General features: G+C 37.4%; 1 pseudogene; it reads right to left on the bottom strand.

Moving 5' to 3' along the window:
• Positions 1-33985: 33985 nt before the first annotated feature.
• LOC122121122 lies at positions 33986-34082 on the bottom strand (annotated as a pseudogene).
• Between the last annotated feature and the right edge of the window lie 38007 nt (positions 34083-72089).

Below are 72089 nucleotides of genomic sequence, written 5' to 3'. Positions count from 1 at the left end.
AGTGGTAGAGCACTAGTCTTGAGCTGAAGAGCTGAGTGACAGTGTTCAGGCCCAGATTTCAAGCCCCACGACCAACAAAAAATAAACAGTTAGAAATAAACAAATATTTTGACATAAATGTTAAAAACTATACTCTAAAAATTTTTAAATCCTTACTTGGTATACTAGTTTATATAAATATAGAGAATTGCTTTCTGGATTAGTTGTCATTGAATGAATTTTGTAAATCACACATTTGTCACTCAATTCGTTTTTGTATATTTCTATACTTATATACCTTAAGTATAATTAAATGATACATGAAAGCCAATACTGTTTTAGGAATCTTCCTTGGCTTTCTATATTTAACCCTCCTACCCTAAAATCAATATGCCCTCCAACATAGTCAGACCTTTCATCTCATTGGAGCAGAAAAGTATAAGCCATAATCATTGTTGGAACAAGTAACGTTTCACTTAGTTTAAGAACCAAATTATTCAAATCACCTTAACAATGCCAGTAATAGCAAAATGTCTTCTGAGCTTTTCAGTCTTTAAGAAGATGAAAATCTTTAATTATACATCTAATTTTTTCTACCTAACATCCTATATCTTAGAAGATATTTTTGGGTAACTTTCTGTTCCTGATTAGAAGACCGGAACAAAGGCAATAATGAAAACAGCCAAGGAAAATACTTGAAAACTATTAAAAAAGCAATCACAGACACTCCTGTTTTCATCAATTTCGATGAGAATGTACGTTAAAGTATCACTTTTTGTTGCATTTAAAGAGCAATAGTTAAACTTTAATTAGCAGTGAAGAAGGGAACATAAAACTTTGTTTGAAGACAGCTTGACTTTGAACAATTCAACACAAGCATAATGGATTTATCTTGTTTTTCTATGCAGTTGCCAAAATAATAGAGAGCAACACCCAAAGGCAGGAAAAAACCTAAGTCAAAGCAGTAAACTTTTGTCTATAAAATAATTTTGAGGGGCTGACTCTTTTAAAGTCAGGCTTGCAAAGAGGAAAGTGTATTTGCTTTGGTGTGAACAATAAAAAATATAAAAATCCTCTATTAATGTTTATCACATTTTGACTAGGACTTCTCGTGTTGGAGAAGAGAATGGTATGAAAATGTTCAAGATTATTGGACTATTCCCCAATATCATTCTTATTTATCAGTTATAGCTATGGAAGTAGCCTTGATTACTCTTAATATCATTCTTCTTTACATTTAGAAGCATTGTTTGTTTCTGGGTTATAAGCTGCAAACACTTGAGTATTAATAATGGGTCATTTCCTAAGAGTAGAAAGATGCTGTGTAAACAAACCTAAAATATCAAAGACTTAGAATAGTGGAAACTATTTTCTAGCTATATCACACTTTGTAGATGTAGATTTTGTTTCCCATTGTTTCAGGGGAACCATTTTTGTTATCTTCTTTTTCACCGTCTAGTGATCCTATACCATCCTATACCATCCTGGGATGGCTGGACATTTACTGGATTCTCTAATTGCTGTTGGAAAGTTAGGAAGGATAGAAAAGTGAGTTTTGAATCTGTTTTATCTTATTTTTATTACTTTAGAAACTGTAACTCAAAATGACATATATTATCTCTATAATATTAGGAGACATTTCATTTCCACATTCTTACCCTAGCCTTCTTCATAATTTTGGTATTTAGTGATCTCTAAATGAGAAAATAAAGATAGGAAACTTCTTATTTAAATATTATTTAGAATTTCAAGACTTCTCTATGTAAGGCCCGTAAGTATTATGCACATCATACATGTGTACATAGACAGTGGCAACATTTTCTTATTCTCAAAAACTAGGAAATGTTGTGTCCCTGTAGTTTCTTCAGGAAAAGGCTGTAGTTGAATTAGTTTACTAAGCTAAATCTGCTGTTAGTTGGCTTGAATAATCTGTATTTATCATTTTTCAGTTCTAAAGGACAGAAATTGAAAAGAAGTCTCACTAGATAAAATCGAGCCACCTACAGAACTAAAATATTTTTCAAATAATTTTAGTGGAAAGAGCATTTACTTGCTGTTCTTCATTCCAGAAATTCAGAATCTGGGTTGTTGTTGTTTTATTTTCTAATGTAGCATCTTTACATGTCTTTGATGGTTCTAACCTCATTATGTCCTTTCGAACTACACCTGGGACTTTAAAGTACCCATTTGAGTATATTTCCCCCATCTGATAATTCTTCATATTTGTGTTCCTTGGATTATGAAAGGTGATTATTTTACAAACTAATATACATATAATGCAAATGTACATATTATGGAAAGGTATTTTGATATGTAAAATGAGTGTGTAGCATTCTTTCTACTATAAACTGTTACCCTTTCATTAATTTTGAATAATATATTTCTTCAATGAAATATAACTAAACAAAAAAAAAATTAGTCCTGGAAAGCAATTAATCCTGATTAAAACATTGTCATGTACTAGAAATCTTAAATGCCAGAGAGCAACACCTGAAGTAGTTGTGGCACTATCACTTTTTGTATATTCTGCTTACAGTCTTCTCGTTTGAAGAGCATTGGATTGTTATTATTTTGGAATTATGGTTAATATTTATTTGACTGCTATTTTTAAAGAATGCATTACCCAATACTGGTTCTCTTTTTCTAACTTTTTTGGATCTATTCTATTTCTGAAAGAAACACAGCCATTTGCATTACATTGACTGCTTATTGAAGTTGAATCAGCATGGAGAGGAAAAGAAGAAAAAAAATATATCTCTCTGGGTATGTCAAAGTAAAAATGTATCTACTAGCTATTTATCTTAAAATCATCTATTTTTCATTATGTTTACATTCTGATAAAATTTAGCCTCTCAACTCAAATAATGTTAATGCAGTCTTATTTCATGCCTCCCCAAAGCAAACAACAAATTACTATTTATTTTTAAATTATTTTTAATTTTTTAATTATCATTTATTTTAGAAACTATATTTTTATAAAGTTAGCAAAGGCAAATGGTTCACTAGCTGTTTAGAGTCATGTTCAGAGTATATGGTGAAATCCAGAAAGGGAAAAATAATCATGCTTTTATTCTTCGTTGAGCCACTCTGATTTACTTCATCTGTTTCTGAAAGAATAAAATTCTGGTTTTGAAGCCTTTTGCTTCATATCCACAATGTGTCATTCTTCCTTTATTAAAAGGAGAATTTGGAGAAAAGATGAGAATCCACACTAGAAAAAGGAGAAGAGGAAAAGAGAAAGAGAAATCTAGATATTATTTTCTTCCTCATGTCAATCACAAGGTCTGGATAATGATTGTGGATATTAGATACTGTGCTCTAGAGTGATTACACACATCTATAGAAATAGATAATCCCACAAGTTATCACATGGAGAATGCTTATTTATTAAAAATTGTAATATCATCCAATAAGAAATGTTATCAATTTGTTTAGTTCTTGTTTAGGATTTGTCAAATTCTAGTGTACTATAGTCAACTATCATAAAGGTATAAAAGAATGGTAAGAAACTAGCATCTTAATATCATATTCTAATATTAGCTTAGTTCTGCCTGTGTTATATGTATGAGGTTGTATTTGAGTTTTGCCTCAATTTCACATGCTATACTCTTCCAACATATAAGTTGAAAGAAGACTCCCTCTGGAAATATGCTACTTTGATAGCTAAGGGGAAAAAAGACACAGATAATGACATAGATATCTTCCCCTAGAAATAGCCTTTCACCACTTCTGGTTCACTTCTGTAAGCTGAAGTAAGTCACATGACCAACCTTGACATTGCAGAGTAGAGGTAAATCTCACCTACAGGAAGCTGATTCAGGACATAGAGTCATATGCCAAGATATGTAACACTTGAGATAAACAGGAAAAAAAAAGAGAACCATAATACAATCAATCATACTTGCCATCACATGTGTCTGCAGGAAGGATGCTATTACGTTCCTTATTTTCTGAAACTACTAAGATCTTCAAATCATGTCTTTTATGTTTGGATGTTACAGAAATTAGAGAACATTTTGATACTGAGACAGCATAAAATCTCAAAGAAAGTTGGAGTAATCATTTCAATACTACCTTTTGTACTCCAAGAAAAGACACCTTTTTATAGACAATAATTTATAATTTCTTACCTAGTATCTTATTTTTCCAGAAATGGATTTTGTTAATATATGTGACTATCCACCAGAATAAATGTCTTCATTATCTGCATCTTGTGCAAACAGCAAGTCAATTAGATGTAAGTGGGAGTTCATCAGTAGCACTTTTTAAAAATGCAAAAAATGTGGACAGAGAGCCAATATACATATTTTTCCACCATCACATACTACATCCTCCTTCTTCCTTCCTAGGAAACACACCCAATCAATAAAAAGGCGTAGATAATTGGTTCTTCACAAGGAAAGTGGAAGCAGAATGTTATGGATGTCGGGGATGACAGTTAATAGTGTTCTACATAATAATATCACATACAACAGCCCTAAGAGTCCTGCAGGTCTTGACACTACTTCCTTAGTGATGTGATAGGAATGTCAGCCTTACTGGACTTAGTATTGTTTTCCACTTCCTTTTCTACCACCTGGCCTAAATTGTAATACATATTAACGGAATGAAAAAGCAATGCCATCTTAAGAAATTTCCATTGCAACAAAACATTATGTCAAAAAAAAGAACTTTACAACTTTGGCAGTATGAGGGGATCGGTGGGCAGGGATGGTAAGGGGAAACAAAGAAGGAGGCAAAAATGTTTGATAAGAAATGTAGTCATTACCTTGCTCATGTAATTATAACCCCTCTGTATTGTATTTTAACACAAAAAATTATTAATATAAAAAAAGAAAGTCATTTAAGGATCTGGGAATGTAGTTTCATGGAACCGTTATTGCTTAGCATACATGAAACCCTGGGTTCAATTACTCAGTACCACATAAAGAGAAAAAGAAACACTGGAAGTGGTGTTTTGCCTCAGGTGGTAGAGTTCTAGCCTTGATCAAAAACAAAAACAAAAACAAAACAAGAAGCTCAGGAACAGTTCCCTGGCCCTGAGTTCAAGCCCTAGTACTGGCAAAAGAGTCATTTAACTAGGAAAAGCAAAATAAAGAACCCATGCTTGGAATATATAATTGCTCCTTCCAAATGATACCTATCAATAGTCCTTAATTCATGTACTTTACCTATATTAGAATACTGTGCTGAACAAAAAAAAAAAAAACGTTGTGTTAATAGGTCATGGCAATTAATACCAGGACTGTGCTTAGATATCAGTGAAGATTAATCCTGGAAATTCAAAGATTCCAGGCTCCTGAGTGGCCACTGCAAATCACAATCAGAAGGGTAGTATAAGTGAGATTTGAAAATCTTTTTGGTAAGCTAAGGCACCAAAAAGGCAGAGGTTAATTAATAGTTTTGACAGAAGGAATAACTCCAGATGGAAGGAATAAATGATAATAATAACTAAGTTATACAATAAACTATTGTAGAGAACCATTTTTGGTTATTGAAGAACAAGTTATCAACTAGGCTTATTCCTCATTGCCTTTAGCATTCTAACAACTTAGACTAGTTCATAATCTCTGTGTGATAAGTTGTATATCCTTCTATGCTGCTCTTTCATACCTGATCTCCTTTGCTTTCTACAAATCTGTCTTTCTCTATTTCTCTATGAACAATTTGTGATACTAAGTCCACATACGCAAACAACAGAGGATGCTAATGTAAGAGTCCCATAGCTCATGAGTCATTAATGTAAGAACATGGAAAAGGAGGACATATTTATTGCTACCTCCATTTTATTGAAAGCTGCAATGTCACACAATTTGATTCAAATTTCCATTCTTTGTTAACATAGTGCCATTAAGTGCACATAAATGCAAATACGAGCTGGGTGCTGGTGACTCACACTTGTAACACTAGCTACTCAGTAGGTTGAAACCAGAGGATTGTGGTTCAAAGCCAGCCTGGTCAGGAAAATCCATGAGAAACTTATCTTAAATTACCATCAGAAATCCGGAAGTAGTGCTGTAGCTAAAGTGGTAGAGCACTCATCTTCAGCTGAAGTGCTGAGGGACAGCACCCAAGATCAGAGTTCAAGCCCCACGACCAACAGAAAAAGTTCCTCAAAAACAACGAGGAAGTCAATAGTAATCTTCCCAAGCAGAGAACATAATTCCAAAATAATTCAGTGAACCTACGTTTGCTGAGTTAAATTATGGTTTCTTTGCTGAACATATTCTCTTCTTTTAAAAAATTGTTGAATACTAGATTTATAATAAACTTCATCTAACATGTCTTGGTTCAAAAGAGAAGTCCATACAGTTGATGTCTCTTGGATTTATTGCAATCTCAAAGCCAACAGGCAGGAGAGTCTGTCAAACTCTTATCTGTAATTAAATACCAAAAAAGCAAGAAGTGGAGTTGTTGCTCAAGCAGTGGAGTACTAGCTATGGTGGCAGGAGGACAGGAAAGACAACTGTTTAGGGACAGGGTCCAGACTGAGTTCAAGCCCCAGAAGCAGCACAAACTAAACAAACAAGCACGGAAAAAAACCCACATATTTCTTTGGGACCATCCTTAAAGCACTGGTTTGAAAAGAGGCTCCTTTTGCTAATCATACTCACGGATCCTGCTTTTTGGAATCCTTATTGCTATGGTGAACTCAGGACCAGATTAAAGAAATGGATAACTGACTCCTGCAACAAGACAATCATGTCAGGAGTGAAATATCTAGGCATAAGGTACATTTAAACCTACATATCTTTGCTTCTTTGCAGTAGAACACTTTTAAAACAACGTTATTTCCATTTTATCTATTTTGGCCTTCAAATGGCATATTGTTTCCTTTTGTAATACTCTCAACTAGAAATTTGCAGACAAGTTTTATGTGAGTAAAGAACACACTCGAAAAAGTCAGGGACAGAGTTTCCTTCCAGCTTTGAATTCTTTTCTTGTACAGTAAAACGAGAGCACAAATTAAGTTGAACTTGTCATTTCTCTATGTTCAATTCCTCTCTTGGAATCAGTTTCCACTTCCAGTAACAGTTCCTTCCAATTACTTCAAGTAACAATCTATGGTGCTGCTCCAGGTAAAATGAACGTTTTGTGGCTTCATTGAAATAGCACAAGTAAATCGTTGTACATGAGGTAACATGTGTTTCAGAAACAACGTAGTAATGAGAAAATACGGGATTTAAATCGTTTATAAAACATTATAAATGTACATATGGCCATATAAAATGGTGTTAAGTGAAATGGACTCCAAGATAGGACACAACTTGATTTTTCTTTATTGTCACCTAACAGGTACTATGTGATATTTTTGTTTCTCTTCTATTTTCTACCTCCACGGTATAACCCCTGTTCTTACTGTATTTGATGTCGGTGATCCTCATCTTGCATATACCTTTTTCTAATGTGGGGAAGGGAAGGGAAATAACAAAATGCTGAAACAAGGATACAGTATGACCCATTTTAACAATGAGTTCTACAAGACACTATGTAGAAAATGAACTCTACAACTTGAGGAGGGCAGTGGGGATTTGGGGCGACGAGGAGGGAAAGGAAGGCAGGGGAAAAACAAAAGAAGAGGTAACAATGCTTGATAGATTATGTACTAATTAACTTACGTACATAACTCTAACCCCTCTGTACAACATTTTTACAATAAAAAAAAACATGAAAAATCCATTACCTTGGAGTACATTAAGTTCAAATTTCCTAAATGCTCTATAAATTAAGACCAGTTTTAAGTGAGAAGAAGGATCTCAGAAATATTTGTGTATGTGTTGTGCATTATTTCACAAGTGTACATAAGTTAACAGTAGGAGAAACAATATGAATAATAGGAGAAAAAGAAGTTCTGTGTTTAAGTATGGTTGTTCAATACAGTATAGAAGACTCTGCAAATAAGACAAATTTGAAACAATAAAGCCAAGGCCAGTATGTAAATCTACGGGAGTGATATAGAGAAAGCATTACTACTAAGTGGAACATGAAGGATGAGGCCACTCTGTTTCTTCTACTAACACTAAATCATGGCAACTAATCATACAAATTTGTAAAAAGTAGAATGGAAGAACAATTCTAGTTTCAAAGCAAGTCAGATATAAGAGCATGGAGTTAACTGGAAAAAAGCCATGTTGAGAGACAAGAAATTATATTAGCAATGAACTGTTTGCTAAGTTCATATATCTTTTTATTTCTTTCCTTTTCTTTTCTTTTTTCTTTGGTATTTGTGGGGCTTGAAGTCTGGGCCTGGGCACTCTTTCTCTACTCTTCAGCTCAAGGCTAGCAGTCTACCACTTGATCCACAGTGCCACTTCCAGTTTTCTGGTTGTTAATTGGAGAAAATTGCTTCAGAAACTTTCCTACTTGTGCTGGATTTGAACTGCAATCCTCAGATCTCAGCCACCTGAGTAGCTAGGATTATAGACGTGAGCCACTGTCACCAGGCTTAAGATCACATTTCTAACAGTGTACACTCAATATATGTAATGTGTATGTTCATCTATCTTTTTATGAATTCTTAAGTTAAAAATCTGGGTTAGACTTTACATTCACAAAACTGTTTCAATTTTAAAAGTTGATACTCCTGGAAAGATAAAACCTAAGAATGTAAAGGATTCTGGGAAGTTCAGTTTGCATTCAGCCTGGGGGAAAAAAAGTATTTGCGACAATACCTATAATTAACCACCCTAAACCTGCATTGTAAGAATGGCTGAAGTGATGGAATATTAGGTATAAACAAGACTGCTGAATAATAGCTTGAGATTTTGGCATATATACATGCAAGCATGCACATACACAGAGGCACTTAGATGTGTAAACACACATATGAAACAACTCTCAGAATGTGTAGAAAAAGTTGGAAAATAATAGAACATATGTCCTGAGTAAGAATAGAACAATGATAATTTTTAATATTAGAAAATCCTCAAGTGAACTTTCCTAAAAAGAGCTTGAGAATATGACAAAGGTAAGGACCGGAGACATTAAGAAAGTCAAGTAATCATTAATAAAGGGATCATATCAATGGAGGAATGAATCAGAGAACCCTGCAGGTACATCTAAAAATGTTCATATCCTGTGTCAAATGTTAGAACGTCTTTGAAAATTGTACATAAACAGTCAGAGCTGTTTATGTAGCTGTCAGTCTAGTGTATAAGATCATTAGAGAAGTTCAGAGTTGTTAGTCTGTTTCTAGATTAAATAAACCAACAAACTATGGCAGGGCAATGTGATACAAGCCTGGAATTCTAGCACTCAGACTAAGATAGGAGATTAGAGAGTGGAATTACATAGTGATACCTTCCCTGGACCAGGTAGTATAATTTTGTCTCAATAAAACAAGCCAAACAACAAGAAAGCAATACACAGTTGGAAGTTTGGGCTAATTTTTTCACTATGTTTTGATAAGTCAAGTTTCCTATTGAAATGCAACTCATATAGAATCCTCACTTGTGTTTTACATGCTCTCTTCATTACAGAACATTGCTAGATGCAAAATAGCTCATGATTACCAATCAAAAATTTGAAAAAGTAAGCATCATTCTGTTGGATTCCAAAGAAATGATGAAGAATTACAAAAGCTTAAGCCTGGAGAAATAGCAAAGTTCATCTAATGTAGGACTTTGGAGACTTGCCTAAATTAGAATTTAGATTTGGAATGAATGTTCTTTGTTTATAATTTCATATTCTCTAGGATACTACAAAATTGTTTTCAAGTAGAAGATTTAATTTAGAAATTCACAAATGATTCTGGCATTCTATTTGCCTAGAATATTCTTTCCAATGAGGTATAATTAGAAATTCGTTAATAGATTATTGCAACAGTTCATGTATAACATGATAATCTGAATAATCTAGACAAAGTTTCCAACAAATGGATGCTATTAATTTATAAATTTAGAAAAAGAGCAATTTTTGAGACTTTGGTGTAATATGGTATGAAGAGAGTAATTGTATGACATCTTTTTTCTTCTACGTATACATAACACAAGAAGAAATTTCCTTACGTACCTCTTAATTACTCATACAATGAGGGAAAAAAAGCTAGGTTTAATGTTTGTTTTTATTTTGTTTTTGTTGTTTAGTTTATGCTAGGGCTTGACCTCTGCGTCTGGGTACTGTCCCTGAGCCTGTTTTTGCTCAAGGCTAGTGCTCTACCACTTGAACCTCAGTGCCACTTTTGTCTGGCTATTCCTTATGAGTTTATTGGAAATAAGAATCTAAGGAACCTTGCTACCTGGGTGGGTTTGAACCATAATCTTCAGATCTTAATATTCAGATATTCAGATATCCTGAATATCTATGATTAGATAAAAATATATAATAAAATTAATATAAAATAATAATATAAATACTATTTGCAAGTGTTCTGATCTCAAGAATACCACTGGAGGGAAAATGATGCAGAAAAGTTTAGTGTAGTGTTCTTCGCACAATTGGGAGGGCATCACAGCAGAAGTGTAGTATTTTTTTTTTCACAATACTGATAAGCTAGTCATGATGAGAATTCAGGCAATTTTTAGGTGCACCTTACAAGTTGCAAACTGTTGGGCTAGGATGACTTTACAGCATAAAACTTGGGATTGATTGTCATAGAAATAATAGATTACTCTGATGAACAAATGTTTACTCTTCAGAAATTAATTATTATTGATAGGTCATAGTTTTATCTTTTACCAGAATGTGGCTATTTTTTCTATTGACTTTTAAATATGTAACCTCACATTCGAAATTTCATCTACTGCAGAATTAATTAAATTGCAAACAGATACTGTTTTAAATGTCTCTGGTATGACATGATCAGAATTTGAAAACGATTAGTTAGTAGTCATCTTAATCTTGATGAATACATATATTCTGTCGACTGAACAATTATTCAGTTTTAAAAGTTAGGAGTTTCCATAGAATTAAACTATTTTCTGTTTTAGTATGATATAATGGTTTTTCAACATGAAAGCACGTATATTGTGAAGATATTGTATAGTTTGTTAACATTCAAGTTGATGACCCTCTGATAAAGAAAGGGGGAATAGAATGGTATTTACTATATCAATACAATGAAATTATATTTTATGTAAGTTATTTTTTTATTTAATTTTATTGTCAAGGTGATATATAGAAGGGGTTGCCGTAATTATAAGATGGTGAATATATAACATGTCGAACTTTTTACACACTACCTCACTTTTCTCACAGTTTTCCTTCACCCCAATACCCTTCACAAGTTGTAATGTAAATTTCCATAATGTTGTCTTGTGAGCATTGCTATTACATTGGTTTGTTCTTTGTACTTTGTCACAACATGTTGTTCCTCTTCCCCTTCCCTAATTAAGATAAATATATAAACAATGACACATGATACTGAAATCAAATACAGCAGGGGACAAACCATATGGGAAAACACAAAAGAAAAAAGAATCACAGAGTACATTAAAAACAACAACCACAAAGAACACCTTTGTTTCCATATGTAGGAGTTCATTTTGCTCATCATCATCTTACACATAGCTACTGAGCCATTCTGCTCATCTGCTAGGACTATCCTAGATATTTCCTACTTGTTACAAATTAGGGAAACCATGGAATCTCTTTGTTTGTGCCTTGATTATTTTACTTAGTAAGATTTTTCCATTTCCGTATGAATTGGAAGCATAGAATTGCACAGTGGATATATATATATATATATATATATATATATATATATATATATATATATATATATATATCACATTTTGTCAATTCGTTCATCTACTGAGAGGCATATTGATTTAAAACATGACAGATGCCACCTCTCCAGATATTATAAAATCATGGTTTTTATGAAGATAGGATTTCATGTTGGTACAGGTGTTGGGATATGTGGATGAGTCTAATGTATATCTTGCACTGAATTAGGCAGGAAGATATCCAATATCGAATGGGTTAAAATGGTAGTGACAAAATATTCCCTTGAGAAAGATATAGGAGGCTGCCAGAAGTATGAATTAGTTCAGATAATTTTGAAGGATTTAGAAATGCAAGCTCAAGTATGTCTCTTTAAATAAAAATTATATAATTGGAAGGACAAAAGATGGGAGTGGGAAGAAAATGACTGACAGCAGATCATTGTCCCAAGTTAGAGTATAAAATGCCATAATGTACAACTTCCCAGTTAAAAAGAGAGTAATATACTATGTCCCACTTAATTTAGGTACATGCAAAATATTTACTTGGGTTTTTCCTACTTTAACCCTCCAAAATAAGTGAAGTCTTATAAGAAAAATTATGTTATTTCCATTACTTCAACCTGAACACTAACTGTGATGAGCCCTCTTTTTCTCACTTTGCACTTTGAAAATAGTCCCTAAGTTGATGATGACGTGGCTGATTAGAGTCAGAGTTAGGGACTTCTACTTGTACAATTATCCCAGAAGAGTTTAAAGCAGTTTTTCCCCAAGATAAACAACTACTTTTTCTTAAGCTGAAATTATACTTCAGCATTTCCTTGGCACATTCTACTTTGTACCTCTCGCTTTTTTGCACATTCCTTTTGAGTTCATAGTTGCTCTATTTCCATTTCGTCTATATAAACTGCTAAGAACATTGTTCAACTACCACTTCTTGCTTGCACAAGACCAGTCTATGTATGAAAGTACTTTGTCCCCAATAAGCAATAGGGTAGTTCTCACTCTTTAAGGAGAAAAGTTCCAATTTGTAAACCTATGCCCACATTAGAGGATGTAGAATTTAAAGCATTTTGAGACAAACTGATATTAGAATTGAAAGTCTCCTTAGGTCAATTTCCTTGGAACTCATTAGTTTTCCCATGAGAAATATAAATAGACACAAAATCTAGAGCTAATTAGTAAGTATCTGAATTAACACTAGATCCTAGATGTTGTGTTAGTACAAGTCACCATTGTATTATTGTTACATCAGAATCCTTTCCTACTTGCCAATGGGTATGAGAAAATGAAAGAAAGGCATTAAAGCAAAATGTCTTATCTTTTTAGGCATTCAGTCATACTGCTGAGGGTAAAGTCTGAACTCGTCCATTCAATAAAAGATTGAAGTTTATAAAAGAATTCTCTACATATAAGAATTTGTGGCAGGTTGATTGACAGGGTTATTTCACCATGGAGATATCCCTAACAAGAATTAGAGTGAAATAGAGTATATGGCAGTTATGATGTGTCAATGGCTAGTGAGGAATTTTCTATTCTAAAGAAGAATCTATTCGAGGAGTCTTCAGTTGCCACGCCTACTCCGGTGGAGTCTGCTTAGCATGGGAAACCTGCTTTCAGACCTGAGAATGGGGCTTCACAGAGACCTATCTCTGAGAATGGGACTTCACTGAAGTCTACCTCAGAGAATGGGGCTTCACAGAGACCTATCTCTGAGAATGGGACTTACACCGAAGTCTACCTCAGAGAATGGGGCTTCAGAGAGGCCAACCTCCTGGAATGGCTGGCAAGCCCCTGGGAAAGATGTGTTTCTGTTCTTGCTTTTCTTTTCTTCACTGTATAGGAGTGCCTATTAATCTTTTACTCTTCCTGGTGCTCATTGTACTTACTCATGCTCAACGTTCCCTTATTCAAGGATCTTTCTTAAGAGTGTTGACGACTCCAACATCTGATGAGTGTCTTAAAAAAATGACTAACTCACCAGAGTTAAATGCTATCCTGAAAGCCCCTCTTGTGGAGGCTAATAGACAAGTCATAAGTAAATATAAAAGTATTGGGGTTTCATGATGCCATTTCAGCAGAAGGAATTGTTTGTAAGAGATTTACAAGAAGCTTTAGGCACGGCTAGAACAGGAAGAATGTATGGCAATTGCTGGGATAACTTCTTAGGAGAAAGAACTTCCTGTTACTCTCTTTCATTTACTAAGAGACTTGCTAGATCTAGGCCTCTGTGGTGCTTACTATTAAAGAAGGAACAGGAAAGATCTTATGGGATAGTTAAGGCCTCTATAGAAAAAAGTAATGGTTAATTGATGATAAACATCGAAACCCATTGTATTTCTTAAAAATATATATAAGCTGGAAACAAGTGCCTATCAGGCGACCAGCTGGTGACCACCCAAGAATGAAGATTGTGTAACCTTTTGCCCTTTCTCATGGAGACTTTTGCTATAAAAGTTTGTTATCCTCTGCATTAAATCGCACTCAGCATCCACTCCTCTTGTGTGTGAGTTGTCTGTTTGCCATCTCCCCACCTATTCCAGTTCCTCCACTAGGTGTCCTCCGTTGTCCCGACAGAGCCGGTCCCCGGCATTCAGTCACATCAGTAATGATGTATGCTCAACCTAATACTTAGTGTTACTTGCCCTACATTTATAATGAATAGGCTAATAAGACATCCAAACATATCTAAAGATATTTCAATAAAATCCCAATCTGATGTGGATAGATGGGCCACACATTGGAACTGTAGGACAAATTAGGCTTCTCTGTGTGTAGTTCAATGTATAAATTCCTGAATAAACAAAGTCTTCAAAAATATTCACACAATACGTATAAGTAAAGTTTATGACAGTTATATATGTATAATTCTTCTAAGGTCAGGATAAAAGCATTGGTTCCCAACATTTAAAATCAACAGGATCTGTTGAATTTATGGATCCATAATAATATTTCTTCATATTCCTATCCCAAAATTTTATCAATATGACTTTGACCAAAACAATGTTCTTATTGAACTTGTCTATGTCCTTTTAATTTTCAAATCCAAATAGCATATTTCTTTCAATATCTTCTTGCAAATTCCTTCCTTTACTTCTGTAAATTTGTGTTTATTAGTTTTTTATTTCCTTATTTATCTCTTTCTCCCAATCTTGTCTACAGTGGTGCCCACATTGCTCACACTTGTGTCAGAATTTCCTTTTCCTTTTCCCTTCAATAGTATCCCCAATTTTATTATTCTTTTTCATATTCATGGTCATGGATATTTTGATGATGTCTAAACAGACCCATCTTTGCATCTAAACTTTAGAACTATCAGATTTTTTACCCTAAATCTATCATTTCCACTTGTGGTCCTTATAACTAAGAGTAGCACTAACACAGTTGCCAGCCAAACGTGTGGAAGCACATTGGATTTTTAGATTTCTTCTTACCCTTCTACTCCTTCCCATTAGATAAGTTGATCAAGATTTTCTCTTTCTGTAACACAAATGATTTCTATTTTTTGGGTGGGTCGGGTGGTGGGGCCTGAACTCTGGGCCTGGGCGCTTTCCCTCAGTTCTTCATCTCAAGACTAGCACTCTACCACTCGAGCCACATCACTACTTCCGGCTTTTTTTTCTCTGCTTATGTGGTGCTGAGAAATCGAACCCAGGGCCTCATGCATGCAAGGCAAGCGCTCTACCACTGAGCCACCTTCCCAGCCCCTACTCAAATGATTTCTATATACTCCTTTTTATGCACCTGACACCATCCTGTTTCATTTAATCAACACTGTCAACTAGTCCTTAAACAACCATTTCCAAATTATGCTTTTTCCCCATAGTCTTTTCGTATTGGTCCTTTCCATCACCAAATTACTCTCTTTGTAAGCACAGAGAGTGAAGAACACAGATACAAATTCTAGTATCATTTACTCACTACATTGACTGTTGGCCTTACATTTCTCATCTATAAATGGATGTAATATACCAGAAATAATGAACAATATATGTGTTGATTTCTAGAGCAAGAAAAAAGAAAAGTGAAGAGTCCTTACATTTTCCAGCTTACCTTACAAATAAGGAAAGAGTCAAATTCAGTTTGTTGGTATAAAGTCACAAATTGTTTCCTGCAGAAATAAAAATAAATTTCACCTCCTGTCTCTAAGGTCTATTTCCTTTTAAGGTAACTACAGATATGTAAGTAGTACTGTGTAAAGAGTGTCATGTTTTTTCAGATGTATTGAAAACATACCCTTAATATATCATTGGAAACATTTATTATTGAATAGTATCTATATGAGAATATTTTTGAACTAATCACACTAAGCTAAAAACTACATCTTATCCCATCAAAATGTGGAAATAATTAAGTTTGTTTTTAAGAAATTAATACCACCAAGAAAAGTGTGTATACATTTGAGAGACTTGCAGGAATAACATTAGGGTTTTTACTGTCTCTACCTGTTTATGTGATAGTATTTCTTGATATTTAAACTCTCCTCTTGTTATTCTTATTGTATGTAATCCAACGCTATTTATTACTATATATTCAATGTGGGAAATACAGCTTCAAAATGTGTAAAGTTTTTTTTTTCCTTTTCAATCACAATATTGTCATTATCAGGGTATACTGTGGTCATCATTATCCTCATCAAAATTATTAGCATCATAAGTGATAACTATTGAAACTCTGATATGTATCTGTGATTTTCCGATTATTTGTCTTTTGATTAATAATTTTAATGTTACCACTGTGCATGCATCCATATTAAAATTTTGAACAAAGAAACAAAAAATAACTAAACCATAACAGGTAGCTTGACTATGTGCTTATAACAAATTATAGAATAGATTTTTGAAGTTTTGCAATTTCCTAAGCAGTATGAATTAACTTCCTCTCTCCCCACCACTACACACAAATATTTAAAAGTTTGAACAGAATTATTTCAAGTAATATACTATAAATATTACTACAATATTATGTGTATATCTAAAATTCCCTTAAAAGTAATAAACGCTACATTCCATTCAAATATTACTTATTTTATTCTAGGAAACTTTTGGAAAAATACACTGTATATCTTTGAAATAAAAAGGTAAAAAAATAGTAGCATAAAAAGTTTTAGAGGGAGTCTGTCTTCAGAAATATATTTGTATATATATAGATAGATAGATATACATATATATATTATGTGTAGAAAGACATACATTTTTAGAGATTATTTGTCATCAGAAATATGTACATATATCTAAATGTATGTGTAGAACGATGCACATTATAGAGAAAAAAAATCTTGAAGCATAATTAAAATTAAAAAATACATTAAACCAAGTGCCAGTGACTCACACCTATAATTCGAGCTATTCTGGGAAATGAGGTCTTAGAATTGTGTTCGAATCTAGCCCAGACAGAAAAGTACTTGTTAGATCCTTATCTCCAATTAACCACTAAAAACAGGAATTAGCTCTATGCCTCAAGATGTAGAGTGCTGGCTTTGAGCACAAAATGGCTTAGGGACAATGCCTAACCTTGCAATCAACATCAAGAACAACAACAAAATATATCACATTAATTTCACAGAAGCATGTTTTACCTGCTGTGAGCATTTCTTAGAAACACGAACACATGCCCATGAAAAATGTTAGGTAAAAAAGTATAGAATATTTATGTCTAGGTTAAAGACATGACTATTTAGATTATTTAAGATATTTAGGTAATGACTCGAAAATAAAAAAAATGATAATATATTGGGACTGGTCTTTTATTCTATTTTCTGATAGCAATAAAATGATATTTGTAATTATTCTGTAAAATTACTCTTGCTTGGTATTTTAATTATAATAAATGATAAAATTTTAAATGATTTCCATAGGAAAGGATAATTTTAATGGTATTAATTCTTTTGTAATTCTAAACAATTAGGAAAATTATTCCAAGGCTGGTTTGCTCTAAGACTATATTTGTTTTCTTATTCTAATTTTCATATGCTCGTAGAAATTAAAATTCTAAAAATTCAATGGATGTTGGCATTCAGGATCATCGTCATAGATACTACTAATAATAATAAGTGGAATTGTTTTATTTCATTTGTTTTTGTCACAAATAAATCAAGATGATTATGTCTTTTCACTTTATTGGCTCTTATCCTGAGAATACTTTTTTCTAGCAAAGTAGAGAAAAGCAAATGTATTGCGCAAGTAACATATGGCTATCATAAAATGCAGATGCACAGATTTGTGTTTTCTATCATTTGCTAAAAGTTTCTTCCAGAAAAGGTTATCAATTACATACAAGTGATGTATAATTCCTAGATATTCCAGTTATCACATACATTTTTTGATTGGGTTATCTCTGCATAAACTCAAAAAACAGACAAAAAAAACTCAAAAAAAAAAAAAACCCAGAAATCACATCTTTTTTTTAGAAGCTGTAGTTTACAAAGAATTTTTAGCCAACACCAAAAACATCTTTTTAAGTATTTTGGATTTTGTGTGAAGAATTTTTAACTATAGTTTTATTTTTTTGCTGATATGAAATTCGCATGCATTATATTATCTCCTTTCATTGTATACATTTTAGTGCTTTGGAAGTGAATTGTACAATCATAGCTTTTCCAAGCCTAATTTTTACAAATAGAAATGCTATATATTTTAGAACAGATATTAAAATAGATATAAAATTGAGTTACCGGAATTTGTCCTGCATACATCTTCTATAGGGTGTCTTTTCAAAATTTGTTTTGGAGAATTATTTCCAGGTTCTCACTCATACTGTTGAAGTGCACTGTCAATGAACTACATACTTGATCCATACAATTTTTTTACTTCTCTGTAATACATACGTAGAATTGTAATGGCTAGAACATATACAATTCTCTTTGACCTTTTGAAGACTTGAAAATGTGCTTGCTAAAATGACTGCAGTATTACACAAACCATTCTGCTATGCGGAGCATATCAATTTCTCCACAAATGCATTACTATATTTTGTGTCATCTTTTTATATTATGGTTATACTAGTGAGTTTTCTTTTTCTTTTTTCTTAGATACTAAATAGGAGCTTAATTCATATGCACCTCCTATTGACTATTAATTTACATATGTTCTTTATAGGAATATCCTGTTCAGGAAAAATTTATACAGAATGAGAAGATATAAAAGTACTTAAGATTCAGGATCATTGTAGCATTAACATTGTAGCATTAACAATTATGTGCCTTCTATCTGTTGGATATGTTCTCACTACTTTCATGGAATTAAGAAAGGTTATCCCTTGATATTAGTTTATTCTTGCTTTTCTTTAACCACTAGTCCTTTCGTGTCAAATTTTTGGAAACCTTTACTGATCCATTGTCATGAATTTTTACATTTATGTATTGTAGGTTTTTACAACTAACATTTAGTTTGATAATCATTTTTTTTATTTTAAATTTTGTATAAGTTTTGAGGTAGTAGTCTAAGTTCATTCTTTAAAACTAGAGAGGCAGTAGTACCAATACACCCATTTAAGATTCTATTTTTATTTCATTAAGTTATGGCATCCTTTTCAAAATCTATTGACAATAAAACTAAGAATTTATTTTTGATAAATCTGTTACATTCTTCTATGTGTCGGTTCTTTCACTAAAAAACATGGTAATAAGATTCAAATCTAGTATGAGTGCTCAAGCTACACCATTTTACAATATTGTTCTGACTGACCTGTCTTCCTTGAATTTATATACAAGTTTATTGAGCAGGTGGACCAACATTCTACAAATATCTGGATGTTTGATAGTCACTTATATTTTGCACCTTGGGAAAACACAAGACCCAAGATATTATATAGGGAAAAATGTCTTTAGAAAATGCTTAAAACAACTAAAATTAATTTAGGAATGAGTTAAGATTTAGTTAACACTATAGCATAATAAAGTTGAATGATAACGACTTGAGCTGTACTACAGAGGAGAGTGAGAGGGGATAGAATGAGGGTCCACCTAGGAGCTGTATGTCATTGTTATTGTTTTTTAAAAACAGAAAGACTTCAGAGAAGAGAAGGAGGAAAATAATCAGTGTCCTTAATCAAGTTTCTTTTTAATCCACCTAATAGTTTGGACTGAGAGTCAGAGAAGATGGGAAAAATAAAATAGAAAGTAAAGCATTGTATAGACCTCTTACAATGTAAATAAACTGTAATAGGAATATGATAATTAATTTCCAAAGAAATAAAGGAAACAATAGGTAAACTCTAAAGGCAAACAGAATGAAGAGAGAAAAGAAGCAAAGTAAAGCCTTTATCAATAACAAACACAAGAATTTGGAAGTGAAAAAGCAGTGGAAATATTCTAAATACCAATAAAATAACAATAAAAATTGCTAACTTGGATAGAAAATGGATCACATTTTATCATATATAATTTTGAAAAACATACTAGGAATGAAAATTTAAAAGTCATAATTTAAAACACTGTTTACATTATAACTACACAGTATAGTTCAGTGGTGAAATCTTGACATAGCATATGTGAAATAATGGTGTGATCTCCCAAGCATTACAAAGTACACACAAAGCATACCCACACAAAAACCACAAAAACATACACACACACATACACACACACCACATACACACATTTGGAATATTGATATTATAATATTAAATATTGGAAATTATCACAAATAATAAAAATAGGTTAATATATGTAATCATAATATTGCTCATACTATTTAAACGTTTACTAGAAATCAAATAGTCACAGTATACTTGGATTCTTAAGATTAAGTAAATTGAAAATTAAGAAAAAGAAGACATGAGAACCTTTGCAAATAAGTTTTAAATAATAAACATGTTGAAACATGTATCCTTTAATTTTGACAAACGATTACTCTTACTGGTGTTTTAACCTCAAGATTTAGAATATGATACCCAGGTGCTCTATATCTCACTATGGGTGGCTATATCTCTAATCATTTCACTCTGGATATTTTTATGATAAGGTCTCATAGTTTCTCAGGCTCTCCCGAATTACAAACCCTATTTGCAGTTCCTACCATAGGTAGAAAATTGAAGCCACAAATCACCATGCCCAGCTCAAACTTTTCTTTAATTCAAGTACAAATATTTCCAAAAAAGTGACCAGGAAATGAAGGCTTTCTTAATATAGTATGTGCTTCTTGAAAATACAGTAATTATTTGTTACCTGGAAAATTATGTTTAGAACTATAAGAAAATCAATTTATTTAAATTCACTAACCATATAAAAATTAAGAAAATAATTTTAAATATTCACATGTTAAATATGTTAAAAGCAACATATATGTGTCTGAATAATTTACATGTGTAAAAATCATGCAAAATTAAATTAACTAACCCTACACCTCTGAGAAAAGAATTATCCTAAAGAAACAAGAAAATGAGTAATTAAGATCAAAATTTGAAATATAGAAAATAAAATGAAGTGTACTCTTTAGTTGACTTAAGTAACTGTAATCCCTTTTTACATCAATTTTATAATAAAAAATGCATGAACAAAGAAAGCAAAAGTACATTTGATCAATAGCAACAACAAAAGCATCAGTAATTTTTTCAGTGTACAAAAAAATCGATGGAGGGGATAACAATGTTCCTTCCAAAGGAAATGTACTCATTACATTATTTATGTAACTGTAACCCCTCTGTACATTACCTTTACAATAAAATTATACTGAAATTAAAATAAAACAAATATTATAGCAATTAAGAATTCTTAGAAGCCATTAGTTAAAAACTTTATAAAAAACTGCCCCAAGTACCCAAGGAATATACTTTGATGATACCATTTAAATACTTAAACTTCAGCAGAAAAGCAAAATATTTAAAAACTGTATAGAATAGTTTGAAATATGGTATTGCTTTTCCTCCAGCACTGTTCTTTCTGTTAAGGATCGTTTTTGCTATTCGGGGTCTTTTATTGTTCCATGTGAATTTTTGGATTGCTTTTTCTATTTCCTTGAAGAATAAGGTTGGAATATTGATAAGTATCACATTCAATTTGTAGATAGCGTTGGGAAGTATTGCCATTTTCACGATGTTGATCTTTCCAATCTAGGAACATGGGAGTTTTTGCCACTTTCTAAATCTGTTTTTTCTTTTCCAGGTATTTAAAGTTTTCATCATAGAGGTTCTTCTCGCCTTTGGTTAAGTTAATTCTTAGGTATTTTTATTTATGGGGCTATTACGAATGGAGATACTTTCCTAATTTCAGACACAATTTTCTCAATGTTGGCATACAGAAAAGCCATTGATTTTTGATGGTTAATTTCATACCCTGCTACTTTGCCCAAGTTTTGAGTCACCTTGAGTAACTTGGGAGTGGAGTCTTTAAATACAAGATCATGTCATCTGCAAAGACGGAGAGTTTTACTTTTTCTTTCCCTATTTGAATCCCCTTTATGTTTGCATCTTGTCTTATTGCTGTAGATAGGCATTCTAATACTAGATTGAAGAGCAATAGAGAGAGTGGGCATCCTTGTCTCGTTCCTGAGTTTATCGGAAATAGCTTTAGTTTTTCACCATTGAGTATAATGCTTTCTGTAGTTTCGTTCCATCTACTGGATTGGGGTTTATCTTGATGCTCTTTTTCAAGGAGTGTCAGATCTCATTAAATTGTTGGTTTCAGATCTCTCCAATTTTTTGATGTAGGAACTCAGATCTATAAAGTTGCCTCTGAATCATGCCTTTGCTGTGTCCCAGAGGAGCAGATAATCACTGTGACAGTTTTTGTTGAATATCATGAACATTTGAATTTCGTTTCTCAGCTCTTCCATGACCCACTGAGGTTTCAAAAGTGTGTTTTTCAACCTCCATGTATTACTGGATTTTCTTTGGTGACTTTTTGTGTTGAGATCTAATTTTATTCCCTTTTGGTCTGAGAGAATGCAAGATATGAATTCAATGTTTCTGAATTTTGACAAGTTTGTTTGTGACCTAAAATGTGGTGTATTTTGGAAAATGTTCCATGTGCTGCTGAGTAAAAAGTGTACTCTGATGCTGCTGGATGAATATTCGCTAGATGTCTGCTAATCAGTTGATGTATGCACTTGTTTAGATCGGCGGTTTCTATGTTGATTTTTTGTCGAGTTGATCTATTTAGTGGGGATAGTGGTGTGTTAAAGTCCCCAACAATTAATTTCTTTGGATCTATGTGAGATTTAAAGTAGTATTTCTTGGATAAATTTGGGTGCACTATTGTTTGGCAAATATTTAGAATTTTAATATGCTCCTGTAGGAGAGATCCCTTAATTAGTGCATAGTAACCTTCTTTATCGCTTCTCAATAATTTTAATTTGAAGTCTTTTTATCTGATATTAGGATTGCAACTCATGCCTGTTCATGGGGTCCGTTTGCTTGGTAGATTTTGTTCCAGCCTTTCACTTTCAAAATGTGTTTTTTTGGGGGGCAAGTTGTGATTCCTGAAGGTAGCAGATAGAACATTCTTGCATTTTAAAAAAAACTAGACAGTCTATGTCGCTTAATTGGAGAGTTACATCCATTAATATTGAGAGATAGGACTGAAAGGTATTTGGGTGTTCCTGCCATTTTATCCACCTTCTTGGGAGCTACGCCTACTGGGTTCTTCCTATGGTACTTGGATTCGGTTTGCGTGTGGTTTCTTGGCCTTTATTGTGGTCTTGTTGGTTTTCTATGTGTAGGACATCTTTAAGTATCTTTTGTAGAGCTGATTTGGTGGAGATATATTGTTTGATTTTCTTTACTATGGAAGATTTTTATTTTACCTTCAGTTATGAAGGAGAGTTTAGCTGGTTACACTATTCTTGGTTGATAGTTGTTTGTCTTTAGGGCATGGTATACATCATTCCAGGCTCTTGCTTTAATTGTCTCTGTTGAGAAATCTGTGGTGATTCTAATTGGTTTTCCTTTATAGGTGACTGATCTTTTCTCCTTCACAGCTTTAAGGATCTTTTCCTTGGTCTGAATTGATCCTGTGTGGATTATAATGTGACGGTGGGATGTCCTGTTCTTGTCTGGTCTATTTGGAATTCTAAAAGTTTCGTGTATCTGAATATGCCTATCTTCTTGCGTGTTGGGAAGTTCTCTGTTGGGATCCTCTTAAACAAATTTTCTAGACCATTAATTTCTGTCTCTATGTGCTCCTATACACCCATTTCCCTCAGATAAGGCCTTCTGATGGTGTCTTCCAAGTGTTGAATAGATCTATCATATTTCTTGAATTTGTCTTTGATAGTTGTATGTTCTTTCTCTATAATGCCTAGGCTGTCTTCAATGCTGGAGATTCAATCTTCTGCATGGTCTAACGTACTGGAAAGACTTTCTACTTTATTTTTCATTTCTTTTCCTTCTAATTGGTCAGCTTTTATGGCTTCAAATTCTTTGTTGGAGCTTTGTTTTAGATCTTGTATGAAATTCTTTACTTCCTTAATTTGGTGTTCAGTGTTTATTCCCAAAGCACTTAGTTGATGGGTTATGGTTTCCTTGGACTCCCATTCCTTCTATTGGGCTCCATTCAGCATTCACTTTGTGGGCTCCCTGACTCCTTTCAGGTGTCTGTTTATTGATTCCATGAATGCCTCTATTGATCGTTGTCTATGTTCATCCTGCTCTTGCAATTCTTGTATTACTCTTTGATTAGATTTCTCACGTTCATGCAAATTTTGTAGTTCTCTTTGACTGATCTCAGCCTGCTCACACAATACTTTCATTTCTCTTTGAGTGTTCCCATCTTGCTCACACAATTCCAGTATCAATCTTTGAGTAGATTCCTCAAGCCCATGAGCTTCCTGTTTTGATCTTTGGTTTGCCTCCTCTCTCTCCCTATCACGCTCACACTGAGTCCTTTGCAGGGTTTCAATCTTTTCATTCACCATGTTTACAGGAGTGTTTGTAGAGCTTTTTGGGAACTCTCCTCTGGATTATTCATTATCTGTGCTGTCACCTGATTATCTTGAGTGGGCATTGAGACACCCGGACTTGCCATTTTCCTTGTGTTTTTCTTGCTTTTTCTTCCCATTTGGGATGAAAGTAATGCCAGTTTTGTGCTAGAACACATTTTAAGGCAAGTATCAACCAAAGTCCTGTAATTGCATAGTCAAAAGTCTGCAGATACAATCTAGTTCAAGAGATACAGTCTATTCAACATTAAACAACTATGTATTAATGGGCTAAGAATAGCAAAGAAGAATTTGACAAACCAGAAATTATTATATTTAGGGAGAAAGGTGGGGAAAAATAGGTTTAGAGGGATATGGAAAGGTAAAAGGAGAGTGAAATTAAGCAAGTCCTAATCTCACATAGGGAAATGGATTGGAAAGAATGATAGGAAAGAGAGAAAAAAAATTAAAAAAGAGACAAAAAAATGAAAAGACAAATATTTAAATGTAAAAAGTGAAACTCTTAAAAGTAATGAAAATTTAAAGAAGTAATATTGAGAGATGAACGGGGATAGGATGAGAAGAGGGGAGGGATAGAAAGGAGACCGGAAAAACTAAAAAATAAAAATACTTCCAATATTGTATAGGTGTAAATAAATAATACTGCTATTAAGGAATTTAATCCTAACAGGTTTTGAATTGAGTAATACGTTTTTGGATTAACTATGTACACAATGGGGGATAAAGTCTTATAATCAATGACAGGTATATATGAGGATGAGCAGAACAACAAATAATTCAAGCAGATCAGCACGGGAGTTTTTACCTTCTCCGTTTCCAACCTGGGCCGGTTCACCCCTCCTTAGGCAACCTGGTGTTCCCCCGCTCCCAGGAGGGCACCATATTGATGCCAAACTTAGTGGGTACACCCAATCGGCATAGCGCACTGCAGCCCAGAACTCCTGGACTCAAGCGTTCCTCCGGGCTCAGCCTTCTGAGTAGCTGGGATTACAGGTGCGCACCACCACGCCCGGCAAATAATTCATGCAAAAACAACAAAAGATGACAAAGTAAAAAGAATGACAAAGAAGGAACAAAAAAGACCAAAACGTCAGTAGATACTTTTTTAAAAAAAACCACACACACACATTTTCACGTAAAATAACAGTTATAAGAGTAAGAAAAAAAGATTAAAGAAACAAAAGGAAAAATTAGGAACAACTCAACACATACATTCAAAAGAAACAAAACAACCGAAGAGAACAAAAATTAACTCAGTACTCAAGAACCTGCAGGAAATGCAAAGATTTTTTTTAAAAAATAGCTATGATAAGCTTCTGAAAATCCTGACTACATGGGAGTCTACTGTTGTGAGGATAGTGGTTAAAGCTCAGACTGGTCAGAATGATCTGTTCACAATGCCGGGCACCTATTATTCTAAATTCCAGGAAGAATAACATGAAGTAGACTGAGCCCACGATCATACACAAGTAGGAAGCGAGATTCTTTCTGAAAGTTAATCAGGATAATTTAGGGTTGGGGGCATGCCCAAGTGGTAAGAACATCCATTTACGAGACATAAGACACTCAATTCAAATTCTAATATTATGGGTATTAAAGAAAAAAAGCTATGACTTTCAATAATGGGAATAATTGCAAGATTTGAATATTTGAGTGGAGAAAAATCCATGAGAGATAGTTTACCCATGTTGCAATGTTTTCTACTTAAGTGATAATATTATGTGGTACTCCAGACATAACAGAGTTACCTTGCAAATGAGCATGGATGTGCATTTGGGTGAAGGAAATACTCTTCACAAGTGTAAATTAAATACTTTTTGGGGGTAGATTTTAGTTCTTGAACTAAGAGCCTGGGTGATATCTCTGAGTCTTTTCTCTCAAGGCTATCACTCTACTACTTTGAGCCACAGTTCCAATTCTGATTTTCTTTTGGTTGTTTGGAGATAAGAGGTTCATGGACTTTCCTGCCCAGGATAGCTTCAAACCATGATTGTCAGATCTCAGCCTCCTGATTAGCCAGGATTCCACGCCTGAGTCGTCCATGTTTTCAATAATTTAGTAAATTCTACAGTTACAGAAGCTATAATTTATCATTATAACCTTTATATGTGTGTATATTTATATCAATGCATACATATAGAAATATTTTAACATATTTTTGTATCTACAGTACATTTATGAAATCATCCTTCATTATAAAATAACATGGAAACAAGTTTAATGAGGAGCAAAGAAAAGGGAATTGTCACGTTTCTTGTTGTTGAATGAAATATGAATTGTGTGAATCAGTTTCAGAAAACAATTTAACAAAATGGGTAATGGCTTTAATTCCAATCCCTTTATTTGCCCATATTGTACATCCTCACACATGAGTGTCAAAGTCAAACCACATTTTTTTTGCCTTTGTATTTAAATCACATGTTATAATTTAGTGGATAGGTGTGAAGTAATCAAATAAAGATTAAAATAATAGTAAGTGAGGCTATGAGTTAGAGCTGAAAATTATTTTAAATATGATAATAGCTAATTAATTCCATATCTCTTACTTTTACTCTATTATCATATCCCTCATTCCCACATTAGGAAAGTACATAGAAGGTTCTTACTAAATCATGTGTAAAATTATGAAAAAATGTATTAAAAGAATATGGGCACATCAGGGCTGTGAAAATGGCTCAGTAGTAGAGCTCTTGCCTTGCATGCATTAGGCCCTGGGTTTGATTCCTCAGCATCACATAAGCAAAAAGAAGAAACTGGATGTGGCTCTGTGGTTCCAGTGGTAGATCATTAGCCTTGAGCAGAAAAGCTGAGGTACAGAGCCCAGGCCCAGAGTTCAGGCCCCTTGACTGGACAAAAAAAACAACAAAGAATATGGGCACAGTGTGGTTTTAGCTGATTGAGAACTGTAGGGGTTAGTGTGTTTTTGAGATCTTGAAAAACATTGTGATGGAGATGATGGAAGGGATGTGCTTATTCTGGAAAATTGGCTAGAGGATTGCTCCCAGAAAAATAGTGGTGAATTCTTACAAAAGGTTACGGTAAAATCACTCTCACAATAATGTTCTCTACTGCACTATTAACCGTAGAGAACTTATGGAAACAGCCCAGAAACCCTTTAGCGGAGGGATGGTTGGAGAAAGTGTTGCACATATACACAATTGGATTGCACCCATCCATTATAAAGACTGTTACAGCAGTTGCAAAGAAATGGATAGATCTAAAATTATGTTAAATAAACGAGGTCAGAGCCAGACACACAAAGGACGCTTATTTGGAAGCCAGAATTTTATGCAAGTTAAACAACAATATTAATCAAAGCATGATATTTGCAGAGGAGTATTTGAAAGGTGTAATTTCTTATAAAATTGAACTTTTAATCCAACAAAATGAATACCAGGAAAATATCACTTGGAAAATGTGAGGGGAAGTCAAAGGGAAGGAATAAAGGGACTTCTGGAAGTAGAGAGTGAAGCCATAATATTCAATGCAGATAGTATGAAACTAGAAAAAATGAAAGTGGGGTGAGGTTTGGAAGGATGTGAGAAAGTTATGTAAAGATCCACTGTTCTTATAAACTGATTCGTTGAATGGAAAACCTTTCGTAAAACTATTTAATAAAAATATAATTAAAAACAATGGAGACATCTGATCTTAAACCATGAGTCAATATGATAATTTACTTCTCAGAAATTTTCTTTGTAGGTATTATCCTCATAATGACAAAAAAGTGAACAACGCAATGAATGCCAATGCATATCCTAAATAGACACAATATAAAAATCACAGTAAAAATATTAGAATATATCACATGATAAAATAACAGGTACAAAGTGTCAAACTCTGATTGTTTTTCCAAGTGCTTTACCTTTGGTATCTAATTTAATCCTTACAATAATCCCATAAAGTGGAACTACTTCTATTTTTAATTCTAAGATGATGATATTTAAGTCTTCAGAGTTGGAATTACTAGTACAACTTTGCACACATAGTAAGTGTTAGCCTGCGGTCCAGTCCCACCATATCAAATAACCTCATTCTATTTTATAACTAAATACCAGCACTCAGGCTACTAATTCTAGGAAAATTTCCCAAAATTATTGTGCACACTCTAATAATATTTCACTTCATTTTTCTTAGAAAATAGGTAATTAAGCCGGACACCAGTGGCTCATACCTATAATGCTAGCTACTCAGGAGGCTGAGATCTGAGGATTGAGGTTCAAAGCCGGCTCGGGCAGGACAGACTGAGACTCTTATCTCTAATAAACCACTAGTAAGCTGGAAGTGGCACTGTGGTCCAAGTGGTAGAGTGCTCGCCTTGAGTGGAAGAGTGCAGGGACAGTACCCAAGCCGAGAGTTCAAACCCCATGATCAACAACAACAACAAAAAAGAAAATAAGTAACTGCAATACGAAAATTCCAAGTTCATAATCAATTTATACCTCTCTGGTGAAAGGAACTGCTAAACTATAACATTCTTGGTTTCTAGCTCAAAATAGTAGAAATCATATTTTATTCCTTCACTCAACACTGTACTGCCTGGGGACCCCATCTCTTACCCCATTCTTACTGAAAGAATGACCTGCCCAATTCCTGATGGAAACAGACTGCAGATCTTTTGGAGCAATCGTTTCCACATTGTAGCTCACCTAAATTGTTTACCATTAGAAGTGTTTTCATTGTTTTTTATACCCAACATTTTGAGAGAAATGTACTACTTTAAAATGTTATTAAAATAAGACTGATATAAAAATCACTTTTGACCCCAGATAAATATTTTACCCTTCATATACCCAAAAATGCAGTCTGACCTATCATTAATGTTAGGAACGAGAGGGTAAAAATCATAGACACCAAGACCTAAGTATGAATTTAAGACTCTCCAACTTGTGAATACAATTGGTTTAAAAAGACACCAATACTACTGCATTTTTAAATTCCCTATGATCATGATAATAATTCCCTATGATAATGATAATGATAATGATAAACTATTAACACTTAAAAATAACTCATTTTCTTGGGAGTAGGACACAAAACAAAAGGATAATCCTAATCATTTTAAGAGAACATTATTTATACTAAAAGTTCACTCATAACTAAAGAGAGTCTAAAACTAACTGAAGTACAGAGACACAAAGGAAATAATTTAAGTGCATCATGTACATTCAATGGACTGTTAATAGAAAACAAAGTTATACTAATAATTAGCTTACCCAATTCACTTACGTTCTTTTATTCTATTCCATTTACTTTCATAAAAACTGGGTTTTCATAAAATGATGCATAAAAATGCCTATATACCCACTTACATTTACAGATCTTAACAATTTTTATTTCAGAAACTTTATCTCTATAGTCAATGAACTGAAATAAAACTAAAATATTCAAAGGATTTTCAGAAATTCCAAGACTTGCTCTGGGATGTTATGTAAGCCTTATTTGTTAAAATTGCCATAGTTACTCCCACAAAAGAGCCATTAGTAAAGATCCCTGTGCATGTACAAAACACTTTCAAATACGTCCACAATCTGGACATGACACATGCTTTTTGTTTGTTCATTTTTGAAAGGAATATCTAACAAGCATATCCACAATACTTACTTTCAATCAATAAGATGGGATATTCAAAAGTAATATGGGTTTGATTATCTCTTAGTGAGAATAGATATGATCTTGCAAAGAAAGTGATTTTCAACAGAAATCCGGAAAGAGTTTATCCAATTTGTGTTTTACAGGAATAACGAGAGAGTAATATCTGTTTGGTAAAGTCGGTCCAAATCACTCCATGAGTGTATCTTAAAAGTATAACCAATTTAAGAGGTCAAATATATATTTTGTACTGACAATGATTTTACAGCAATAACTTACTACCTAATTATGTCTGTATCTTCTTACCTAACATACAATAAGAGCTGAAAGCAGTCTCTTTATCTAACTTAATGTTGTAAATGCTTTGATTATGATGACGTTATTATTAGACAAATAATATGTACAGACGGGTGGTTCCACTGAAATGGCATGACAGAAGACTGATAAATAAAAACATTGCAACACAGTTAGCTCTTTTCAGCCTCACCCTGTCCACATTGGCAAGCAACATTGCAACAGCACACGCACACATATACACATACACACATGTTCGCACATGTATACACACATATACATGCATGCTAAATTCAGGGTTTATTGTACAAAAAAGTTCAAATAAAATATTAGTGATTAGGACAAATGATAATATGCCTTATTACAAAATAATACATAAACCATCACCATGCATGTTACATTTTATCTGCCTCTCCACATGTGACCACTTAATTTATTTTTAATTAATTAATTGCCTTATTAATTAATTCATTTGTTTGGTGCAAATACTAGGGCTTGAACTCAGGACCTGGCTTTGTCCCAGTATTTATTTTTTGTTTCAGTTTTCTCAAGGCTAGCATTTTACTGCTTGTACCACAACTCCATTTCTAGCTTTTGCTGGTTACCTTCAAATCAGAATCTAATGAACTTTTTATTCCTTGGTCTGCTTTCAAACCACAATCCACACATTTCATCTTTCTGATTAACTACTACTAAAGACATAAGCCATGAGTGTGGCTTCTACTTTTTCCTCTATAGGTATCTAATGCACATACTTAGATATTAATTTAAAAATGAGAGTATAGAAGCAAGGTGTACAGTGATGATACTGTCCTGTCAGAAATACAAGTTAGTAATGTAAATTTATTCTTAAGACCATACACAAAAAATACCATGATATAGTGTAAGAGAACTCACCATTGAACATATGAGCGTTAAGAGTTTTCTAATAGATCCATTATATATTGGTACCCAACATTAGAAAAATGCATGAGGCATTAGTAAAATAGAAGTCCTTTGCATGACTACATACATTCCTTGTTTTTTTTTAAAGACATTTGCTTTCATCTAAAAAGTAGGCCTGTCTATAGTCTTCATGTGATGTTGATGATTGAAAGTGAGGAGGTCAAAATGTATTAGTAGTCCTTAAATATCAATTCACATTTTTTTCTTGGAGAATATAATGATAAAATCAGTAGTTCAGAATCAGCAAGCAATAGTTCAGAATCATGCTTCCAGTGCAAGTGGATCATGAGTAAGAAATCCTCAATGCCAATTTCCACAAAGTTTTGTCACAGATACCATCTCCCTGACTTCTCTAGCTGCTTTACTACCCTCCTATTCCTTCATTGTACAGGAAAAGCGTGATTCAACTGATTTCAGTCAGATCTGTTACTAGAATTATCAAGGATTTAGTTGATTTTCTGTAATTTGATCAAAGTTATGTCTCTTTATGTAGGCTACTAAAAATGTATTTACTAACTTCAAATAATTACATGAATTCTATTTCCATCTTTTTTAAAAAATAAAATTTTGTTTGCTCTATAAATTGATCAGAGGCATAGATTTTGTGGCTAGCTAGGTCACTGCACATCTGTCTCTCTCTCTCTCCCTTTCTTGGTTCTCATGGATAATATGATTGTTCCATAATTATCCTAATTTATTTTGCTTTTATATTTTTGGTTGCATCATTTCACTTTTTGCTTTGGATTTCCCAAATCATTTATATAGAAGGCATTAGATTCTATTTTCTCATTCCTAGAATAAGTTGCACATGAAGACATCACTGGTCCTCATTTTCAGTGTGTATGTTTGAATACGGAGGAACATCTTTCCTCTGCTCTCCATAAATTCCCTACTCTCCAGTTAGAATAATTTCGAATAGTAAAATTGGAAAAAGAGAAAACAAATAATGGTGAATAAACAGATGCAGAAAATTCAACGAATATTTCTGACCAGTTCAAACAATATGAACTATTAGGGAAATACATGGAGACCTCATTCTCACTGGCACTCAAAGTCTCTGGTTAGAAAATTCTTAGGAATATGAGGAACAACATGAAAAAGTAAGGAATGGTATCAACTGCAAGAAAAAAATGGAGAAGGATCCAAGTAAGTTTCTTCATTGGGCTGCCAAAAATATTCGGCTTACTACAGTGCGGAGACTTCTTTCCCAAAAGGCCACTCATGTGAATAGTAGGGATGACGATGAGTATACCCCTCTTCATCGAGAAGCCTACAGTGGACACTTAGGCATTGTCAGTGAGTTGGTGTCTCAAGTGACACATGTAATAACTTTAGATGACTGGACACCCCTGCATAGTGCATATACGTGGAATAATACCAGAGTGGCTTCTTTCCTACTTCATCATGATACAGATACCAATGCCCAAACTAAAGGCCTCTTGACACCCTCACATCTTGCTGCTGAGAATTGAGATAGCAAAGATACACAGGATCTCCTTCTTTTGAACCATTATATAAAACCAGGCCTGAAGAGCAACATAGAAGAAACTGCATTTGATATTGCCAAAAAGATAAGTATGTATCATTACCTCTATCAAGTTTTGGAAGGCTGCACAAATTGTTCACCTAAGTCGTAAGAGCAATATCTTTTTTTATTTTTTGGTCGGTCATGGGGCTTGAACCCTGGGCCTGGGAGCTATCCCTATGCTTTTCAGCTCAAGATGAGTGCTCTACCACTTGAGCCAGAGCTCCACTTCCAGTTTACTAGTGGATTATTGGAGATAAGAGTACCACAGACTTTCCTTCCCAGGCTGGCTTTGAACCATGATCCTCGGATCTCAGTCTCCTGTGTAGGTAGGGTTTATAGGCATGAGCCACCAGTGCCTGGCAACACCAATATTTTACTGTAAAAATTCATGGATTCCGCAGAATTCTTCCAAGTGAATTGCCTGCATTGGATGTCAAAATATATTAAATAGTTTTTGTACACATGTACAATGATTTCTTCAGGGTTTGTGATTTTTTAATCAGAAATAATTTTAACTTACCTGTTGAAATGAGTAGTACAGAAGATAAAATATTTCTGGTGCTTGCATGAAAATGTATATTTTAAAATATTCTATATTCTATGTTTGCATAATGTTCATAATTTATTTTATTTTCTCCTAGATATACTTTGAATTCTACATTATTTTATAATATATAGGTTCATTAACATGTCCTTTCTGATTGCATTCCATATAGAAACAGTTTTATTCCTTTTTTTTTCTAGGTCTTAATATTATTTTTCTTTGGGATAAAATGACAATGTTGTCTAATTTGAAATTTTTTTTTTTTTTTAAAGAATTGCTTATTTCTTAATTTTTTTTTTTTTTTTTTTTTTTTTTTTTGTCGGTCGTGGGGCTTGAACTCTGGGCCTGGGCGCTGTCCCTCAGCTCTTCAGCTCAAGGCGAGCGCTCTACCTCTAATTTGAAAATTTTTGTAAAGTTTATGTTATGTAAACGCCTATCTGAGGTGAAGGTTTAATACACTGATGTCAAACTAAATTTAATTATATGAATTGTGTGTATTGTTATACTTGTAATTTTGTAATCAACTTTTTAATAACTGTTTTTCATTTCTTGCATCTGAAGAATGAAAAATATGGAATACATCTCACATTTTCATATTATCCTTGTGCAAGTGCCATTTTAGTATCTGTATTGTAATTTGAGTATACATGCTGCTGAAGCATGTAGTATCCTCTAAATTATGTAGTTAATGAAGCAATCTTTATACATGCTTATACCTATGGGTGCCTACTTGTAACAAGGTAACCTTAATGTTCCTAACAATGCTATTGGTCTTATTTCCCTAAAATTCTGTGAATAGTGGAAAAAATTATATTGATCAGTTGATTACTCACATTTGCAATTTTTTTTGTGAATGACTATCTTAAGTCTTTTGATTTGGAATTTGATAGTACTCTCAATTATTTATAGATAGGTCCAAAAGTGATGGCTTTTTCAAGTATTTATTTATCCAACTGAATTAGCTTTGTGGACCTAATGGATTCAAAGTAAGCGTTGCTTGAGAGCTACTTCTAAACTTCTTCAGCTGACATTTTCCCAAATGAGGTGTTACTGGCACAAATGTCTACCTGAGCCTTTACGCTTTTTCCATGTGGGAACAGACCAATCAGAACATCTTACCCTGACAGCATAGATTGTCTTACTGGAACAAAACTTCCATTTCAAAAGTAGCTAAAGCCAAGAAGGTGAAAAAATTGTTGGTATGCATGATTACTTAATGTCCTGGCCTGTCTACCATCCAACCAGGCAGGAACTTACACTACTGCCTTTTTATCGCCAAATATTTTCAGAAGTCCATATATTTCTCCTCATTATTAGGCATTAAATTGATAATGTTTTAATCACAGTGTTTTCTATTGCCTCCATGCTGTAAATCTAGAAATGGTAAAGTTTTAGGTCTAACTCTATCAAACACTGAGGTAGAGATAATGGAATAATACTTTAAAACAAAGTTGCCTTTGATACAGTAACTACAACAGAACAATGCAACACACGTGTCTTTTAATTATATTATATACAGTTATATATTTTATATTTATATGTGCTTATTTTATATTTCACACAGTGAAACTTACTGGAATTAGTTGATAATTGGACAAATAAATTGATACTTATTTATTCCAATAAATAGATTTGGAATATAAATAAATAGGTTTAAAATATATATTAGACTATAAAAAGTATCAATGCAATGTTTTTAGTATAAACTTGTGATACATTGTAACTGTTCTTGGTCTTCTGAATCCACATGGTAAAAAACAGTGTTTTCCTCTAATCTATAATGGATTTTACCCTGCTGCTCTGTTTAATGTTTTAACTCTCTTGTCCCAGGCTGTTTTTCTCCATATTTCTGAAGCATTCCTACTGATTATGCCCAAATTTTGCTAAGATGTCTAAAAAATATTATTCTTCTGCAGTAACCATGGGTCCTAGGATCCCAGGTCCCAGTTGCCTGCATCATCAGATAATAGGGGCAAGTCTTCCCACCAAGGCCCATGCAACATGTCAACACAAATAATTGAATACCCATCTCAATTTCTCATTTCCTACATTTCAGGGCCCCAATTCCTTGAGATGCAGGAATTAGCAGCAAGCAATTGTGAAATGCAAGGCAATTTAAAATGAAGGATGAGATCACAAAATTTGAGAGAAAGTACTGTAATTCAAACATTCAACTTACAGATGACCAGCCCATATGAGTGAACAAGTTCACAAAGTGTCATAAGATTATTTTTAATACTCCACCCCTATGATTAATGAAAGATTTTATTCCAACATAAATTGGCCAAAAAATAGTTCCTGGAAGGATAGATCCATAATTGATCTACCAAAGCCCAGAAAACTTGACTTAGAGGTCAAATGTAATTCAGAAAAAACATTTGAAGCACTAAGAAGTGCTTCAAAACACTGGGACTTCAGTACAACATGGTTCTGTGGTATAAAAATGTCACTCTCAAACCAATGATAATCTACATTGAATCTCCTAAAAGTGTATTCCTTTTCAAATAAATTTTTCAAAATCACATTCGCCAAAATAACATTTGACAAGTTGATGATACTTAGTGACATTACAAGTTTTTCAAGTGTAGGGAACAAGTTACAATAGAGTTGAATTATGTACACAACACTAATGCAAAACACGTTCAACCTTTCATTAAAGTGTAGAAATAGTACCACCCACAATTTGTGTTTTTCAGTAAGGGCCTTCCAGAAATGTGATAAATAGATCAGCCTCCTAAATTTCAAACCCAAACATTAGCTAATAAATTACATCATTTAATAAGTTACATTTTAAAAAGTCAAAAATAGTTGCCTTATCATATGTTATTTTATGTTTTCCCTCTGTCTAACATAGTAAGAAATATGACTTTAAGTCTTGAATATCGGTACTCTTCTGAGATATGACAAACATAATATCTGTCTTCTATTTTTATCATATTCCTCTCTTGGAATAAATTGTATTTTCTTCTTTTTCCAAAACTTATAGGTAGTAGAAAATATTATTCCATGTAAAATAAAAGAATCTCACCATTGTACAAAGCCATTTATAAAAATTCGTAGTTAAGAATACATTCTAATCCATTTTTAACTTTCTTTTCGACTAAAGATTAATCTTCTAAATGAATGAGAATAAAATCATGTTTAGGTGCTTCACGTCTCCAGTCTTGCAAATTGTTGCTGCAGATGAATCAATTATGGAAATATAGGCTGACATAGTTCAAGAATATGCAGGATTGAAAGTCCATGGAATGTATATAAACCTTTCAAAGTATTAATACACAGTTTAACAGAATGACAATCAGGAAGTTGAAACCAGAGAGGAATTATAGTAAAGACATAGAATGAATGAATAATGAACAAGTGGCAAGTACAGTTAGAATACTCAATGTGCACATATGATAAAGGAAGTGGTAAATTGGAAATAAATCTTGGAGAACAGGTTGGTGAGGAATGATGGAAAGAGTGACTCTAATCTAGGAGCATTAGACAATTAGATGGATATATTTAATTGTAATACAATTGCACAACCTTTTAAAATTCAGTTAAAAAACACAACAAGAAACAAAAGCACACAAAAATTACAACCTAACAACAATCTCTAGAGAGTATGAATATGACATCTCAAAATTTTAATCAGTTAAAGTAGGGCTGTATTGGGAAAAGCAAACAAAGCTGTTCAAAATGGGAAGTTTGAGATAGGGGAGAAATTTGAACAGAATTAAATAGATTATCTAAGGTTATAAATCACCTACATCTGCTGCAAATAGTATCTTTCTTCTAAGAGTTTTCTGTCTAAACTGGATAATCCAATCCTGAGACACACTTGGTAGCTTGTGAGGATAGAATAGAAGAAACAAGATCAAGAACCCATTACTCCACTGGAGAGAAAACAATCCTCTATATTTTCTCTAATCTCTCTTCACTACTCTTTCTTCATATTTTAAGTCAATTGATTTTGAATTATATTTTTGCTTCTTTCTTCTGGCAAAGTAATTGGTCGTCAAAGTAATTCATTAAATATTATTTGCCCTTTGCTTCTTTCATGCTGTTTAATTGGCCAAGTGAGCCCATTAAACTTCCCTCTTGCATTTGGTTGCCATGAAACAACATATATGTTAATGAGGAGAAATCTAATGTAAAACAATGTCTCCAGAAAACTGTCCAAGAAGCTGTGATCACAAATATTTGACTATATTTTTTCTTTTACCTTGAAAGACTTCTTGTGTCTAAAGTCAAAATTAAGTACTCCATCGCATGTTGGTTCAATCAGAATTGTCTAACCTCAAAGATATATTTTGCTAACAAGATGTTTAGAGGAAACCAAAAAATACTGCACTTTTATCTTCTCTCTTAAGATTCTCCTGAGATACCATATCAGGAACAGTGAAGTTATTCCGTGCAAAATTATTTCTATAGGTTATTTTTTTCTTGGTCTTGCATTTCTTCACCAAGATGTATGGAGGAGAATACAGTTAAATCACCCATACCTTGGAAGACAGTGTCTGTTACAAAAGGACAATGCTTCTATGTCCTACTTCTATGTCCTCCTCTTAGCTCTTGCCGGATTTCCAATTAATCACAGATTCTTGGCTTCAGGTCTAGTGAACCTGAAGGACTATATGGGCTCCACCACTGCTACATCTTCATTATTTCTCTTTTAAAACTCTTTAAGTTGCCTCATTTGGATGTGGAATTTATTTTCATGTCTTCATTCAATCAGTTCTGCATTGTGGTGAGCTAAATGGGCTCTGTAAAATCACTTTAGGGAGTAAAAATACTAACACAATTTATATAAAAAAGTTTTGACCTCCCTTCACTGCTGAAGACAATACACTTAGCTAAGGCTTCTAAGAGAACTTTTTTAATTAACATTTCCATTTGCCTAATTCTTTTCTGAACTTTTTGGCATATAAAATAACAGAAGTCTTCACTATCTGATATTAATAAGGATATTATTTTTTGTGAGTCACTTAGAAATGTGAAATCATTGGTTTGAAGTATACAATCAAATTTTTTTCTGTGTTTCACTGCTTTACATCCAAAGACATTGTGGAAAGTGTTAAAAACAGAAATGTGTAATCCCAACACCTTCTTCCATTATGAAGGGCACTTTCTCCCTAAATATTTTGACTCAAATTATCTTTTTCAGAGAATAACTGCTTGGAAATTAAAGGTAAATTCACAAATTTTGAAGCCTCATTTTTTTAAGAACTTTGAATTTAAATTGCAATACAACCTTGTTTCAAACAGTGAGAATATAGTTCCTGGGTAAAGACAATTCCAAGGGAACCTACAGGACTTACAGCAAGGTTTCTGAGGTCAGATTGTTTAGTGTGAAAAAGAGCCATCTTCATCCACATTTCTCCCTCTCTACTAAGTTTCCTTGGATTTCTTTGCATGAAAGCCTATTCTTCCAGGCAATTTTAAATTTTCTTAATAGGCTAAGTTGTTAAAATTTTGAACAATTAAAATTTACCTGTCATAACTTTAAAACTCTTGAAAATCCTTTATCAGAACCACGAATTCATCAATCTTAATTCCACCCTTACCATCAAAAAGTTAACATGCTGTTTCATGATATAGTATCCATGCAGCTATTATTTTCCAGTGGCTTTGTTATGCGTATATATAACCATATTAGCTGATGCTAAGCAAAATGAATTCAAATATATGGAACCAGATTTTTTTCATTTGTGGTTGTTGTTTTTGATGAACTATGTGATTTCTGATTTCTTTGGGGTTTTCCCCTATGGTTTATCCCTGCTGTATTTCATTTTGTATTGTGTATATATTTACCTTAATTAGCAAAGGGAAGAGGAAAAGCATAATGGTGAGACAAAGGACAAAAGGAAAACCAATGCAATAGCAATACTCACAAGACAATATGTTGGAAAAGTACATTAAAACTTGTGAGGGGTGAAGGGGTTAAGTAAAACTGTGAGAAAAATGAAGGAGTGTTAACAAGTTTGAAAAGTTAATTCCTTACAATTACTGTAACACCACTGTACATCACTTTGATAATAAAATTGAAAAAAATAAGCTGCGTAAAATATACTTTCACTGTATTGGCACAGTAAATAATATTCTTTATGTAGTAATATTTTAAAAATCAATACTATTTGGCATCTAATTTGAATTAATTACCCCTTCTTTATCAGCGGGTCATCAACTTGAATGTTATCCAACTAGAAAATATTTTCACAATATAATTGCCAAATTTTTCAAAAAAGTATAAATTTAGTACTTTCTCATTCTAAAACAGAAAACAGTTTAATGCTATGGAAACCCATAACTTTTAAAAGTAAGTAAGTTGTTAAGAGGACAGAATATATGTGTTCTTCAAAATTCGTATGACTAATAACTACTCATTTTTAAATTCGCAACATTCCTGAGAGATTCAAAACAGTACCTGTTTGCATGTTATGTAATTCTGCAATAGATGCATTTTCTAATGGGGTGTTTACAGATTGAGAAGTCAACAGAAAAATAGCCACATTCTGGTAGAGGATAAGACTATGAAACATGTGTAATAATTAATTCAAGAGTAAACAATTGTTTATCAGAGTAAGCTATTATTTCTATGACCATCAATCCCAAGATTTATGCCATAAAGTCATCCTAGCCCAACAGTTTCCAACTTGTAAGGGGCAACTTTAAATTTCTTAATTCACATCATGAATACCTTATCTCTATTTTGAAAAAATACTACACCTCTGCTAATGTGAGGCCCTCCTTGTTCTGAAAATAACACCACAATAAAATGAACTGCATCATTTTTCCTCCACTGGTATTCTTGAGATCAGAACACATGCAAATATTATTTATATTTATACTTTTTTAACTATCATAGATATTCAGGATGCAAAGATAGGAAAATTATGGTTCAAAGCCCACCCAGGCAGGAAGGTTTCTTAGAATCTTATCTCCAAAAAACTTCTCCACAAAAGCCAGACTCAAGTGGCACTGAGGTTGAAGTGGTAGGGCACGAGCCTTGAGTATAAACAGGCTCAGAGACACTGCCCAGGCCAAGAGTTCAAGCTCTAGGACGAACCCATAAAACAAAAACAAAACTGAAAACAAACCCCAAACCTAGCATTTTTCTTCATGTATACAGAGGCACGTAAATAAGGAAATGGCTTCCTGTATTATATATAGGTAGAAGAAAGTAGATGTCACACAATTACTCTGTTGATACCATATTAAAGCAAACCCTTAAAATATTGGTTTTTCTAAATTTATAAATTAATGTCATCCATTTGTTGGCAACACTGCTGGATTATTCACATTAACATGGTATACATGAACTGGGTGAATTATCTATTAACTATGTCCTAATTATAACTCTCTTGAAAGAATATCTAGGCAAATAGAATGCCAGAATCATTTGTGAATTTTTCACTTAATCCCTCTACTTAAAAAGAATTTTGTAGTATCCTATAGAATATGAAATTACAAACAAAACCAAAAAATATATTTTAAATGTAAATGCTAATTTAACAAGGTCTACAAAGTCCTACATTAGGCAAACGTTCCTATTTCTCCAGACTTAAGCTTTTGTAATCCTTCAACATTTATTTGGAATCCAACAGAATGAGGCTTTCTTACTTTTGCAAATTTTTGGATGGGAATCATGAGCTATTTTGCATCTAGGAATGTTCTGTAATGATGAGAGCATTTAAAACACAAGTGAGGATATATATGAGTTGCATTCATTAGGAACCTTGACTTCTCAAAACATAATGACACAATTAGCCCAAGCTTCCAACTGTATATTCCTTTCTTGTTGTTTGGTTTGATTACTGAGACAAAATTATTCACGTGGTCCAGGGAAGGTATCCTTATGTAATTCCACTCTCTAATCTCCTGTCTGAGTGCAAGAATTCTAGACTTGTAGCACATTGCCCTGCCAAGTTTGTTTATATAATCTATAACAGACTAACAATTCTGAAATTATCCTCTGATCTTATCCATTAGACTGACTGCTCAGACTGTTTATGTACTATTTTCAAAGATGTTTTAACATTTGACACAGGATATGAACATTTTCAGATGCATCTGCAGGGTTCCCTGATTCATTCCTCCATGGATCCTATCCCATTAATAATGATTGTTTGACTCTCTTACAATCTCTGGTCCGTACCAATGTAATATTCTCAACTTCTGGGGGAAAGTTCAGGTGAGGGCTTGCTAATAATAAATTTATCACTTGATTCTAATCTTACTCAAGACCTGTTTTCTATTGTTTTCTATGTTTTCTACGTATTCTGAGCGTTGTTTCATTTGTGTATTTTTGTGTGCACCTATAAGTGCCTCTGTGTGTATGTGTATGATTGTACGTATGTATGCAAAAACCTAAAGCTGTTATTCAGCAATCTTGCTCGTGAGTGGTATTCCAGCTTTTGCCTGGTTAATTATAGGTAGTGTCGCAAAGCCTATACTGTCCAAGCTGGATGCAAATTGAACTTCCCAGACTCCTTTACATTCTTAGGTTTTATTTTTCCAGGAGTATCAACTTTTAAACTTCAAACACTTTTGTGAGTGTAAAGTCTAACCTGTAGCCCAGATTTTTAACTTGAGAATTCATGTAAAGATAGATGAACATTATACATTGCATATCCTGAGTGTACACTGTTAGAAATGTGATCATAAACTCAGTTGTTTTGAGATCTGAGGATTGGGTTTAAAGCCAGCATGGGTAGGAAAGTCCTGGAGACTCATTTCTCCAATAATTACCAGAAAACTGGAAGTGGTACTGTGGCTCAAGTGGAAGAGCACTAGCCTTGAGCTGCATTTCGGAGAGACAGCAACCTGTCCCATATTTCAAGTGCCACGAACAAAAATAAAAAAAGAATATAAGAAAAGGAAAAAAAAATGTGATCATAGCCACCAGGTTCATTGCTAGTATAATTCCTGTTCTCCTAAGATGGACTCTTTTTTTCCAGTTAAATCTATTCTCCCATATCTGACTTGCGTTGGAAACCGAATCATTCTTCCATTTTCCTTTTTGCACATTTAGGTGAATAGCAAGCGTGATTTAGAAAAGGAGTGGCCTCATGCTTCATGTTCCACTTAGCAATAATGCTTTCTCTATATCACTCCCATAAATCTACATATTGGACTTGGCTTTATTGTTTCAATGTTATCGTTATCTTATTTTTAGAGTCTTCTATATTGTAGTGAACACTTATACATAAACACAGAACTTCTTTTTCTCCTATAATTGCTATTGTTTCTCTTAGTGTTAACTCATGTACACTTGGGAAATTAATACACAGCATATAGACTCAAAAAAAAAGATCTGAGAACATTCTTCCCATTTAAAATTCACCTTAATTTACAGAGCACATAAGAAGTTTGAACAAAATGTTCTCATGGATAAAGTATTTATAAGCAATTTAAATTTCATTTCTCTTCACTAAGTTGGCTCTGAAACACGTGTTACCTCATGTCCAAAAGTGTCCTTGTGCTATTTCAATGAAGCAAGAAAACATTCATATTTTTCCTGGAGCAGCACCATAGTTTGTTACTGGAAGAAAATGGAAGTAACTTTTAATGGATGTGGAAACTGATCCCAGGAGAGAGATTGAACATAGAGAAATGACAAAGTTGAAGTTATCTATTGCTTTCCTTTTTACTGTACAAGAAAAGAATCCAAGGCTTGAAGGAAACTATGTCTCTGACTTTTTTGAGTGTGTCCTTTACTCATGTAAAACTTGTCTGTAAACTTCCGGTGGAGAGTATTATAAAAGGAAACAATATACCATTTAAAGGCCAGCATAGAACAAAAGAAAGTAACTTTGTTTTAAAAGTGTTCTATTGCAAAGAAGCAAAGATATGGAGGTTTTAAAGTGTCTTATGGATGGATGTTTCACTCCTGAGATGATTCTCTTGTTGCAGGAATCAGTTATCAATTCCTTTATTCTGGTCCTGTGTTTTCCATAACAATAAGGATTCCAGAAAAGCAGGATCCAGTGAGTATGATCAGCAAAAGCAGCCCCTTCTCAGATCACCATTATTTTAAGGAGAGTCCCAAAGAAACACCCAGGGTTTGTTTTGTTTTCTTGTTTGTTTAGTTTGTGCTTGTTCTGGGGGTTGAACTTAGAGACTGGCCCCTGTCCCTGAACAGTTGTCTTTCTTTCCCACCTGGCCCAAAGCTACTACTCTACTGCTTGAGCCAAAACTCCACTTCTGGATTTTTTGGTATTTAATTACAGATAAGAGTTTGATAGACTCTCTTGCCTGGGTTGGCTTTGAACTAAGACAGTAAGAAAGCTAAGTGACATCAACTGTATGGACTTCTCTTTTGAACCAAGAAATATGAGATGAAGTTTATTATGTAGCTAATATCTGACCATTTTTAAAGAAGAGAAATGTTTAGCAAGAAGCCATAACAAATAACTCAGCCAAAGTAGGTGCACTACTAAATCATTTGGGAAGATTACTATTGACTTCACATTCCTTTGGGGGAAACTTAAAGCCATATTTGCACTTTTTTGTTGGTTGTGGGGATTGAACATTGATCCTGGGCACTGTCTCTCAGCTCTTCAGCTCAACTGAGCACTCTACCACTTTAGCTATAACACAATTTCCGGGTTTTGGGGGTTAATTGAAGATAAGTGTTTCATGGACTTTCCTGAGCAGGCTGGCTTTGAACCAAAATCCTCTGGTCTCAACCTCCTCAGTAGCTAGGATTAGAGGCATGAGCCACTAGCACCCGGCTCATATTTGCAATTATGTACACTTAATGTCACTATGTAGACAAAGAACGGAAATCTGAACCAAATGATGTGACATTGCAGCTTTTCAGAATAATTGAGGTATCAATAAATATGTCCTCCTTTCACATTTTGTTACATTAATGACTCATGAGCTATGGGACTCTTATATTAGCATCCCCTTTCATCTTTGTAGGTGTATTTAGTATCAGAAAATGTTCATAGAGAAATATAGAAAGACAGATTTTTAGAAAGCAAAGGAGATCAGGTATGAAAGAACAGCATAGAAGGAGATACATTTATCACACAGAGATTAAGAACTAACCTAGGATATTTTGAATGCTAAAGGCAATGAGGAATAAACCTAGTTGATAACTAGTTTTTCAATAACCAAAAATAGTTCCCTAGAACGCTTTCTGCTATACCTTAGTTACTATTATTTTTTCTTCCCATCTGGAGTTATTCCTACTCTTCTGTCACAACTGTTAATTAGCCTCTGCCTTTTTGGTGCGATGACTTGCCAAAAGAGTTTCCAAATCTCACTTAGACTACCCTTCTCATTGTGATTAGCAGTGACCACACTCAAAAGCCTGGAATCTTTGAATTTCCAGAAATAATCACCTAACATCTAAGCACATTCCTGGCATTAATTGATATGACCTAATGAACAAAATATTTTTTCAACACAGTATCCTAACACAGGTAAAGTACATTAATTAGGGACTATTGTCAGGTATCAGTATGGAAGGAGCAATTATACATTCCAAGTATGGGTTCTTTATTTTTCATTTACTAATTAAATGTTCATTGTTGTTGTTGTTGCTGTTGTTGTTTTGGCAGTCCTGGAGCTGACACTCAGCGCTTGGGAATTATTCCTCAGTTTTTCTTTTCTATCTCAAGGCTAACCCTCCACCATTTGAGGCACAGGACCACTTCCAGTGTTTCCTTTGCTATTTATAAGGAATTGAACCCAGGGTTTCATGCATGCGAGGCAATCACCATACCATGAAGCCACATTCCCAGAACCCTAAATGACTTTCTTAAGATGCATTACCTTTTCATTCTGTAACTATGTATCATAATTTTAACCAGAAAATTTTTGCTAGAAAAGAGCATTGACCACAGTACGGAGTCCAGGAAGGCTAGATGGACAATGGATAACTGTCACCTTGTAGACAGGGCACAGAGGGACTTACCTCATGGAGCTGGTACAATAGACTGAGTGAGACAGCTCCTGACCCACAGCCTACCTCCAGAATGAGAGGGCCACCTTGGTTCCAACCACATGGGGATGCTGGGTCACCTCCTCCAGCACGCATTGAATCAGTTCCTGAGAGTGAAAGAGAAAGAAAGAAGGTCAGAATTACACTTAAGCCAGGTGCTGGTGGCTCAGGCCTATAAGCTGAAGTACAATTGAGGCTGAGATATGAAGATCGTGGTTTATAGCCAGCCCAGGAAGGAACACCTATGAGACATTTATCTCCAAAGAACCACCAGAAAATTGGAAGAGGTGCCGTGACTCACGTGGTAGAGTGCTAGCTTTGAGCTGAGGAGCTCAGGGAGCTGCCCCGGGCCCAAAGTTCAAGCCCCGTGACTGAAAAGAAGTGGACTTCCCACCACAAGAAGTGGACTGAATAGCACTCATTGTCCTAGGAAGGATGACAGAGAAGTCAGGCAGAGCTTCCTGTCAGCTGAAAGTTATTAGTAGTTCACCCGGCTTCTCTGTGCATCAGTTTCCCCAGCTTCATAACTGAACAAAGTGAAGGATCCCGTTACTCATGGGGATAGGGTAATAAAGAAAGAGAGCCATGTTTTGTTTCACAATCCCTTACATGTTGCACCATTAATAACACACACCATCGGATATCTTTCCAGGTATCTTCCTAACATATGCTCACAGAATTGCCAAGAACAGTATCAGATGGTCCCTCCCTCTGTGCCTGTCCCTGCTCCAGAGATCCTGCTGTATTAATCCCTTGTTTCCTCACAACTGTCACATGAGGAGATTGAAGTCCAATGGTCAAGGTCCAACCCAGAGCTTCACCTCTGGTCAAGAATCGGCTGCCATGGACTGAGTTTGGGACAATCCATCTAAACCAATGACTGTGCGTGGCGCTATATGTCTACCATCCCAACTACAGAAGACCAGGTCTAGTGGTTCATGCCTGTCACAGATAGGAGGACCATGATCCGGCCCAGCCTGAGCATATATTAATTCTCCATCTCAGAAATGCCCAAGACAGAAGAGCTTGACTCGCATGGTAGAAGACCTGACTGGCAAGCCTAAGGCCTTGAGGTCAAACCCTAATATACCATAAAGAAGCAGAGTCCCAGTGCCAGATGCTCATGCCTATAATCCTAGGTACTCAGGAGGCTGAGATCTGAAGATCATAGCTCAACATTTAAAATAGGGCTGGCCTCGCCCATCAGACATCATGATGACAAGACCCAGAGTCTGACCTATGCTGTTGCGCTCCATACTAGCATAACTCATATCCTCACTAAGTGTTGGCCTTGCTCTCTGTCCCCCTAGGAAGCTATCCCCTGCAGGCCGCACTCCAAGGTCCTCCCAAGCTCGCACTGCCACCAACCAGGCCCAAGGGAGTACACAGCTCCATTGCACACAGATCCCTTGTTCTTGTAATTTAAGTGTGCTGTGTCCCCTTCACGCCTCTCACCATTCCAGGCCCCCAGACATCAGCTGTGAAGCCCATACATGCCCCAAAGATAGCAGGTAGAAGTTACCAAAACATTCAGCCTCCTTTTTACAACCCACTTCTACACACACACACATACACACACCCGCACACACACACACACACACACACACACACACACACACACACACACACACACACATCCAGACTGGTGACAGAAGTCTCATCCATGCAGCACCTGCAATTTGCCAACTCATTACTCACCTGAGCACAGTCAGGCTGTACAAGGAAAAAGATGATCTCTCTCTCTCTCTGTCCCTCTCTCTGTCTCTCTGTGTCTCTTTGTCTTCAGGTGAAAGATTGACCGAGCACAGAAGACAAGGGCTCACACAGCAAGGGTGTCTATCTTCTGTATCCAACATCTCCCATCTCCAGAAAAAAAGGAATAGACCCCAGAAGGCAGGTGTAGACATGCTGCTCCCCACCTCTGATTAAAGCCACTGGGTTCCCACCAGGGAGAGGAAGGGCGCTGATGTGAGGCTGTGTGGTTCCCACTGCTCCAGGCCAGAGGATCTGTGGCACCCACTCTTTACCCAACCCTGCATCTCCCTGTATCCTTGGACACTAGCCGCTGGGAATGGTGGTGGGATACTCGGGTCAACAACTACCCCCACCCCTGGGGCACATTTGTGTCAGTGTGTGGGCCAGACTGTGGGGCACAGGGGAGACGTGGTTCCAGGTCAGAGGTGAGGGGGATATGGAGTAGCAGGGTGCGGGGTTCACATGTGTTGCTGGCAGAAGTTGTTCGGAACTGCTCAAGGTGGGGCAAGCAGCAATGGCAGTGGCATGACAGACACTCAGGCCCTGAGCAGAGAACAGGGCAGCCAAGACCAGGTCAGAGCCACAAGCTAGCTCGTGGCACACCATTACACCATTGCCTGAGGAATCCATGTGTCTGAACCCATAAGCACCAGGTTTGAAATGCTGCTCCATGGGGAAGGGGGGAGGGGCAGGGGCGCAGGCCGGCACATGGTGGGCCTGAGGAAGGCCTCTCTTCCTAGGTCTGGAGTCTCTTGCTCACCACTCAGCCATCTCTACCTTCCTCAACTGCTGGCAGTGTTGTCAACAAACAGAAGGAATCACAGTGCTACTGGGCAGCATGGAATGTGGGCGTGGCCACCATTCTTGTATCCCATTGGTCAGAAAGAACAATGAAACAATGGGGGTGTGGCTGGAATCCTGTGATGCAGGCAGAATGGGGGGAGTCAATATGACAGCACCCCCTTTCCCCAGAACTCTGTCCAAGCCAGTTGGGGACAAGAGAGTGACCTGCTTTAGCAGGATGGCTGCACAAATTATTGTGTATGTCTCTTTGTTCCCAGACCTTGAACTTAGGATCTGGGCACAATCTGTGAGTTGCTTTTGATCAAGGCTAGCTCTCCACCACTAGAGTCACACGGCTTTACTTCTGGCTTTCTTGGCACAAGTTGGACAGGAGTCTCAAGGACTTTCCTGCCTAGGGTGACTTTGACCATGATCCTCCTTTCACAGCCTTGTAAGCTTTAAGGAGGACTGCTGAGAGCCACTGATGCCTGGCTAATCATTGGTTTTGCTGATGTTCTTGGACAGACCTGTGAGTTACATATCCTCAGATTTAAGTGGTAGGAGCTGGAGCCCACAGTTTGAATCCTGGTCTGCCACCAACAAATGGCAGGAGATCCTATGATACTCATTTCTATTCATATGATTACCAAAGGAATATGATGTTTGTCATGATTAAATGGGCACTACTTGAATGATTCAATGATAAAATTATACACAATTACATTATAGGACACTGGTTGATATTAATTAATACTTTATGAATCATTTAAACAATCACATTCATTAAATGGAGGCCAAATGAAATGCCTACGAATTGAGCATCACATATCATGGAGGTGCCATTTTTTTTCTGCCAGGACTGGGATTTGAACTCATGGTCTAGGTAACCCTGCTGTTTCACTATCTGGGAAGGGGAAGCTTGCCTCCTTGAATTCAAGAAATTCAAGTCTGTTCCTTTGGCCTGAAATCGATGTCCACCACTAGAAAACATCCTTTTTGTGTACATTTTAAATATATGATTTATATTTATATACATATTTTGATTCCATATTGCATTCAGTGTAGTTATTAATTTTATTTTTTGTTTTATTCATGTATTGACTACTCATTTTATTGACTATTATGACACATAGAACAGTGATTACATTGATTACATAGGATATAGGTTTGCATATGTATTGCACGTCCTTCCTGACACTAACGACTTTCACAGAGAAGGAAAACATGTGTCACCATCAGCTTCTTACTACACTATTCATTTTTTGGGAGTACTGGCATCTGAACTCACAGCCTACAAGGCCCAATTCATGAATGAGTGAGTGTCAGCCTGCCATCATGTGGCAAATTGAGCTGACAGGCAGTTACGAGTCCCTGAGATTGAGCCCCAGCGGTTGACAAAATAAGAACAGATTGACATACAGATGGTAGTACACTAATAAATATATATCTTTATAGAGTGCCAGAGATGTCTATACATTATTCAGTTATGTAGACTACATTCCTACCAATTCATGGGTATTTATAATGCTACATGTAATTAATGTTATTGTTTCAATTCTTATCAAACAAGTAAATCAATCAATATCCTGAAATTATTGCATTCTGTAAGTAATAGTATTCTTTTAATGCTTCATAAATATTAAATAAAATCAATCTCCTGAAATGATGCTGTCTAATTTTATAGGAGCATCATTCACCATCAACTCATTCAACTGTGACATTGATAATATTACCTTGTTATTCCCATGGATGGGAACGAATCTCTTAGTATCTCCTGCCATTGATTGGTGTCAGGACTGGGATTCGAAATCGGGGCCTACATTGCCATGTTGACCTATGACTTCCTCAATGGTCTGACAACCTTCAGCAATGCAAGGTGAAGTACCCTGTGCAACAGTGTCATTCAGACCCAGGAGGGTCACCGTGCAAAGGAAGAAAACATAAAAAGGCCATCTCACTGCATTTTTTTTGTACATTTTTGCCACACAAGGCCTGGGGGTCTAGGATTCCAGGATCTACTGTGGGTCCAATGGCTGTACCCCAGCATAGAGTGATCAAAGCTGAGGCAGTTACCACAACCTGAGTTCAAGCCCCCTGCTGAGCAAAAAATAATTAAAAGAGGTTAGCTCCCTGGCTTGCAATTCACCCCCTTTATTCTGCCAGGCTTTGGATTTGAACTCAGAATCTGGGTAAATCTGCAGCACTGCGGAAGAAGAGGGAAGCTCACTGTATTTGCAGATAAGAAAGTCAGGCCTGTACTGTAAGCCAAAATTCAAGCCCTAGCCTTGGAAAACACGCTATTTATATACTTTGTAAATAAATGATTTGTACTTACCTATGGATGTTCAGTCCATACATGTTTGGTGTGGCTGTTCCTTGTATTTTTGTTTTATTTATTTATTTACCATTGATTTTACTATGATGACACTCATTCCCTTTATTACATTGATGACATCCTATCACATGGAATCTAAATTTGTAGACGTGTTCTCCATCATGCCTGACACCTAGGACTCTCAGAGAAAAGGAAAAAAGTTTCACACTTGGCTTCTAACTAAGCTGACATGGATAACAACCTATTCGAATTTCTATAGAGTTGTCTATATAGAATTCTCCATCCTCGCTGAGACCCAGGACTTTCACAGGACAGGAAAACAGGTGGATCGATTGGCTTCTCAAATCAAGGTGAATCTGTTGTCAGTGCTGGGATTTGAACTCAAGGTCTAGCAAGCCCAATTGGTGAATGGGTCATAGTGAACACACCAGCCTGTGAGGCACTAAGGAGGTAGGCCGTTCCCAGGACCTGAGATGAAGACCTGGTGGGCGCCAATATAGTCATAAATTCATCATTTAAACCAAAGATCTATATTTCCATACATGGATGGGCAGCATCTTGCATTCGGTGTAGTCATTCTCTTTATTTTGTGTCATATTCATTGATGTACTGTGTATTTTCTTGAGTATAGGATAATAGATATAACTGGTGACCTGGATGACAACCTATTCCCTTGAGTATAGAGTTGCCTATGCATTCTCCATCCTAGCTGAGACCCAGGACTTGCACGCACAGGAAAACTGGTGCAATGACTTGCTTCTCACATCAGTGTGAATTGTGACAGTGCTGGGATTTGAACTTTGGGCCTAGGAGGCCCAACTGCCCAATGGGTCCACGTGATCACACCAGGCTGTGAGCCACTAAGAGCTGGTCGGTTCTCAGGAACAGATATTGAGCACCAGGGGGGCCACAATTGTCCAGAATGCATCGTTTAAACATGGGATGTATATTCAAATCCGTGTGTGGACTGTATTGTGCATTTAGTGTAGTTATTCTAATTTGTATTCTATTCATGGATGTATTGTGTATTTTCTTCAGTGTATGATGACAGGTATAACTGGGCTCACATGATAACAACCTATTCCCATGGCCACAGGTTGGCCCATGCATTCTTAATCCTATCTGAGACCCGGACTTGCAGAGGAAATGAACACACGTGCAACAATTGGCTTCTGACATCAGGATGCATATTTTGGCACTGCTGGGATTTGAACTCGGGTACGAGCAGACCCAATTGACGAATGGGTTAATGTGAGCACACCAACCTGTGAGTCACTAAGGAGTAAGGTCGTTCCCAGGACTTGAGATAGACCCCCAGGTGGGGATGTCAGGGGAGGGCACACAACAGTCATCTATTCATACGTTGGAGGTAGTATGCAAATAAGTACACATTTGTATAGAGTAGGAGAGATGATAATCTGTGATGGAATCCAATCTACCATGTGTCTACTGATTCTTGGATCTTTCCAGATGCCTTCATTTCATGACTGTGATGATTATTGTCATGCTTAATCAACACTGCTTTACAAATAAGCGAAACCCCATGAGTCTTGCCTATCATTTCCTAGTCACATCATGCATGAACTACTCATTCGATTAGATCGATCGAATTTCATGACTTTTCCTGGTCCAGAAACCAGTATCTCAGGATTTCCCGCCATTGCTTTCTCATGGGGGTGGGCTGAATTCAATCTTCAGGCAGGGAAAACATACTCCTTGTATAGATTTTAAAGATAGGATTTATACTTCCATACCGATATTCAGTAGATACCGTGTTTAGTGTGTTAGGATTTATACTTCCATACAGATGTTCAGTCCATATCATGTTTAGTGTGGTTATTCGGTTTATTTCTTTTTTTATTCATTTATTTATGATTTATTTTATTGACTTTGATGACACCTATAACATTTATTACATTGTTTACATCATATCACATACCATCTAGATTTGTAGATGTGTTCTCCATCATGCCTGACACCCCGGACTCTCCCAGAAAAGGAAAACATGTGTAACACTCGGCTTCTTACTCAAAGATTAAATTTTTGGCCGTGCTGAGATCTTAACTCAAGGCCTAGCAGGCCCAATTCATGATTGGGTGAGTGTGAGCACGGAAGCCTCTAGCCAAGTTGGTTCCCAGTCACTGAGATCAAGCCCCAAGTTTGGCCAAAACAGCAAAACATAGATAGGCAGAGGGTGGCATACAAATAAATAAATATTGTTAAAGACTTCCAGAGCTGTCTATCTATGACTGAATGGCATCTACTACGTTTCTACCAACTCTTAGGTATTTATTATATCTCCATTGAAACAATATTATTCTTTTCATGCTTAATAAACAATTAAGGTCAATCAGCATCCTAGGATTATTGCATCCAATTTTAGACTTGACAAATGCATGAACTACTCTTTCAATCTGTATTCTTATGCATAGGAATGAGTCTCTTGTGATCTCCTGTCATTGGTAAGTGTAAGGATTAGGATTTGAACCCAGGGCCTATGTTGACATGTTGGTTTATGGCTTCCCTGATAGCCTGCCAGCCATCAGCAATGGCAGGCCAGGTCTACTTTGAAACCATATCATTCAGACCCAGGGTGGTCAGCAAGCAAAGAAAAAATTTTAAAACCCTGAGCCCTCTACAGCTCCCCACATTTTGTGCTGTTCTGCTTTTTTTTCCTTCCAGCAAGCCATCTGGGCCTAGGGTCCCAGGATCAACTTTGGGTCCCGAGGCTGCACCCCATCCTAGGGAGAGTGAAGCTGAGTCAGAGTTGCCATGACCTGAGTTCAAGCCCCGTGGTTGCAAAATTACTTAACTAATTAATTCATTAACTAACTAACTAACTAATGAAATTGAAATAATAAAGCTCTTTGGTTTGGTATTTCTGCCAGTTTTCTTTCCTAGTCTGGGATTAGAACTCAGAGTCTTGATGAATCCATAGAAATGTGACGGAAAGTGCAGAGTTGCCATTACTTGAGTTCAAAACCCATGCCAAGCCAAAAATAAATAAGTAAGTCACTGACCTCAGCAGGGAAGTTAGTTGTGAAGATGGGAGGTAAGGGATGGTAGGGGAAAAACAAACGAGGAGGCAACAATGCTCAAATGTACTCATTACCTTGGTCATGTAACTGTGACCCCTCTGTACAAATATTTTTTTTGGTCCAGTCGTGGGGCCTGAACGCTGGGCCTGGGCGCTGTCCCTCAGCTCTTCAGCTCAAGGCTAGCACTCTACCATGAGCCACAGCGCCACTTCCGGCTTTTTTTTCTTATGTGGTGCTGAGGAATCGAACCCAGGGCCTTAAACATGCAAGGCAAGTGCTCTACCACTGAGCCACTTTCCCAGCCCTTCTGTACAAATTTTTAAAATTTAAAACGTAAAACAATATTATGTAGTGCTCAAGAAGCACTTTGTGGGTAAGGGATGGATGTCTGAATAGCTGTACAAAATTCTACACTGATTTTTTTCAGTGTTCAGTATGGAACTTAATAAACAAAACTGTTTCTGTTACAAATATTAAGTCACTTTCTTGGAACTGGGGCCATTATTTCTGCCATTGCTGGGATTTGAGCTGACTGTCCAAGTTACTCTTTTGCACCTTGGGTGAAGGCTACGCTCCCTGTCCTTGAGGAAAAGATTTTCAAGCTAGAGTTCCCAGGGCCTGAATTAAGGCCCTGCAATAGGAAAAATATTTGTATACATGTGTAATATAAGCTATATAGGTACATATGTATGTTTATTTCATATTATGATTATTATTATTGATTTTGTATTTAATTTTTATTTTATTCATTTTATTGTTTATTGTATTTAGTATTGTTATACACATAATATTTATTATGTTGTGTACATATATTATAAAATTATACACAATAATTCAGTACATTGAATCATTTTCATTAATACTTTATTAAGTGTTGAAACATGATATATAATTAAATGGAGGCATTTGTCAAGTAATCACATGGTTAGAGTCTGTCCCCAGTATGAGCTTTGTCTTATTTATCTTTGGACAACTTCCTATAGGGATTTGTTTAGATGATTTATACTCAGAAGCCTTTTCTTGTGGATAGGCAAGTTCAGGGATAAAATTGTAAGGTTGGGCTGGGAATGTGGCTTAGTGGTAGAGAGCTTGCTCAGCATGCATGAATGCCAGGATTTGAATCCTCAGTGCCATATACTCAGAAAAAGCCACAAAGTGTGGTGTGGCTTAAGTGGTAGAGTGCTAGCCTTGAGAAAAAAGAAGCTCACAGACAGTACCCAGGCCCTAATTTCAAGCCCCAGGTCTGGCAAAACAATACGCCAGATTCCAGTGGCTCTGGAAACCTACTTTCTCAGGAGGTTGAGATCTGAAGATCACAGTTTGAAGACAGCCTAGGGAAGGAAAGCCTGTTAGACTCTTACCTCCAATGAACCATCAAAAAAACCCACATGTGGCACTGTGGATCAAGTCGTAGAGTGTTTGCCTTGAGCTGAAGGGCACAGGGACAGCACCCAGGCTTCAGTTTGAGACACACAACTGGAAAAAAGAGTGAGGGTTAATCAAAGTAATTTTCCTATTTGCTATTTATGAGAATATTTTTTGGAAAATGTATGCTGATGTACACAGAATTGTAGTCAGCCCTCAAGATTCAATTGTAGCACATCCATAAGCCCAGCCTCTCAGACTCTAGCATTATAAACTTGTGTCCTACAGGGTTCTGAAAGGCACACTGTTGAAAGGCTTAATATGTTCCCCAAGCCGTTTGTGATAAGCAGTTAACTTGTCTTGTCAATGTCATTACAGTTCTGACCATAGCAGAGAACCAATAGCTCATGCCCATCACCCTAGCTCAGGAGGCTGAGGTCTCTATCACTGCGTGAAACCAGCAAAGGCAGGGAAGTCTAGGACACTCTGACTTCCTGTTCTGAAAGGTCAGATGCTCAAGAAATTCCTGTGCTTCCCTTGGTGATGAGAAGTTACTTGCACTCTAAATGTTCTTGGAGTTCTTGAGCTACAGAAGAAGGAAAGAAATATTATTGACCCATCTGGGATTCAAATGAAGTTCTCAGAATCCAAGCCCTAGCTCTGTTAGCAGGAAGAACTCCAGTGTAACACTGTATTTGAAGGAGAGAAAACAGTTTCAAATGCAAGGCTAGGTGCAGAGAACTAGGCCTGCAGGATTAGGAGGCAGATTATACACACTCAACAAGGAAGTGAGCTGCGAAACCATTTCATTCATTTCAGGCACAGCCAGCAATGGGGGAAACCTGAAACATTTGATAGAGTTACAGCAGGGTCAGGCTTTTCTCAGCCTCTTCAAACGATGACTAATTAACCTTCCTCCTTCAGGTGAAGGGAGCTTCAGGCTATCTTTAAGTTACCAATAGAGAGCCAGTTTACTGGGGGAGAGGGGAGGAACAGAGTAAAAAACCCTGCTCTCTGGTCTTAGGGAGTGGGTTTTGGACTCTCCATTTGTCACATTTGAAGGTCCTTCAATCTCTACCAATCCATTATCCTTACTTCATGCTCCACATCATTAATGAAAATCCCCAGTCCAAGGAGGGGCAGGGCCATTTCTTTTCTGTCTCCAAGCACCTGAGTTAGAACCTGGCTCTGCCATCCTGACTCTAGGGTTCTTGGCTGCCTGAGAAGTGGGACAGAGACAGTCATCCTGCTCTGCGATTGTGTGAAGGCGATGCTGGTGTCCTGGCACACTGCAGAAAGCTTCATGACTGGGAAGTGTTCCCTTCTTTCCTTCTGACTTCAAAATCAGATTCATCTATCAATATTCTTTCTTTCTTTCTTTTCTTCCTTCTTTCCTTCAGTCTCTTCTTCCTTCCTTCCTTCCTTCCTTCCTTCCTTCCTTCCTTCCTTCCTTCCTTCCTTTCTTTCTTTCTTTCTTTCTTTCTTTCTTTCTTTCTTTCTTTCTTTCTTTCTTTCTTTCTTTCTTTCTTTCTTTCTTTCTTTCTTTCTCTCTCTCTCTCTCTCTCTCTCTCTCTTTCTTTCTCTTTATTTCTTTCTATATCTTCTCTCTTTCTTTCTCTTTATTTCTTTCTATCTCTCTACCTACCTTCCTACCTAGGTAGCTATCTCCTTGACAGTTGTTGGGTTGAACTCAAGGCTTGGGCACTGTCTCTACCACTCTGCTACTTGAACAACAGCACATATTGTGGCTTTGTCTGTGTACTGGTGCCTGCGGAATCGAACCCAGGGCTTCTTGCATGCTAGGCAAGCATTCTCTCATTAATCTATATTCCCAGTCCCTTCATTTTTTCCTTAATAGCAATTTTTACATAAGTATGCTAGCATTTTATGTTCTCAAGTTTATTTTTCTGAATACCGGTTACTTCTAAGAAACCTGATCTTCTCTTCCCCTGCCTGATTTGTGATTGTTCCTGAATTGCCCTCATAATAAAATGTAAATAAAGGCTGCTGAGAGCTTCAGTGTGCATCATATAAAGACACAGGCCTAGAACCCTGGAAGAGAAAAAGCAATGGGCCTGAAATGAAGAGAATGATGCAGTATGCACAACTAGCATATCTGAAAAATAAACCAGTAAATAAAAGCAGAGTTTGCACTATGGGAGGTAATATACATACACACATAAGTAGGTAGGGCACTGATATATAAACCTGACCTTCCCTTTTTGAATTTTCTTGTGGCCATCCCAGGGCTTAAACTAAGGGACTGATATGTTCCTGAGCTGCTTTGCTAAAGGCTGAAGCTCTACCTCCACCACAGCTACACTTCCTGCCAGCTGGTAGTTAATTGGACATAAGCAATTCCCAGGCTTTCCTGCCTGGTCTGGATTGTATCTCCTGCTCAGTTTTCTCTCTCAAAGCTGGAGCTCTCCCCTCTGGGCCACTTCTCCACTTCTGGTTCTCTCGTGGTTTATTGGAGAAAATAGTCTCAGAGACTTTCCTGCTCGGCTGGCTTGAATGGCGTTCTCCTGAGGAGGCTTCAAGTGGTTTCCTCAGGGATTCACTGAGGATCCGCTCGACACAAAACCTTAGTCTAAAGCTCTAGGAGTACTAGAGAAAAATGGAAACATTGTTATACCCCAGTTGCAGAACCCCCACCAAAAAGACCACTGAGAGTCAGACTTTACAGCTGTTTTAAGGTTTTATATAAACGGGTTGCAGCTAGGGCCTTGTCCTACACTCTAAACAGCAGCACCTAGGAGGAGAGCCCCAAGGTAAAGATTTGCAGGGTTTATAATGGCACACAACCAACCAGGTGTATGGATTACCACCATGTGATGCTCAGCTAGAAACAAGGAACAAGTGGTCACTGCCTCACAACTTTAACCCTTCATTCCCCCCATTGACTTATGGTCCTGAGACACAATTTTGTGGCTCCAGCCCCAAACTAAACTCCAACTGCTCTTGATCTTGAATGGGTATGATCCTTAACTGACCTAACCATACTATTAAACAACAATACCAGTAACAATCAGTTCATTTTTCTTTTCTTGAGGTGTATGCAGAGTGGTTGGGTAGGATGCTTGGAGAATTCCCATGTTTCCTCACGGTTGTCCAGGGCAAAGGGATCAGCCGTTCTGGTGTGGGAGCAGTGGGTCCAAGCAACAATGCCATCCACCTTAAGGGCAGTAGGTGTAGCCATTAGCACCATGTAAGGTCCCTTCCACCGTGGTTCCAGAGATATTAGGTTGTGCCTTCGAACAAACACCCAGTCCCTTTGTTTATACAAATGGAGGGGGGGTAGGAATAGAAGCAGAATCATATAATGCTCTAAGCTGGGGCCACATCCTCTTATGCACCAGCTGTAAATAGTCAGGCTTACACAGAAATACAATATCATCCAAATCAGCAAGCAATTCAGTCTGAAGGCTAGGGATAATGGGTGGGGGTGGGGGGGTACATACATTATTTCAAAAGAAGTAAAGCCCAGCTAAATGAGTGAATTTCTTACTCTAAACAGGGCAAAAGTAAGCAGCGATACCCAGTCTGGGCCAGTCTCTAAGGCCAATTTAGTTAAGGTCTCTTTTAGAATCCGATTCATTCTTTCTACCTGCCCTGAACTCTGGGGTCTATAAGCACAGTGCAATTTAGAATCCATCCCCAGTGCCGTGGCTATTCCCTGAATTACTTTTGAGAACAAAGCCGGTCCATTGTCCTACCTGATGGTGGATGGGAAGCCATACCTGGGTTGGATTTTTTCCAGGATCTTCTTAGCCATGATGTTCGCAGTCTCATGCGTTGTTGGGTAGGCTTTAACCCATCCTGAAAAGGTGTATACAAAAATTAGCAAAAATTTATATCCAAATTTTCCAGTTTCAATTTCTGTGAGGTCTACTTCCCAATACACACCTGGCCTATCTCCATGGAGGCAAGCTCCTTTTGTAACCAGTTGATTAGGGGCATTGGTGAGTTGACAGCCTTTAAAATTTTTAACAATGTCCTCAATGAGTTGATTTCCTTGCCTGATTTTTACTTCTGAGTTTAGGAGCAAGTCCTCCATTCTTCAGGTTCCCATGTGAGAGACCAGATGGATTCTCCTAAGAATCCTCTTGCCCAATCTTTGTGGCAAGATAAGTTTCCCCTCACCAGTTTTCTTCCAGTCTTCATTTCTTTCTCTGTCCATGGAAATTTTCTTTATCTACCCCAAGTCTTCTTGGGAGTACTGAGGCTCAGGAGGCAAAGCTTATGGCCCTGGGTCTACTTCCGCTCTGGTCTGGAGATCCACATCCTTAGCTGCCTGATCGGTCAAGTTATTTCCTCAGTTATTGAATCAGTTACCTTTTGATGTCCAGGACAGTGGCAATATTTACTGGTTCCCATGAGGCACGGATGAGGCTTAAAATTTCTTGTTCGTTTTTAATAGCCTTTCCGTCAGCTGTCAACAGCCCTCTCTCTGGGTAAATGGCTCCATGGACATGCACAGTGGCAAAAGCATACCAACTGTCCATGTAAATGTTTGGTCTCTTCCCTTTTCCCTTCTGTAGGGCTTTTGTTAGTGCCACTAGTTCTGCTTTTTGTGCAGACGTTCCCTGGGGGAGTGCTTCTGCCCACACTATCTCAGTGTCCGTTGTGACTGCTGCACCGGTGTACCTTTTACCATCTCAAATGAAACTGCTGCCTTTTGTGAACAAGGTATGATCGGCATGCGATAGTGGCGAGTCCAACAAGTCTGGCCTCTTTTCTTTCGCCTGGTCACTCTTTTCACACTCAATTTCACGTTCTCTGTCTTTCCTTTCCTGTATTTGCTACTCTATCTCTCTCTCTCATTGTAAACCTTTTCACCGCAGCTTCGAGATCCCTAATAGACTTTTCACCAAGTCTGTCTAGAGCCTGCAGCTTTCACTTTATGTCTGGTGCAGCTTGATTTATATAGGCAAACATAATCATCTGAGCCGACTCCTGGGTCTCAAGATCATACGGGTATATTGACTAAAAGCTTCCATGAGCCGCTCAAGATATGCTGTTGGACTTTCACTTCCTTCCTAACATCATAAACTTTGGCCATATTAGTACTTTGGCACTCCGCCACCTTGAGACCTGCCAACAGAGCCTGGAGATAGACGAGGAGTTGCTCCCTACTTTCAATTGTATTGTAGTCCCATGTTGGTTGCATCTCAGGAAAATAGGTAGTGATTAGGGCAGGATCTGTGATAGGTGCTCCTGTGGGGCCAGGGATATATTTCTGGGCCGCCTCTTGGATACAGTCTCTCTCTTCGGTGGTAAAAAGGACCTGTAAAAGCTGACTACAATCATCCCAAGTGGGCTGATGAGTAAAGAGAATAATTTCAAGCAAACGAATTAAATCCTGGGGTTTCTCAGAAAAGGGGGCATTTTGGGTGTGCCAATTGTATAGATCACTGGTAGAAAATGGCCAATATTGGAGTTGCTGTTGACCATCCACATCCACAGGACCTATGGGGCATAAGGGAAAAACAGGTGCATTAGAAGGAGGATTTATATGATGGCATTGTCGAGTGACTGGCCCCTCAGAAACTTTAAGGGCAGGTGCCAAGTGTTCTATAGCTCCCTCCTCCTCTTGATCATTCACAGGTTCTGCAAAATGAACCTGGAAAGGAGAGTATGGGGGAGGAAACATTTCTTCATCCAAGTTACCTCCCTGAAAAACCAGGGGGTACTTTTCTTTCCCTCTGTGTCAGTTTCTTTTTGTAAGTCTAGGGGGCTAGATTGAGTGGTGCCTATGGTTTCCAGTCCCGTCAGACATACAGTCCAAAAAACAATAAACAGTACAAACAAAACACACTCATGCCCTACAGTTACAAAAAAAAAAAAAGCCTTACAAAGTGGAGATCTCCCAAATTGGTCCACTTACTAATGTCACGATGGGGTTTCACACCCACGCCACACAGCAGAAAGAGCAGAGCCACAGTGGGCCTCCTAACAGAGGCCCTCTTGGTCAGTTCCAGCCCAAAACTGAACGGACTCCCGGCCTACAATACACACAGCAGTGTTCCAAGGACCGCCCCCGCCGCCACAGATAGCGGGGTTCCAAGGACTCCTGCCCCACATGGAGGGTTTCCGCCCCAAAAGATGATCTTGGACATCTCCCAGTTGCTCCAGGGTTGTGGTGCAAGCACTTCTGCTTCAACAACCCCTTATGAATCGGAGTGGCCATCCTCACAAAGGAAAATGAAAGTAAAACAAACAAATGATAGGACAAGACAAATTAACAAAGACAGCTCTGTTTTACCTTTGGAGTCTGAGATCTGGGGGGTTTTTGGGGGGGATCCTGGACGAGCCCCCACTAATATGTTTTACCCATGTTGCAGGATCCCCACCACGAAGAACATCCACAGTCAGACTTTACAGCTGTTTTAATGTTTTATTTAAACGGACTATTGCTTGGGACTCATCCTATACTCTCACACAGCGGAGCCTTGGAGGAGAACCCCGAGCTAAAGATTTGCAGGGTTTATAAAGGCACACAACCAACCAGGTGTTTGGATTACCAGCACGTGTTGCTCTGCTAGAAACAAGCAACAAGCAATCACTGCCTCAAAACTTTAACCCTTCACATGAAAATGCTCCTAGTGGGTTCTAGACACTTAATGTTGGAGACACAAAACACTCATAATTATTAGATCATTTTATAGGCAAAAGGAGCAATGCAGACTGTATGAGGATCACTCCAGCTTTCGGCCCTCATATGCTGAGACAGTAAATTCACAGCAGCTCAATGCTAAGTGACAGAACTGGCCTGTACTGTGGATATTTGCTCCCAAATCCTGTGACACTCATTTCTCACTTTTGGCCTCAAACCTGTGACCAGAGGGGAAAATGAGGAGAGAAAATCCTTCTAAGGGAAAGCAGCTATAAAGAACATTTGGTAGTTTACTTATAAATTAAAACCTTGGGAATGACCCTGTTAAGAAGTCAGATTGTCCAGATTAAGAAATGAAGAAGAGAAGAAATAAGGTGCCAGTGGCTGCTGTCTGCAATCCCAGGTCCTCAGGAGGCTGAGATTTAGAGAAACTTAGTTTGAATGCAGCCAGTGTAGGAAAGTCCATGAGACAGTTATTTCTAAGAGATCACAGAAATACCCAGAAGTGGGGCTGGACTCAAGCTTAATGCAATACCCTTGAGCAAAAGGAGCTCAGGGACCATACATAGGCTCATATTTCCACCCCAGGACCTGCCCCCTCAAAAAGAGCCTGTACTTCCATGTCTTTGTCTATTTATTGTATTCTTATAGGTGAAATTCCCGAGTAGCTATGATGAATAGCACCAACCTAATAAATTTGTATTCAGTACAATGAGTTCATAACAGAGAGACTTCTTTCAAGATAGTGCATGTTCCGGGGGTCCCCTCACTGTTCTCAGTGTAACCTGAGGGTTTCTCTGCATCACAGTCCTGCTGGAGGAAAACTTTCTCATTGCCTGAACAGGCACACAAAAGCCCTCACTCCTGTACAGTTCGGTAACAACTCCATCTGTGCCAGTTAGTGAGGATGAGTGAAGGTCAGGAGAATAAGACCTCTTTGTACCCTTACTGATCTCTATCCCCAGTGCTCTGTTTTAATAGAAGACCTTCATTTGTGCCACCTCCGATGGCAGGCCAAGTTCTGTGTGCTTATCCTCCCTTTGTGAGGCTATATTCTGGTGTTCAGTTACAGTGTTCAATATAATTCAGGAGTCCTTCAGGCAGACAACTAGGGCACTGAATATAATGAAACGATACATTGCAGGCAATGTTGGGCCTATGATGCCTCTCCTATGTTTGCGGAGGCTTGGGAAATCCAAGCACATGTTGGATATCACAAAGCTCCCTGACATCTATGATTGGTGAAGCTCATCAGGTTTTGAAACCTTTGACTTCTCCTACTTTGGCTCTGGGTGCCTAGGTTTTGGGTTTGAACACAGGGCCTGGGTGCTGACCATGAGCTCAGTTGCAGAATCCCAGTGCTTTATCATTTTGTGTCACAACATTTCTTCTGGTCTGTGAGTGTATGTGTGTGTGAGTGTGTATGTGTGCACACCACGGTGTGTGTGTGCACAGGTGTGTGTGCATGCACACATATACATGAGTCCTGAAGCTTGACCTTAGGACATGAGTACTGTACCTATTTTCTCTTGTAGAATGATATCCCTCTCCCACTTGAGCCACAGAGCCACTTCAGGCTTTGTCCTAGTGACGTGGTCCTGAGAAATGAAGCCCATGATTTCATATATGCAAATTATTCTACCACTAAGGCACATTCCCAGCCCTCTACTTAAGCTATGTTAGTTTATTTCTGCCTTTTGTTCTTGTTATTGTTGTCGATTGAAGGAGTTGAAGTCTTGGCATGGGTGCTGTCCCTGACCTCTTCATGTCCATTCTTGTGCTCTACCACTTGAGCCACAGAGCTACTTCCGGTTTTCTGGTGGTTCATTGGAGCTAAGTTTCTCAAGGACTTTCCTGCCTAGGCAAGCTTTGAACCATGCTCTTCAGATTTCATCCTCCTGAGTAGGTAGGATATCCTACATGAGCTCAAGCACCCAGCTTCCCCTTCAGGTCGTTAGTAGTGAATTAGAGATAATAGTCTCATGGTACCTTTTGTGTCTGGGATAGTTTGGAACCCAGATCTTTAAAACTCAGCTTCCCGAGAAGGCAGGATGACAGACTTCAGCTACTGCCCCCTTGGCAATGGCCTCTGCTGCAAGGGGGTCCATGGCTCCACGGTGTGGAGTGCTAGCCATGAGTCCAAGAGGTAAGAGTCAGTGCCTCAGTCCCGATTCAAGGTCATGTCCAAGAAAAAAATAAACCAAACCATTGTCTGCTGTAGACAACTCATGAGTCTTCAGTAACACATAATTTTGTTCCTGACATGGGGACCTACCTGAGCCTCAATATTCATGTTTGTATAATCATCAAAGTTGTGGAGCTCTTACATAGACAACATGTAAGAATGCACTCTGTTATGGACATAGCACATGGCAGTCTTTGCACCACTCAGCACACAACATCCTGTGAAATATTCAGCACCCAGCTCCCAATGCAGGACTTAGTACACTGCATCCTGTGAAAGACCCAGCACATAGCACCATGTGCAGGCCTCAGAACGGAGAACCCTATGGAGGACTCAGCACATAGCTCCATTCCACAAGCTGTCACTAGAATTAGGGTGCTTTCATCATTATCACCATTCTTGGAGGAAAAATTTACAAACCATACAAACTCACATCTAAAGGTTTAGTCGGGTGTTTTTCTTGGGAGGGGTTGTTAGCCATGGGGCTTGAACTCAAAGCTCTACCACTTGGAGCAACAATTTGAGATGTCTCTTAGACTTCCTACCAGGACTGTGTTTTAAAGCCCCTGAGCAGCTAGGATGACGGGCATAAGCCAGGATGACATGGGTAACCTGTGGAGCTGGGTTGCAGCGATTTACCTATGGCTAAGTCAGGTTAGGTGGCAGCTGTCAGCACCAGATTACTAGCTTGCTCTTTAATGAGGTTTTTGAAGTTCTGTTCTTCTATAATTACAGTTAGAGGATCCTACCTTTTTTTGGCATCAGACCTGGGGCTTGATTAAGAGCTTAGACACTGTCGCTAAACGCTTGTGCTCAAGGCTAGCACTCAATTGATTGAAAGATAGCAGAATTTCTGAGTTTTCTGTTTTGTGGCACTGAGGAATCGAACCCAGGGCTCCATGCTTACTATGAGAGCACTCCACCACCGAGCCTCAGGAGTGAACAAGGTATAAATAGATAGCAATTGCTGTATATAAATATTTTGTACACAAAAAGAGATTTCTGCATATCATTAAATTATAGATAATATTGCTACCAATTCTTAGGTATTAAATTATGTCTCCATTTAATGATGTCTCCCAGTTAACAACTAATAAAGCATTTATTAATAATTACTCAATATCTTATAATTGTTTATCATATATATACATATATCTATACATATAATTAGATATTTCATAGAATGAGACCAATGTCTATATATTATTAAATTATGCATCATGTGTTACTCCAAATTATTAGTTATTTAATTATGTCTCCATGTAATTTTTATTCTGTTAATGCTTAATAAAATATTAATTAAACTTAGTGCACAAACTATACTTATTGCATCTAATTTTATCCTAGAATGATTCACTACTGATTCAATCTGTTTATCATTTATTGTAGTGGCAATTCTTCTGCCTATGATGTTTTTTACCTTTATTACAACCTATTACATAGCATATAGATTTGCACCCAAATTATACATCCTACCTGACATTGAGAACTTTCACAGAAAAGGAAAACATGTGTCATGATTGGATTCTCACTCCAAGATTACATTTTTGGGAGTTATGGGATCTAAACTCAGGGCAAAGAATGCTCTGTTCATGAATGGGTGACAGCCAGCACAGCAGCCACTAGCCAATTCAGCTGCCAGACAGTGCCCGGGCCCTGAGATTGAGCCACGTATGTTGACTCCATATTGTGCTTAGTGTAGTTATTCATTTTATTATTTTATTCATTTACCATTTATTTTATTGACTGCTATAACACATGGAATATTTAGTACATTTATTACATAGGATATAGAATTGCCTATGTATGAAACTTCACACCCAGGACTTTCACAGAAAAAAAAAAAAAAAAAAAAACATGTGTCTCCCTGTGTCTTATTGCATGATTCAATTTTTGTCAGTGCTGGCATCTGAACTCACAGCCTACATGGCCCAATTCATGAATGGGTGAGTGTCAGCACGCCAGCCTGGGGCATATGGACCCAACAAGCAGTTCCCAGCACCTGAGATTGAGCTCCAGGGGTTGACAAAACAAGAACATATGGACATGCAGATGTTAGTACACAAATAAATATAGATCTTTATAGAGTACCAGAGATGTCTATACATTATTTAGTTATATAGGCTATGTTCCTACCAATTCTTGGATATTTATTATGCCTCCATGTAATTAATATTACTGTTTTCATCCTTAATGAATTATTAATTATATCGACCACTGTCCCGAAACTATAGTGTCCATGTAATTAATAGAATTCTGTTAATGTGTCAAAAAATATTCATTAAAATCCACCGGCCTCCTAAAATTACTCTCTAATTTTATGCTAGTATCATTCAGAAACAAGTAATTCAACCTTGACATTCATAACTTTCCATCGGTATTCCTATGAATAGGAACAAGACTCTTAGGATTTCCCTCCATTGGTAGGGGTCAGGACCCGGCTTTGAACACAGGGCCTATGTTATCATTTTGGCCCATAGCTTCTTTGGAAGCCCAACAGCCTTCAGCAATGCCAGGTTACCATCACTTTTCAGCCCTGTCATTTATACCCAGGATGGTCACCTTGAAAAGAAAACAAATGTAAAACTGGCAGCCATCAGCAAGTTGCTGTTTTTTTTTTTCTGTGTCATTTTAATTATTTATTTTTCCTGTCAGAGTTTGAGGCCCAGGAACCTAAGTTCGGCTGTGGGTCCAGTGGCTGCAACCCAGCCTAGAGTGATCAAAGCTGAGGCAGAGTTGCAATGCCCTGAGTTCAAATCCTGTGCTTGACAAAATAAAAATACTTAATACATACATGCATACGTACATATATACATTAAAAATGTTTAAACAATTATTAGGCTACTTGGTGTTGTATTCACGTCATTTTTTCTGCGGGGCCTGGGATTTGAACTCAGGGTCTGGGTAAATCTGCAGTACTGTGGGGGAAGGGAAAGCTCACAAGGCTGGAAGACAAGAAAGACAGGCCTGTTCCTATCACTCGCAAAAATAATATTCGTAAATATTTTAAATACATGATTTATACTTACATACACGTGTTACTGCATATTGCAGTTAGTGTATTCATTTTTTTATTAATTTATTATATAATTTAGAGAGTATGATTACATGTATAACATTTTTTACATCCTATTACATTGAACATAGATTTGCCTATGTAAATCATTCCTGAGACCCAGGACTTTCACTAATAAAGAAAACAAGTGGGACAATTGCCTACTTCCACCAGGATTAAGTTTTTGGCAGTTCTGTGATTTGAACTCTGGGCCTAGAAGGCTCACTTCATGAATGGGTCAATGTTAGCACACCAGTCTGACGTAAGTGAAGTTCTCGGGCAAATTTGAGTACCTGAGATGAAGCCCTAGGAGTGGCCAATATATAAACAGATAGATATGTAGATTGCAGTATGTGTGCATATTTACATATGTATATGAATCTCTAAATAAAGTTATATAGAGAACCAGACATTTATGTCGATGCTAGTTTATAACTCTATATAAAGAATGATGACATATCTTATTTTTATATATTCTATTACTATTAATTATTTGGTCTAAAATTATGCCTCCATTAATTAATCACGGTAGGAGACTTAATAAAGTATTAATTAAATTAATCAATGACCTGTATTTGTTGCATACAATCTTATACTACAATGACTAGCTAATCAGTAGTTCAATTGGTACATTACAAAGATTCTATTATTGTTCCTATAGATAGGAACGAGTAGGTGGAATTCCTAGGATCAAACTCAGGGCCTAGGTGTCTTGGTTGGGCTCAGGCTTCCCTGACAGCCAGCCAGCCTTCGGCCATGCAAGGACATGTGCAATTTTCAAGCCGAGTCATTGAGAGCCAGGACGGTCACAGTGCAAAGTAAACAAAGGTAAAACTGTTGTCTAAAACTTCCAGGTTTTTCTTCCTCCATCTTGGTTGGTTTATTTTTTTTTGCCAGAGCTGGAGTTGAACTCGGGTTGTAGGATCCCTGGATCATCTGTGGGTGTAAATGCTGCACCGCAGCCTAGGGTAATCAAGGCTGAGGCAGAGTTGTGGCGACCTGAGTTCAAGCCCCGTGCCTGCACCCAAAAACAGTTAAGGTCCTGGCTAGCAGTTTGGGCCATTTTATCTGCCACACCTGGAATTTGAACTCAGGGACTGGGTAACACTATTGTGCTTTGGGTGAAGTAAAAGCTAACCTCCTAGAAGAAAAGAATCTGGAGCATTTCCCAGTGTGTGAATTCCAGCCCTATAACTGGCAAAAATAATATTTGTACACAAGTATAATATATGTCATATATATGTATTTGCATAGATATTACATGTTGTACCTAGGGCAAAATATTTCCACAGAAAGGAAATCAAGTCAACATTGGCTTCTTACTCCACCTATTGACTTCGGCACTGCTGGGATTTGAATTCAGGGCCTGGAATGTCTAATTCATCAAAGGGTCAGTTTAAGCACAGCAACCTCAAACAAATTCAATGCCAGGCAGTTCCCAGGACCAGAGTTCTAGCCCGAGGAGTGGCCAATATATAAAGAGATAGATGTGTAAATTGTTGCAAATACGTGTATATAAATGTAGAGAGAGAGAGAAAGAGAGAGAGAGATGTATATGTATATTCTACTGTACATTTAAATATAAACATATTTATAGAATGTTAGATGTCTATATATTATTAAATTACATGTAATATATTACTAATAATTATTAGATATTAAATTATGCCTCCATTTAATGAAGTATCATGGATTAAGGCACAATAAAGTGCTCTTTGTGTAAATGGAGCTCAGGGACAATTTCTAGGCTCATAGTTTAAGCCTCAGGATCTGCACTAAAAAAAAAAAAGAGCCAGTAACTGCATGTGTTTGTGTATATATACATGTATTTCTATCAGTGAACATCCATAGTTGTTATCAAGAATAGCACCCAGCTAACAAATTTGCTTTGAATAGAATGATGTCATAGCACAGAGAGTGCTTTCAAGATAGGGCACGTTCCTGGTCAAAAAAAATTTAAGACCGTCCTTGGAATTTGAACCATTTTTCTGACAGGACTGGGATTTCAACTCAGGGTCTGATTAACTCTCTGGCACTGTGGGGGAGGGGAAACCCAACATCATTGAAGACACACACATACACACATACACAACCCATATGCACGCAAAATCAGAGATTTCTACACTGTAACCTTTGGGTATTCTCTACCTTTTTCCCCACTAAGTCTAGTGGTTGTTGGCCTAGGAGTTTGATGCATCCAACACCACCTGACATCTATAATTTTGGGGAACAGAATGGCTTCCCCGATCAGCCTTTCCCAATCCCAGCTCCTTGATTGGATCATGGTCTATCCAGACCCTTTGGGGTTCCTTTTACAGACTTGCCAAGATCCTTTAAAAAGGCATCACATTCTGGGCACTGGTGGCCCACGCCTGTCATCCTAGCTACTTAGGAAGGTGAGATCTGGCTTCCAAGCCAGCTTGGGCAGGAAAGTGTGTGAGACTCTTATCCTCAATGCACCATCAGAAAACAAGAAGTGTCCCTGTGGCTCAAGTGGTAGAGTACAAGCCTTGAGAAAAAGAGGTCAGGGGCAACAGCTCATGGACAACAACAACAAGGAGAGGCATTGCATGTTGGCTTTTTGATTGGCATGGGCCAAATATTAGAAATTTCAAGTGCCCCAAGATAAAGCAGTACCTCCTTTAGTCCCGTGCTCCTCTATCTTGTCCACCTCGTGGTCTTGGCCGTGCTTCAGGTCAGGATGGCTCTGGATTGACAGGATGGCTCCAAGGAGGAAGATCCCAGACCAATTGCCCCGGCTCCTTCCTCCCTGCTCACACTGCTGCTTCTGCTATTTGACATAGACCTTCTTCCTGAAATCCATCCATGAGATCATTGACACCAACACAGTGATGAGTGGTGGGTCCAGCCTATCTCGGGGAACTCAGAAGTGGAAGTCAGCCTGGGACTAGGAGCTTCTACTCTGGGTGTGGGCTGAGGCCAGGGCTGACATTTATTTCATTCTGAGCCTTGCATGGTTAGGGAGACAGTGTAGACATGACATTGAGTCAGGTAAGACGGGAATCTGTAGGACCACTTGTGTGTGGGAGGCTGTGGGACTCAGGGGGCCACTGTTCTTGGTACTCCTCTCTCGGACGTCCCTCTCCCTCTCTCATCCCTCAATAGTAAAAGAGAGACTTTAAATAAGGGTGTCGAAGAGGGGGCAGAGGAGTATTTCCATGTGAACCAGACTTGTGCTTCATATTCATCCTAGTCCCTAATTTCTATTTATTTGAGGACTGGCCATATGGGTTTGAGGACAGGGAATCATCCTAGCTGAGAATGTGGCTCAGTGATAGAGTGGTAGCCTAGCAAGCCTGAAGCCCTGTGTTTGATTCCAAAAATGAAAAAGCTGGAAGGGGAGTTGGGGCTCAACTTGTAGACTACCAGGCATGATCAATTAGAGATCAAGGAGAGTGGTCAGGCCCTGTGTTCAAGCCCCATAACTGGAAGAACAAATCTTTGTGGAGGCTTTATTTTCCCTTTGGAAACAATTTATTCTTTGTGATAAGCATACCATAGGCCTCTTTCCTGACCACCAATGGGCCATTAGATGTCCCTGGAATTTGGGCCTCCTCCCAGCAGCCTCTGCTCTACTCGGCCCGGAGTTTACGCTTCCTATCACCAGGCAGATGGAGGCCTAGAGAAGCCCACCTGGCCACCTAGTTCTGGTGGCTGCTGAGGATTTTGGGACTCAGTATGTCACATAGGGAGTCATCATCCCCATCAGTCTACAGGAAATGGGACAGAGCACTGCAAGCCTGAGCGCACCAGCTGTGGGCAGTTCTGGATGTGGGGATCTGCAGCAGGACATGCTCTGTGGGGGAGTCCGGGGAAGGGAACCTTGACCTCTCCTCTTGCAGTTTCCACACTATCCTGAATTTGCAATTCTTCAAAACCTTTCTGCTTCTCCCTCATTTTGACCACCCAGGAGCCTGAGGCCTCTGAAGCAACTGCACTTGTGGGGAGCTCAGCCTGTGTCAGCATTTGGAGCCCTGTGTAAGAGAGACCGCAGCACTTGCAGTTATCTACTCTTCATCTTCTCCTGAGACAGCCGGCACTTGCACTCTGCTTTCTCCTGACATAGCTGATCCAGAATGAACATCTGTCCTTTAAATGCCAGGAGGGATTCCTGGATGGTGCGGATATGTGCTGACAGCTGGTTGCATCGATGCTGGAGCTCATCTGCAGGACTTTGGAGGTCCACCTCATCAGACAGGTTGTGGATGAAGCAGATTTTCTTCTCGGATGCCCACATGTCCCACTTCCCATTCTCTCACATGTTGTAGTGGCAGATCACGGGGCAGGGGACCTGTGGCTCTGGCTCTATCTGGCACTGAGCTGTCCCAGGGAGGAGGAGTGCCTGCAGCAGTCCTGAAGGAGTTGCCCCCTGTGGATCTCAGCCTCTGAGAGTGCTAACAGAGCCAAGCCCCCCTCAGTTTGGGAGACATCTCCATCCTCTGCCATGGGCACATCGAGGAGAGTCACTTCCTCAGCTTTTGCTTCTCCAGGGTTCACATCTTCCCCTTCCCCAGGGAAAGCCAGGAAGCTCAGCTGGGCCTGCAGGTGGACTTGTCACTTCCAAGCACTTGAAACTGTCCTGCCACTTTGGGGGCACCACCTAGTCCCCCCATTTGGTCGGACACTGCACTTGTTTCAGCTGCTCCAACAGCTGGGTCTACCTCTGCAGTTGCTACTGCAGGACCTACTACTTGGAGCACAGCTGCTCATTGGAAGTGATGTGCTGCTCACAGGTGGCTCTGAGCTCCTTCAGCTAGGCCAGGGACTGCTCTTGCTGCTCCTGCAGCCCCCGAGCCATTTGGCTCTCTCTCAGCCACCTCTTTCCATTCCTCTATCTTCTAATCTGAGCAGTCCAGCTGTTCCCACAGATATTTCGTCAGCTGCTGTTCTGAGTCCACGATGCTGGTGAGATCCTCCTTCTCACTGCTCACCATGGGGAGAGCGTCCCGCAGCAAGGCCAGCTGTTCCTCCATCTGTGTGTTGCACACACATGCACATCGTCGGGTCTCGGCGATCTCCTGCCGATCCTGGGTTTTCTCCTCTAGTCTTCCCAGTTGCTCCCGCTGCTCCGCAATCTGAAGACGGAGTCTCTGGTTTTCCTGGACGTAGATGTGAAGTTGTTCCTCCAGGTTTTTCAACCGCATCTGCGTGTGGTAGATGTGGGCCTGCAGTTGCTGCTCCTGAGATGGACCCTCAGGGGGCAATGGCTCTGCCAGCTTCGTTCTCAGTTCCCCCAGCTATTCTCTAGGTGCATCACCTATCTCAATCCTCACTCCTTCTCCTCTGTCAGTTGGTTTACCTGGTCGGTCAGCCACCAGTCCTCCTCCTTCTGCAGGGTCCTCTAAATGTTCAGGTTCTGCGAGAAGGTGTCTGTCTCCAGATTTGCTGTGGTCACCATTCAGCTCAGGTTGTCCTGTAGTCTCTTTATTACATCATGCCTCTGCAGCACTTGTTGGAACTTGCAGATTCTGTTCTTCCTGTTGGTCCTCTATGTCCAGAGTGCTTCCAGCTTCTCTTAAAACTCTGTGTTCACTTGCTCCATGTCATAGAAACTTCTGGTCTCTTCCTTGAGCTGAAG

This window comes from Dipodomys spectabilis, unplaced genomic scaffold (assembly GCF_019054845.1).
Source record: "Dipodomys spectabilis isolate Male_0828 unplaced genomic scaffold, ASM1905484v1 ptg000183l, whole genome shotgun sequence".
Taxonomy (NCBI): Eukaryota; Metazoa; Chordata; class Mammalia; order Rodentia; family Heteromyidae; genus Dipodomys; species Dipodomys spectabilis.
Note: the sequence above shows the minus strand (reverse complement) of the source record. Positions and strands in the feature narration are given on the sequence as shown.